We start from the raw sequence: 69,595 nt of genomic DNA on the forward strand, positions 1-69,595 counted from the left end.
TAAAGGGCAGAGCTGCATGCGTTCCATTTCTAAGGTCAAGACATGAAGGACACTGGACTAGGTGCATGGTTTTCCCTTTGTATTCCCAGCGTTTTTGGGCATGGTGGTGGTTTGGGAACAGTCCTTGCTGGTGCATTTCCTCCCTTCCCTTCCTCTGKCTTTCCCTTTTCCCCATCCAGCCTGAAAAACCCTTGTGCTTCCCAAGCAGCCGTTGCCTCTTGCACTGCCAAGCAAGACCTGTTCCCCGTGGAAATCCCTGTCTAATAAGTTGTCCTCCTTCTAAAAACCCGGTGGTTAAATATCCCGTGGAGAGTGGTGGCTTCTGTGGAATGAACTGGAGACTGCAGTGTTTGCGTGTGTGGGTGCATGGATGGGTGCGTGTGTGGGTGCGTGCATGGCAATGTGTGACATTTCAGGTGACTACTGTACATAGGGTGGCTCCTAGCGGGGGGTGCTGCGGCTGTTGTGGAGCGGCTGTATTTTGAGCGCAGGGTGTAGATGGCCGAGGGCTGCGGGATGGGGTAGGACGGCCGCCTTTGGGAGCTGGACATGCCCGTTCCGCAGGGCGAGGGAGCCGCTCATTTACCAGAGTGTCACTGCAATGAAGCCAAGGTCACTGCAAAAAAAAAAAAAATAATAAAAATCACACAAAAAAAAACCCTCTGTCTGCTTTTGCTGGGGCTTGGAAATGCCTTAAACCAGGACGTTGTGTCCTTGTCAAGCATCCTGAACCACGGTCGGATTCAGCAGTGCTCCSTAGGGGCTGTGCACTTAACTTCGGCTTTATTTTTAATAGCATTTATACCGCGTATGTACAAAAAAAATATTGTTTTTTTTTTCTGGGGTTGTTTTTTTGCTCTTTTTTTTAAGGAAAAAAGAAGTTGTCTGTCCATGTGGCTTCATTCATTTATAGGGTAAATTAATGACCAGTGTAAACTGCTGTATGAATTCTGAAGGGCAATGCACAGTAGAGGGGCAGCATGATATAACCATTACTAACTTGTGTCTTTCGTCAATCACCATGAAATAAAGTTTGAAAACTGTAAAATCTGCTGGAAAGGGACCTATTTCTTTTTAATTCTTTGTCGCACCGGCTGCCTCCCCCCAGCTCCCTCTCTCTTGGACAGGCACAATGTGAAATCAAACTGGTTTCTCCCCTTGAACCTGAGTGACTTTTGTAGGTACCTGCTGTATCTTCTAAATTCCTTCTCCTTACGATGGTGAACTCAGTGCTGAATTATTTCTTTTGTTGAACTAGCTGTTTGCCTTTCCTTCCTTATTCTGTATGTTTTTATTGGCTTTTTCAGCAGCCCTGAGCCCTCACTCTTGCAGCTTCATCTTTCTGCAAGAAATAAGGTGGCACAGGGATAATTTTGGTGGCCTCGAGTGAGAAAAGGAGGAGGGTGCCCTGGCAGTTGGGAGGCATCGAACTCAGCAAAGCAGCCCCTTCCCGTGCCACGTAGCGATGCACATTGCTGAGCAGCTCCGTAGGAACCGGCTTTTCAATGGACAAGGGGACGCCGAGGAGGGACAATGGGCAACAATGAGGCCCCTGTTCGGAGAGCCTTAGGCCTTGCCCAAGTCTCCGCTGGGCCCGCGGCTTGCTCGAGCCCAGCCTCTTGCCGCAAGCTCTTCTTGACAATGTCCGTATTGTGCCGCGGCAGGCAGGGGCTTGCAAAGTCGGTGCCGCTTCCACGGGCTTCTTGCCAGGTTGCTGCAAAGCGCGAGGAGAAAAGCCCTCGTTGTCTTGGCCGGGGTGAAAAGTGGAGTTCTGACAGCATTAGAGAGAGAAAAAAAAAAGAAAAAAAAAAGAAAAAAAAAAGATGGAAAGAAACATTGTGTGGGGAAGGATGGAGGAAAGAGGAAGAGCTGCACTGGGGCCGTGCGTGGGCAGTGACTCAAGGAAAGGGCCAGCCTGGGCTTTCTGGAAGCTCTTGCTCAGAGGGCAGGAGTGCAGCATGTGCAGAGCAAGCTGCCTAAGGGGAAGGGGAAAATCCTTCCCAGAGGAGAGGGCAGCGGGATGGGATGGTCTTGGCATCCTCCGGAGGAGGGRATTGTGTCTGGCCACGGTGCAGCTGCGGAATTCCTATTTGTCCCACTGGATCCCGGTCCCCTCCTCTGCCTTCCCAACACGATCTGTGGGATGTGTGAGTGTGGAAGAAGGTCCCAGCAGCTAGAAACCAGCATGGGGAGGAACGAGGAAGGTGAGGAGAGGCCTTGTGGTCACCAGGGCTGCTCTCTGTCCTCGTGGGTCCCCTTGTGCCATGAGTGGCATGTGGGGAAGCTCTGCAACCCGCTGGCCCTCCTCACTCCCGMCGGCTCTCCGGGGCTTCCCCAAATAGACGTGGAATTCGCTGAGTCTTATTATAGTTATAAAAGTGCTATTTTTGCCCCTGTGTGGAGGCAGTGCCGGGCCGGGGAGGGTGCTCGCTGGCTGTGTCCTGGCTCTGCTCTCGCTCTTGGACAGCTGGCTTTGTTTCCTCACCCAGCGTTCATGAAAGGTGCCAGATTCAGAGCATTTCTCTGGGTTGGGTTCTGGGGAGAGGGCTGTTTGTTTGCTTTTTAATGTGAAGCAGCGTTATATTTGATATGAGGCTGCCAAAGACTTCCAAATTCACGTGTCAGATAAAGCAGGTAGCACACCTGACCCCAGCTCACCCTGTGCAAGATTTTGATGTCAACTTCTCCTTCTCACCTTAGGTGTTGGGATGASAGCGGGAATCCACTCTGGAGATGCCCTTATTGGTCCCAAAGCAGCCCCTGGCTGGGAGCACTTGGGGATAACGGCAAATAGGGATGGGACTTGCCAGGCTCAGGGAGCACAACATGTTTTCTGGAGACCTTCTTGGCTCTCTGAGCAGCGTGACCATCGCTGTGGCCAGAGCCTTGTGAATCCAGCAGCAAGATCCAGGCCTTCTGCAGCAGCCAGGCCCTGCACCCAGCCTGAAACCCACTTCTGGTGTGAAATCTCCGCGCCGTCACAAAATCGTGCAATGGGGCTGCCAGCTGGGGACTCACTCCACCAAGGCGGACTGGTGCTTGTGCTATATGGCTGTGCACACCCAAACCGGCCGCCTCTCACTGCAGGGCATTAGCTAATTAGCTAATTGCACTGATTTGGGGCCATTGTGCTGATATTTGACCGTTTCGTGCTGCTTGGTGTGACGCAGAGGCCCAGCTCGCGGTCCCCTCGTTCTTCCCGAGCAGAGCGAGCGGCCGGATGCAGCCCGTGGACGCAGCCGAGCGCGGGACGGCCGTGGGGGCGTGGCCGAGGGCGGGGATTCCCATGACGTCACAGGGAGGGTTTTCCCCGGCGGGCACGTGGCCGCGGCGCCCAGCTGCGAGGGGGCGTGGCCGAGGGACAGGGGGCGTGTCAAGAGGCGTGGACTGCGACCGAGGGGCGTGGTCTTGGGCGGAGGGGGCGTGGCCGGAGGGAAGGGGGCGTGGCCGGGCGGTGCGGTGCCGCTCCCGGCTGCGCTCCCGGCGCCGCGGTCGTTTCTCTCCGGTTCGGCGCTCGGTCCCGTCCGGTTCCGGTTCGGTTCGGTTCGGCTCCGGCCTGGCCATGACCTCCCGCAGGTGAGCGCCGAGCTTACACTATCGCATTTGGGTGCGCCCCTCCCTGCCGCCGTTTTCAGCCTCGGTCCCTTTTCCCTGGTGGCAGCAAGAGGCTCGGGGGCATCTTTCCCTCTTGGTTGCTCCTCTGCTGCAGCTTCGAATTGGGGAAATTTTGAAGGATTCGCCTTTTCTGATGCTCAGAGTGCCGGGGCTCCTGCGCAGGTGGCTYGTTTGGAGGCAGGACTCGTTGGCCCGTTCTCAATGTCGGCCTTCGGGTGACTCGGGAAAAGCTTTGGTGGCCGTTAGAAGCTAAGCGTGTCTTGGAGAGCGATGCTGGGGAACAGTTCGGGGTCACTTTAAACTCAGAATCAACAGTTAYAGGATAGAGGCTGTTCAGTACTAGTGCAGCATCACGTGTGGGTAGGTCAGCGCTTCCATGGTCCCTGTTTGAATGTAACTCCAGAGGTAACTCCAGAGGCTCCTCATGTGTGTTCCTGCAACAGCAGGACTTGGGGGCTTGAGTACTTTGTATTGTGGGGGTGGAATGTCTCTTTTTTGTTTTGTATGGAATAATGAAAAGGTTCTATCATCCAACCTGGCTGTCTCTCCTGCAAATACCCACACACCACAGCTCAATATCTATTCTTTGATTAAATGTATGCAGGAGAAGTTTAGGAAGGAACAGCATTCACCCAGGTGGTGCTGCGGAAAGCAAGAAGACATGGTTGCTGGCAGGTGCTGGAATTTAAAGGAATGGGCTGGAATTTAGAGCCCCTGGATTCCATCCCCAGCTCTGGTTGTGCCCGCAGACTACTCGGGATTCMTCCATGCAGCCTGTACCTGCCTAACCCCATCTTATAGGGCAGTATCTTAGGGCAACAGGATGCTAGGGACAGCAAAACGGCCGGGATGCTGCTGCCAGCTCAGCCCTTGTGAGAATCCTGGAAAACCTGGTCCGTGTCAAGGCCCGGCCGAAGCCAAGGCAGCCGATCCCACGCAGGGGCTCGGCATCGCACCCACCGCCTTGCTCCCACGGGAGCCCTTGGGATTGAGAGCACTTCAGCGTTAATCGGCTAGCGGGCTGGCTCCCAAACGCCGCTGGTGTGGAGCTGCTGCAGCCGGGGAGTGGTTGGCCTGGGGTGCCGAGAAGCGGCTTTTTGGTAGCTCCAACCAAGGCGATACAGGGGTCCGAACCAAGGGAACGGCCTCAGGAGCAGGTAGGGTGGGCRACAGGCCGTAGCGAGTGCGTCCCATTGCATTGGGGTCGGGGGCTTCTCCTTCCTTTCCCGTCCCTCCTACTGGGCTGTGAAACTCGAGTTGCATTTGGGAGCTGCTTGGAGAGGCAGATGTCCCTTAACAGCTGATGCCCTCTGAGACGCTCATGGATGCGATTAGAGGTCTCGCTGTGACAGGGATGCCCTTGCAGGCCCCTAAAAAACCGATTTCCCTCCTGGAAAGGCATTTCGGGAGCATTTGGCAGATGGCTGCCAGGAGCGTTCCCCTTGTCCTTAGGACGGGATTATTCTTTACAGATGAGTTTCCCGGAACAGCAGGGCTGGGAGGACGGAGAAGCCTGGACACAGGCACAAAYGTGACCCTCTGGATTGCCCCCAGCGTGGGGCAGAGCTGGGCAGCCCCGTCCCGCAGAGGCCAGCGGGGTCTCRCTCAATTTGTGCTCAATTTGTGCTGTTGGGTGACACACTACGGAGCCGCGTGTCGTCACCGCTCCCCGTGCTGCTGCCCGAGCCCTGCTGCCTCCAGCAACTCCCGTTATTCTCCTTTCCCACCCGCATCCGTAGGAGCMTCCCCCTCGGCTCCAAGGCCACGGCAGTTTGTGCTGTGGAGCCTGTTTTAGCCCACAGCGATTGCACAAAATCCTCCCGGCTGCTCCCTGTGCTCCAGGAGATGCTCCCTGCAGCCCCGACCCAGAGAGGGGCTGGTATTTTTAGTGAAACGCTTCAATTTCTTTAACRGACTCAACAAAAACAGGCTATTGAATGGCATGCAGAGGCCAGCGCTGCAGTGCGTGTCTTGGGCAGCCTTTGCCGGGCATTCAGAGGATCCCTTTGTAAAAGTGAGCTTGCTGCTCGCCTGCCGTGCTGCGTCTGCTGCCGCTTTACCCGGCGGTGAGAGCGGCTCCCTGGCAGGGCTCGAGCTACCTGCAGCTCCTGGCACCGGCTGCAGAGCCGGGAGATGCGGTGCCAACCCTGACCACCTGAGCAGCATTCAGGCCTTGCCGGGGGGGAAAAACAACCCCAAAAAAGTGCAAAAGTGCTTCCTAGCCACGCAGCCGGGACCTTTTGCTCCCTGGCTTTTGCTGCTCAGATTTTCACTATTTTTTTCCCCTATCTCTTGTTTTTCTGTGTATGAAGGTCTTTGTGCACAGGAGAGCTCTCTTGAAACRCAGAGATACGGAGCTCAAGGTTTTTGTGTGGGGGATCTTGCAGGCGTGCATGGACGGACGGGAAACGCTGTATTTGCACACGTAGCGGGCGTGATTTTCTTTTGTTTTTCCACTAGACTTTACTGTGGTAAATAAGAATGAAAACCTAAGTGGTAATTCAAATTACATTTCTATTATAAGCCGCTAGCCAGGGTCTTTACAGGCCTGCCAGGCAGGTTGCAGATCCCTGTGTCCAGAAGCACTTTTCCTGYGGTAGGAATTGGCTTATTTGGTTCCTTTTTTTGACGCCGGGATTAAAGGCAGGGTCCCGAGCAAAGCTGCCCCGCAGCCTTTGGAGGAGGGATGGAAAGCGGCTCCCGCCGGCCCGCTGTGCATTCCAGGAAACGGGTGTAGGATGAGGCCGAAGCAGATTAGGAGGCCGGCCTGTTTGCAGGCTTCCTGCGCCAGCCCRAAGGGAAGAAGGAAATTCTTCGTATTAAACCGAAGTGGGAATCAGGAACCGGGCGCTTCCTGCCTGGGCTTTCTCTGCAAGCGGCTCCGGCGCTGCCTGCATCCCTGGCCTTCTCCAAAGCGCTGGAGGGATGCACGGGTGAGATGGGCACCAGCTTCTCCTCCTGCTCCTCCCGAGCTGCTGCTGCTCCTTCTGCAGGCGTCAGGGATGTCCCGTGGGGATCCCATGGACGTGGGGCCCATTGCTGTGGTCCCGCTGCCGCCTCCTTTCCCTCTCCCGCCGAGGAAGAGCACGCCGTGGCCTTACGATAACGTCTGGAAATGACTCCCGTTGTCAACCGGCGGTTGTTGTGTCTAGTAGATCTGGGCTGTGTCACGGCTCTGCCGAGCTGCCGCTAATCTCCCGTGGGAATCACAGAATCAAGGTTGGAAGGGACCTCTGGAGATCATCTAGTCCAACCTTCTCTTAAATAAATGCCCTGCTTAAATAAACTGCGGGCTGGCGATAGCCCACACCAGAGCAGCTGGGGAGGGAAAAGCTGCTCCCTTCTAGCAAGGGAGGCAACGAGGGTGCTGTGGCCACCAAGAGGGGGTGAACAGACTGTGGCTGGGTTAAGAAAACAGCGATAAAGGATCTGCCTTTGAAAAATAATGRTTGAGAAGCAGGCGTGAGGAGCGGATCGTGCTGTGCTCTACTGACATTTCAAARCGTTTTGCAGAAAATGGAGTGATTCCGAGGGAAAAAAACGAGGGGAGAGCTGCTCGTGTTGGTGCGAGAAGAAGTAATGAGAAACGTCACGAGTTTTTGTGCTGAATTGGTGTTAAGGCCATCCGTGGGCTGTGTCCCACCCCAGATAACCGGGATATTACTTGCTTGGTCTCCCAAGGCCTTCGCCCTGGCCAAGGGTGCTCGCGGTCTGTCATCCCGCCTTGGAGCAGCTGCGCGGGACAGGGAACTGGGAATGAACTGGGCAGGAGAGCRGGATGCCCGATGGAGGCGCTGCCCGTGGCGCGAGGTGCTTGACTCGCGCGGCGTGCGTCGCAAACTAAATACATTTCAAAACAACCAAAATTCCCCCTCACGCCCTAGAGCAGCATCCCTTCCATGTAAGGTTGTTTCCAGGGCTATTTTTGTCCTTGGTTTTCTTTTTTTCCCCCCTCCTTCCTCCTCCCCGCCATGCTCTCCTGAAACATTTCCATCCGTCTCCTCTCGAAGAAGTGTTACAAGCTCTGCCACTGATTAAATTCTAAATATAGCTGTGGCATATATATGTATTTTTTTTTCTCTGCAATTCCTCATGATGTATCTAGGTAAAAAATAGCCCTGGCGATCCTTCAAAGGGGACATGGGCCTGCCACGGGCTGTATTTTTGTCCTGTCACCCTGCCCAGGTCCAAAATAAGCCGCCTCGTTTTTAATTAGCCTGTCGGGTTATATAATCCTGAAAGGTGCGGATTTCTGGGCCCGGCAGGAGCACACGTGACGTGGGCTCGGGCGGATTGCAGCAGCAAGTGGCCTGTGTTGGGGTCGCAGGGATGTCCTCTCCTCGGCTGGTCCTGGGGACCACGGAGCAGGAGCTGCTGGTTTCTCACATAAGGTCACCCAGCTGGTCCCTCTGGCCTCTGCTTGATAGTGGGGACTTCTGGGCTCCTCGGCTCTTGCCTTGGAGCTGCTTTGGGTCTCCTGTGCTCCCAGGGGAACAGAGCGGGGTTTTCTTCCCGTGGCATCATCCTAGCAAATGAGAGGTTTTATTTGTCTTTGTGTGACAGATAGATCTCTCGCTAGCCCCGTCCTGAGGGGCTGTGCTTGGAAAAGCATCTTCCTGCTCGCCTCACCCAACAGGAGCGATGGGAACCAAGTGATTCCTTCTGCCTGTCACTGCAGCTTGCGGTGCCTTTGGCCTCACCCTGCTCTTCCCTTTAGTCCCTTGAGGGACTTCAAGGTCTCTACACTTCCAAAGAGACCTCTCCTTGCAGCCCTTATCAGAAATGGCCCTTATCAGAGCTGCCTTTAGCCCGGCCATGCACGGGAGCCRTGTGCTCCTGCTCTACAAGACCTTTAGAAGTTTTCTAGCCAGCAGATGGAGCAAAGGCCTTGCCTTTTTGGGTGAGACACAATGGAGAAACATGTGGACCCCCTCTTCTTTTCTCTGTGCTCTTGCTAAGCGCTCTTACACTGGAAAGATTTGAAAGGCGAGCGCATGAACAGTCTTCAGACCCGAGCAAGTGCGAGTAGACCTGAATTCCCCGTGTTTGTCTTCAAAGGCAGTCCGTGGAAGCAACCCCAGGCCAAATGGTAGTGCAGGGTGTTTGTACAGGCTGGAAACCAGCACGTCRTGGCAGGAACCGTTCCCCAAATGATCAGCAACGGGGGCTGCAGCATCAGCCAGGGCTGCTTGCGCCTCCTGTGCTGGGGCTTGGGCTCCCGCGGTGGCTCTATCCACCTGTTTCTTGTCTATTTTTTCTCTATTTCTAAGTTTTTACCCCCAGAGGCTCTTGCCTCGGTTGCTGCGTGTCTTTGGCTCAYGGCAGGAGGCTTCTGGCAGGGGTTTTGGCGAGGAGACCCCTCTGTGTCAAGGGATATAGCAGGGACATTGCTCGCTTCTTGGGGCCTTTGGTGACTGCTGTGTAGGATGGCTGCTGGCTGGGACAGTGGCATTGTCCCCCCATTGTATCTTCTGGGAGAAGAYGTTTCATCCTCAGCAAATCCATGTCCCCAAGGCACACGAAGGAAGCGTTATCCTAAGGGCTGCTCCATCCGCATTGGACATCTGGGGAGCAAATGCTAGAGGGCCATTAGCAACTTGCCCATTAGCAGAAATTACACCCCTGCGCTCCTCCGCTCGTCTCCCTGGGCAGGCTTTTCCCTGCTGACGTGGCATTAACATCCTCCCAGAGCCTAAGAGCCCCTTGCTCTCCCGTGTCCTGCAGGAGAAGCCCAGCTCCGTTCCTACAAGCCACGTGAGAAGGTCAGACCCTAAAAGCTTGTCCAGCTCTGGGCTGTCTCCCTAGTCCTTCCCTGCAGGACCAGCGGGACCGTCTCGGTGCAGCCCCAGGTCCAGGGCAGCCTCAGCTGCTCCCTGGCACTGAAGTGCTGACCACAGAGCGACCCTAATTGTGCTAAGTGGCTGCGGGATAATGGGCTGAATACTCGGGATTGCAGCCACGTTCCCAGCTATTTAATACTCTGATTGATGTATATTTAATTGCTTGCCCGCCCGCGGGCAGAGGTCTCCTTTCTCCGGCTTGGAAAGCAGGTATAGGAAAGAGCCGGAGAGGAGAGGGGTATTTAGTTGTCCACATGCAAGGCTGGAACAACCAGGATTTGCTCTTAGCAGCTCTGGATCCAAAGTGCCACTGGCTGGGACTGCTCTGCTAGGACTGGGAATGGTCCCTCTCCTTGGCTCCCCGAGCCAGGAGGTGGCCATAGGTGGCAGAACTATTCCAGACCTCTTTGGAAGAGTGGAGTTGTCCTCCACAGCTTCCTGAGGAATGAGGAGCACCAATTGTCTGCTTTTTTACCAGCTGTATCATCTGATCTGACGTACACTTATATATAAAAATATGTGTTAGATCATATATACATATATCAGATATATGTATATTTATATCATATATATATATAATTATATCCATATAAATACAAATACATATATAAAGTTATCTCTTCCTGCAAACCTTGCTATCTCTCTAATTTAAACCTAGCACCTGCGTGTATTGGGATACCTGGACTATCTAAATTTAGGCATCTATATTGAGTGGCTCAAAAGAATTCCCCTATGTAGTGTGGGGAGAGAAACAGGTTCTGTTCTGTGTTGTCCTCTGGAAGAGCCTATTCCTCCCCATGGCTAAACAGGGACACTGCCTCCAAGCGGGGTTCCTTGCGCTCCCGTGCTCTGGGTGCTCCTGTTGCCTGTGCAGGGGGGTTTAGCCCGGGAAGCTTGGGAGAAGATGCTGCTCCCTGACACATAGCTGGCCCTGGGGATACCTGGTGCTCCGTTCTCCGCATTAAAGCAATATCTTCCTGAAAGAAGTGCACAAAGGAAAGGTCATGGACCTCGCTTTTCATTCGGACTTGCTCTGCCCTCTAATGAAGGGAGTGCTTTCTAGAGCTAAATTAGAAACCCTAAAAAGCAAGCAGGGCTGCCAAGGTGTCTCAGGGCACCTGAGCACCTTGAGAGGGTCCTTGTGAAGCAGAGTGGGTGGGAGCTGCTGGTGGAGCAGCCCCTGTATCTGATAACCACAGAGCAAGGCAACACCCGGCCCCTGCAAGGGCTGCAGCAGGAATCTCCATCCTGCGTGCAGGCCGAGTAAGAAATTCCGCTCGGATAGAGCACCCCCAGGGTGCATCCTTGGCCCCAAAGCCTTTCTTCTAAAGCCGTTCCCCGCTCAGCCTTTTCCTCGCCTGCCCCTGAGCTGGGGGATGTGGTGACGCGCCGCGGGCGCTGGCGGTCGCCCTCCCCGGCCCGCCGCGCGCGCTCGTGCCGGCCGTCGCGCCGAGAAGCCAACGCCGTGACTTCCTTCCCTTCTCTCCACCCCCGCGGCCCTCCACGAGAAGCGGGGCCGTGTCTCTCGCTATATAACGCTCGCCGTCCCCTCTCCGCTCGACGCTGCRCAGGCTGCGCCGCCGTGGCCGGGCGCTCCCGGAGGATGCCGGAGGCTGGAGCCGTCTTCTCGGGCAGCCAGCTGCCTCGCGCGCCCTAGCCCGAGCCCTGCCGTGCCCGCCGAGCCTTGGCGCCTGCTGGGCTGCCCTGTGGTTTCCGTGGATTAACGGACTGCCCGGTTATGGTGAGGTAGGGTGTCTGTTCTGTGTGTGCTTGCCTGCTGTTTTTTACCCAAAAGGATATTTCCGAGCGGGACCAAGCGAAGAAGAGAAGACATCGACAGCGTTTGCTCAGCTTAGACCTCGTATAAAGACTCCACTTGCTCYATAGGAAGGTGTGAGCAGTCAGAGAGCACCTAAAGGTGCGGGTTACAAATAGTCGTTAGACATCGAGGAGCAAATTCTTTCCAGAAGTGTCAAGTTCTCCAGTGGAAAGTGCCCTTCCTACGTCTCTGCAGTGTGTGGGCGACTTTCCGCTCGCGCTGGCTTTAGCACTGGGGAAGAGCATGATGAGCCTCGCGTTAATGCAATTACTCTAATCGCTATTAACGCGACTGCTGAAGAGGCTTTGGTGCTGACCGCAGCCTGGGAGAGGCGATTCCTGCTGTGAGCAGCGTGTCTGGATGGGATGCACCTGATCCGTAGCGTGGTGCCGCTTTGGCATCGATGCTGTGCTCGTAGTTACTCGTGTTCCTCTTCATTTGCTTCGCTGGAGCTCTAGCTGAGCATGTTTTTATGCGCTGATAGCCCAGCTTGCCTCTATTGCAGCACTGTAATTCCAAAGGGATATAATTTCTAACAGAATTGTATAGACACTCCTAAAACGTGCTGCATGCAATGCGTTATGCACTCAGCATCCCGAGGTCTTCATCTCCCTGCTGTTTGCTCCCGTGTTGGCGACGTCCCTGGTCCCTTGCCCCGTTCCCGGGGGACGTTCTGCTTCCCAGCAAGGCGCCTGAGCGGGTCCAGTGCTGCTCGGGGGCAGCCCACCCGCGCGGGCAACGGCTGGGCCCCTTTCAGAACTGGCTGGCAATGCATTTTTAATGCCCCAACTGCCTGGCAGGTGGGTCTGCAATTTAATTATAGCTTGCTGTGCGAGAACAGAAACATCTGTAATGTGCAGGCCACTAAACCTGCCTCATTGGGGGACCTTAAGAGAGATTACACCCTGTTTTAGGCCTTTTGGGGCTGGGAGATAATGCTGTCTCTGAGGTTGAAGTGTAGCTTAGTGTTTGAGGTGGTGGTTTTGTGTTCCTGACAGCGGAATGTTTTTTAAGCAGAAAAAAAAAAAAAAAACGCTAATTCAAATTTAAATTTGATTTGGAAAATAAATCAGAAATTTTGAGAACCATAGCTGAAAATAACCTGTTTGGATCCTTTCCCTTCATTCATCTTTGGGGCTGATACGCTCAGAGAAGCTTGGAAGACTTTAGTTACACCTCTTTTAAYTGAGAGGAGAAGGGTGTAAATCCCCTGGGCAAATTGGAAACATCTCAACAGTTAAGTTAGTTGCCTGCTAGTACAGATGTGTCTAATTGGGTGTTGAAATGCTTGTGGACCAGACAAAACTCGATCTGCCTCTCCCGTTCTGCAGAAACTGTGAATGCGCAGGCAAAATCTGTAATTTTTTTTTTTTTTCCAAGCAGTTTCGGTCTTGTTTTGTGCTTCCTCTCCTCCTTGGCAGCCTGTGATGCCCTAAGCCTATCTGCTAAACTGGCAACTCCCACTTTGCCCATTGCAAAGCGGTCTCCGGTGCAAGTTGGAGGTGGGCTCCAGCACGGCCTCGCACGGGGCATGAAAACCTTCAGAGCAAACTCATCGAGGGGTATTGAGTGGCACGGGCAGGGTTTGCATCAGCAAGACCTCTCCTCAAGCCTCTGCCAACTGGGATTGGGCTGCTAACCCACAGCAAGATCGGAGGTGACTGGGAGCAGCTGGATGTTGGGGAGGAACAGGTTTTTCTCCTGAAAACCCCTATTGGGTGTTTAATGGGCACATCACTTGGGGAGCAGGTGTTARTAGTTGCTCATGTGCTACACACTGCCGTCCCTTTGGAGAAGACTTCTGCTGTGAAAAGGCCAAGGAAAGGGGTGTAAAGGTGCCCAGAGCCTGAAGTCCTCTGCTTCCAATGGGAAGAAGGCACATGGCTTTGGAGCTGGTGCCTCTTTCTGTCTTATGGTCTCTCCTCCGTGTCCCATTGGTGGCTCTCTGCAGATGATCAGGAGAGATGCTGCTCAAAGGTCCCCTCTCCCCAGCTGTTTTGGACCCAAATTTCCCTAGTTTTAATCTTAGGGACATGCTGAGAGCCAAACCCTTTGCTGGTRCAAATGGTTCAGAGTCAGATGGTGGTGGTTGTAGGTTTTATCTCTTATCAAGGACCATCCTCTGAGGACACGCAGGCAGATGGCTTGCTCAGCAGTCTCTGCCTCAGACCTTTTGATGCTCATCATAGAATTTAATTTAAAATCTGCAAAACGCCCCCCATTCCCAAATGCCACGACAGTCCTGCCAGCCTGGCACATGCTCRCAGGGTAGGGAAGGGCTATATTTGTGTGCTTGGTTGGCTTCAGAGTTGGCCATTTGTTTAAATCAAATGTGGTTATCAGAGGAAATAATGTCTGATTGCAGCGATGAAGAGGAGGAAACTTCACGGACGGACTTACACGTTGGTATGACGGATAACTTGCCAGGTCTGCTGTGCCCCAGGATGCTTCAAGGCTTGGTTGTAGACAGGTTATGAATTACCATGGCCTGTCTGGGGAAGCAAGGGGACTGTGATTAATGCCACATCGAAATACGGTGGCAGGGCTTTCCACTGTGACTAACGCTGCAAGGGGGGAATAAAGAGCTTTTTTTCTCCTAGTCTCAATTTTGAGGCCAAATCTCTATGGGTTACTTGCCACGTTGCTTCCTGGTGCCCGGCTTGAGGTGCAGCTGGAGAGATCCGCCTAAACGGGGCAAGGGGAAAAGCTCATAAAATCCTAAATATCATCTGCTTCAAAATACAAATAAGGGAAACTGAGATACGAGAGTGAGGGCTGAAACTCGCATCTCTGAAGCACACGCAGAGCTCGTTTTCTACAAAGAGGTTTCCCTGGTGCTTTTGGTGGCTGAAAACCTGTGCTAGGAGGACTCTGCTGTGTTTTTGGGAAACATGGACCTGTCAATAACACACATTAATTAGTGGGGAGAGGCCCTTGAAGGAGAGAGAACAATTCAGCAAGGGGGGAACATAGGCAGTAGCTGTGCTCGGGTCTTTCCAAGCTGCTGCTGTGAGGACCAGAGTTGCTAGACCAAGTGCTTGCAATGCTTTGGATGATGGTGGACTTTCAAAATGACCTGGGCATCACTCCCGCTAAGTTCCTGTGCATGGTATGGAGTCCTGGTTGTGAAGCATGAAATTCCTTCACCCTTGAAGGAGGATGAAATAGCAGGTGCAGCAGCTGCTCTGCGATGCAAAGCAAGGAGGGGACACCAATGCAGCACACAGATGCCAGTCTCTTTCACATCCTTCATATGCCCACGCAAATCTAGAATGCAACTCGGTCTTTGCTGCGTTTGAAGACCACGTTGCACGTTCATGCTCCAGTGCCATAACTGTCCGTTCTGCTCCTGTGGAGCAAACTGTTGCTTTTTGTCTCCAGAAGTGGGTCTTAGATTGGCAAGTGGCTTCCTTTTCTTGTCACTGTAAGGCTTTTTATCAGGGGAGAACAAGACATGATGGTGAAAGAGGTTTCCCATATCTGCAGGGTGGGATGGGCTGTGAGGAAGTCCCCATGATAGGGACAGCTCTAGTTTAGTGAGAGCAGGCTGGGAGGACAGTCTGGCCAGGCTCTTTTGAGCTTCTGCCTTTGGGTATTGTCTAGCTTGGCTTGAAAGTGGGGAATGTCCCTGGTGTCTGTTTAAAGGAGCGCCTCTCTTGCGATGTCCTCACCTTCACACATGCTGATCTTTTTCCATCTCGCCCGAAGCTGCAGTGCCTCTAAAACCAGAGTGGAAAGATGCAGACAGCATGAAAATGAACCAGGCATGTGACTAAACGAGYGTCAGAAACGGGGTGGCTTTTGTGCCAAAAGCATCTGCTGAACTGCAGGGAATCATCTTGGCTCTTCCACGTCCTGCAGATGTCCGTGTACGTGGCTATGGGACTGGRGTTGGCATGTGCTGGCCATGCAAGGATGGTGCTTTGGATCGGAGTGCTTGCTCCAAGTGCTTGCTTGGGTCAGAAGGAAGAACATGATTATGACTTTCTTTCATCTCTTATTTTCCCCATAACAAAACCGTCATATGGGTGTCTGTGAAGAAGTATAAGAATGTGACCTTTTGTCTGCAAAGTTCAGCAGTCTCTTAACGTAAGAGTGAAAATCATGTTGAGCTCTCCGTAAATACAATATTCCCTCAAAGGGAAGGTCTGCGTTTACAGTTTCTTAAGCGTCTTCTGACTTTTCTTTTTTCTGAAGGTTGCTATTTTTGAGCTGATGACCTGATTAATAGTCTTGGGTTTCCCCCGAGAGAGAATAGGTGAACACGTGATTGGATCTTGCTGCTTTGCATCTTAGCTCATGGCCTTTTTAGAGAAGTGAACTTGCCCGCGCCGCCTTTGCTTTCCCATTGCTCGTGCTCTGTGGGGAGCAGAGYCCCTTCTGCCGAGGAGGCGACGGGAGATGGAGCCCAAGTGGACAGAGCTGCGGTGGAGCTCAAGGATCTTTGTTATTGGCACTCAATATCTCAGCAATTTCTGAATCTTCTTCAGTTCTTTCAAGCTATATACCACCTTCCAGGCTGGTCTGGTACAGACATGTATATATATTTGTGCTAAAGCTTTTCTGCCTTCCGTGGAGGTCATTAGCTCCTAGATGTAGGTTGAGGTTTCCATTGCTGCAGACCAGGGCGTTTCATGCCCACTTTACCCAAACGTCAGTGGCAGAAGCCAAGTGGGTTGAGGACATTCTCATGATGGGCACATCCAGTCCCGAGGCTGCGGTAAGAAAACACTGTCCTTGCCTTGGGGCTAAGCTCTCTTACTAAAGAGATAGCAATGAACCAAGTCCCCACCACTCTGAATGTGAGAGATGATGGTTAATGAGCTTTTTTAAGGTGTTGTTGATGCCGTGCAGGATCAGGGGTGAAAGACCTAACAGGACCTGCCCCTTCTCTGAAATGAGTTGGTTTTTTTTGAATTCGGTGAAAATTGAGCAGGTACCTTGGAAAATGGAATTAACCACTCGCACCTGAGTGAGATGCATTAGGAAAGTGCTCAGTAAAATATACGGGAAAGGAAACAAATAGATTACTACAGAAGTGCCTTGAATCCCAGAGGGTTCAATGCAGGCTTGCATGCCTGCTATGGAAATGGATATGCTGGCTTAGAAACATAATGAGATTTCTATTTGTTTTGTTTTAAAGCTGTTTGCAGAAGTCTGGCGGGGATTTGGGATGTTTTGCACCGGCACAGTTAGCTGCCGTGATGCTGATTGCTGTAGGAGAAAGAAAATATTCACCTGTATCTGGAACTGAATAGAATTGCAGGGTGTATTTAGTTAACGCATTCCCTTGAGGTTGTGCTTGCTGTAATGAGTCGGGTGATGAGCTTTGGATTGAGCCAGCTTGGAGGCAGCAAAGCAGCTCCGGCAGGGCTGAGAAACGCTTTCTGTGCAGGCGTGCCTGGCCTGAACAGCTCTCCGTGAAGATGGGAACGCTCCTAATTCRTTTTGAAAGCATCTCGAAGTAGCCCTGCTATACAGTGAAGGAGCATTTTGCTCCTCCAAAGAGCTCTGGCAATTATTTTCAAGTCTCTGCTGCTGACCATGGCTCTCCATGTGAATAGTATTTCAACAGTCACAACTAACCTTTTAAAAATGCCGTATTTTATAGATTTCTGAGGGTGTAGCAGTGTTGTCCAGATATCTCTTAAGCTTTATCCTAAGATGAGGGCACAAAGATGAATTTCATCAGGAGAAAAAAAAAATAAAAGAACTATTTCCTGCTCGTTATTTCCTGATTATTTTAGGGAGGAAGTGAGTAACACTGTATGGAAGGGACAGCTCTTTTAATAAGACAAATTATCCAATAACTTTTAACTTGGAGGGGAGGCTTCCTTTTCGGAGCTTTGCCTGGGATGTCACTGCTGCTGGAGGGACTCCTCTGCAACCAGACTTCCTTGTGTCCGATTTCCCGGGATTTGGGAGCTGTGTTTCTCCCATTTCTCATCTCGGTGGCCACGGGACGAGGAGGGGTTTGTGCCATTGCACCAACTGGCACTTCTTGCAGGGCATCAGTGGGGCAAGCTCTGGTGCTGGCATCTGCCTTAGCTTTGTGTGAACAAACCCCAACGGGAGAAACCGATCTACCCGTGTCCAACCTGTAGCACCATCTGCTTGCACTAAAACAGGACCCTTTCTAGGCGTTCCTCGTGGTGGGAATTCATTCCGCGAGGGCTCCGGGTGGAGGTGACGATGGGGAGCAGAAGAGCTGCAGGGCTGGTGCAAAAGCAGAGCCCATGCGCTGTGGAGTTGCCCGCGAGGTGAGTGGCACTGGGTGAAGAGCATGGCCCTGGTTGTCACTTCCACAGCCCCTTAGTCATTCCAGGCTTCTCAGAAAGCGCTTTCGGGCATTCTTGTGGTTATCAGACCTTCCTTTCTGCTTTTGAAGGTGTGCATGGTGCCGCATTAGTCAGAGCCATGTGCAATCGGAGCCCCGGCCCGCCGTGCTCGTCCCCATCCCAGCGGCAGCTCCCTCCTTTCCGCTCCGTGCGGGGCCCAAGCTGCCCTGTTCTGCTAGCCTTGCATGCAGCCCTTATTTTCTATGTCTATTTTAATGCATTCCTTTGCATAGGTCTSAGTGGCACTTGAAGGTTCTCAGTTTCTTTTTGGGTGTTTTTGTGTTTCTTCTTTTTCAATTTTAATTTCTTTTTTGTTTGGCCATGGAGACAAAATTCATTTCTCTGCACAAAAGCAGTATTGTCCGAAACAAATGGTGTATGTTTGCTTGTAGAAGCAGAGACGAAAAGTTGTTAGTTCCCCACTTCTATTTATTTAAAGCAATTCTTTGGGGGGGGTGACTCAGTTCTGCAAAAAGCACCAACAACTGAACAGTTGCCTAAATGACCTCCTGCACGGTAACCCTTGTTGCTTAGTGTCATTGAAAAAGTGGCATGATACTATATWTTTATTTATTTATTTCCTGGCAATCGGCTCCCTTTTTCCTATGCTTTCCGCTTGGAGTATTGCAGAATTCCTTGCAGAGAATCCCTGGGTCCCAAAGTCCGAACCGAAGCCTTGGGCTCATGGGTGGCGCGGGTCCCTGCGGTGCAGCGGGGGCTCTCTGTGACTCTGGGCAGGTTTCAGCATCCTCCCTTCGCGAGGGCTGCGTGGGCTGCTGCTTTCGTCTCCTCTGCTCTGGCGTGGGCTGCTTTTGAGTGTTAGCCTATAATAAACCTATAGCGAGAAACGGCCCCAAAGGTGCTTTGTGCACATGGCTTACCCCCAGCAGGAAATAAGTTATATGGATATTATTTATTATTTTTTATTATTATTAGTTATATTATATTGATATTATATTATATTGATAAAGGCTATATTGAAAAAAATATGTAGTGGCCATTGTGACTGATGGGATGAAGCAGCAGAGAGCTCTTCAGCAGGGCAAGTCCCCTGTGTACACTGAATTACGAGGATGTGGCAGAAAGGAAAGAGCTTAGAATCCCATTTTAGCTGCTTTTGCTGTTTTTTTTTTTCAATGCTCTGTTTACAGGAGCAAGGGATGAGCCCAGACTGGTGCCAGAATATACTGAATAGGAGCAATGGGTTTCAATTCATGTGTCATCCGCGTTGCGCAAGGGGTTGAGGCGCAGAAACTGGGGTTTTTTTTTGTTTCTGTTTTACTTTTTAACACTTAGTGCAGACAGAAAAGTCTCTGTGAGGAAGATGCTGCATTTCAGACCTGGAATTGCTGAGTGGAAGCGAGTTCCCTTTCCAAACCCTTCCTTTAGGAGAGCTGTTCAGCGGGATGGCCCTCCTCCCTATTGCATTCCCTCATGCCTGGTGCCTTGGGCAATGGAAGCTGCTCCAGGTGACCAGGATGTGCTTGTGCCTATGGGTACGTGCCCGGCAGGGCTCTTATCCYGCTGTTTCAGCAGATGTTTCCATACGTTTTTCCCCCACTACATGCTATTTAGCAATATTGGCCCGTTTTTATTGCCATTAGGCGCTTGGTGCAAACATTATGCATGGCCTTTGGCAGCTCCGCCTTGTCCCTGGGCTTCATTAAGCTCCATTAGAGGCATTCATTCCCCTGGCAGGAGCAGTCTGATGGAGCATTTAAGTGCTGGCCCTGCATCTGGTGGATTTATAAAAGGGTGTCGCTCTTGGGATGTCAGGAATACAGGTYTTGGAAATGCTGCAGTTCCTGTTTACCATCTGTTTCTATGACCCCTTCCTAGCCCAGCTCTGTTCCTCCAAAACCCAAGGATTTCTAATGAAAACCGTTTGCCTTACGGTGGGAGAGAGGAAACCCCAAATTCTGGAGGAGTTTATGCATTTCTTGACCTTCTCTGTGTGTATCTCGGGAGCAAACAAGCCCTAATGAGGGTGCGTGAGCAGATGTTTGCAAACTTAGTCTTCGGGAGCATTTCCTAACCCAGGCACGCAGCGAGATGCGGAGTTACGTGTTTCTCTGCAGCAATCAAGATAAACTTGCAAAGCCCTCGTGAGCAGAGGGAATTAGCTTGATCTAGCAGACAGCTGTGTGCAACCGCCTCACTTACTAAATATTTCCATCTAGGCTTGCAAATGAAGAGCTGTGTTTTAGTCGCCCGGGTCTGGGTGGCAACGCCGAGCTTTGGCCGTGCAGAAACGCAGGAGACCGTCCTGTGCTCGGGGGTGACTTCTGAGCCAGTGCAGCAGCTTCTCTTAGTCAGTGCTGCCCGGAAAGCACGCAGCAAGCTGCGTTTATTATCATAACAGAATTAGTTGTGGCTTGTCTTTTCCTCCCCGCTGCTGCTCATGGAAAAATCTTGCGGCGATGCCATGCAGAAATGTGCTGGAGCGTGAGCTAAAACCGAAGAATATCTCCCRAACGGAGGGCCTGTCTGTTTGGAGCGCTCTGGGTGGCGTTTGGGTATTTAAAAGAGCTTTTCTGGGGGGAGAAAGGAATTTTCCAGTTGTTTCTTGAAAAATGAAGCCGTAAAATCATTGCATACGTAGCACACATTAAAGCCTGTGGAAACACCAGCTCTTGTGATTCCACCAAGAGAACTCGATCAAAGCTGATAGCATCAGAAATGAGGTCAGTGGAAGGCTTGATGACACTTAAAGCATGARCATTGCATTAAGGTGGCCTGCAGTGTGATTAAACCCTTTTCCCCGTAGGGTGAGCTGTCTCTTCTTCCCCTTTGTAGTACGTCCTGCTGATGCATAAGAATAATACATAATAATGCACAGATGCTAAGAGCASTGCCGCTTCGCAGGGAGCAGATTGCATCCGTGGGCTCGGCCCATGCTGCTCTCTCACCTGTCCCGTTTGTCCTTTGCAGGTGGTTTCATCCCAACATCAGTGGAATCGAGGCCGAGAAGCTGCTGCTGACCAGGGGGGTCCATGGCAGCTTTCTGGCTCGGCCCAGTAAGAGCAACCCGGGAGACTTCACGCTCTCTGTCAGGTGAGCAGGCAGRGGCATCGGGGATCGGAGGACGATGCTGTCCTGGACTTTGCAGCGTCCTCTGCTCTATTTATGTATGTGCTGAGCTTCATGCATCATCTTTAAAGTGTTTGGTGGTTTTTGGGACCAAGGGTGGAAAGGAGAGTTGCAGTTTAGTGGATACAGCGGAGCAGATGCAGAGGGTGCAACTCTCTGAAGGTGGCTGGAGSGAAGGGGCAGAGCAGCGTTGACCACTGAGACCCAAGATGAAAAGGGAGGAGGTTGTGTGGTCCATGCAATGCTTTGACCTCCTTCAAAGAGCCTCCTGTTTGGTGCCTTGGAGCAAAACACATCCTCAACAGCTCCTCTAGGCACTTCTCCTTTAAACAACCCTCACTTTGTTTAGGAAACTCCACTGAGTTGATGCATCCTTTAACGTACCCCGTGTTTAGAGAAGCTCTGTGCAAACAACAGCTGGGACGAAGTGTTCCCACCTGGCGGGGTGGGAGCAGCACCAGCCRCGTCTGAGCCTCGCTCCATCCCTGGGATCCTCGTCCCTCTTTTCCTGTGTGCTTGGATGCGACTCCGTGAGCTCACCCATGATCTCACAGCCAGAAGTGGCTGGGAGTTAATGAGGGAGACAGGAAACGCCGTCTAATTAGAGTGGAAAATAGACTTAGTCACTGCGAGCTGCCTCAAGCGAGTGATGACAGTGAGGAGAGATGTGTGAAACGGCTGCTGTAGAACAGCTACTGCTGGCCAGGATGTCCCCAAAACACTGCTTTTATTGCCGTTATTTATTCCCTTCCTTGTGGCACTGACTCTAGGGGCACCTTGGTGCTGCACTAGATGTTTAACAACTATATTGTTTTCATCATAAGCTCCAGCCAACTCCCGCTATTAAGGCATGGATGTTATCTTAATATCGCATTATTAAATCACTCCACCGCAACCCAGTGGCCTGGTTGTGGTCCAGGGAAAAGTTTGAGCGACTCTCACCAAAGGAGCGCTAAGAAGTGAACCACTGGGTTTTGGAAGGAAAAAGGAAATCCTTTAAAAACGCATCCAAACAGAGGTGTCTGGGAGAAACCTTCTTTAGGAAAAACAGCCCATTCCTCCTCCTCCTCCTCCTCCTCCTCCTCCCAAACCCATCCAAGCTCCTTCAGGGATGCCTGCAACCCAGGGAGGGAAAAGGCAGCTCCATTTAATTGCGGAGAGGATGTGGGCTGAAAATCAAGCCGGAGATGGATTTTTGGCTTACGAGACCACACACCAAGTGACCTGCGTGCTGGTGCTCCTCCAGATGCGTCCCTGAGGAGGAGCTAGAAACTAATATTGTAGAAGTTATGAGAAAGTTTCCATGAGCTTTCCATTTTTCTCTTTCTTTTTGCCTACCCTTTTATCCCTTGCCTTCACAGCAAAAAAAAAAAAAAAAAAAAAAAAAAAACAGGACTTCAGGACTTTTTGGTGTCTATTAAGAAAAAGAGGCAACCTGCATGGAGAGGATATTATATGGTGGAGGAATGAGTAATGTCCATTGCCAAGGGCTGTGCTTTAGAGCTTTTGTTCGGTGTGATGTTGGTGTGTCAATGCTAGCTACTTAAGACCAGCCAATAGATCCAAATTATCTCATTTTCTAGGCACTCCGGCAAGCATGTGGAGCGCATCCATAGGGGTACAGGAAGGAAAATGGTCTGGCAACTTCAACCGAAGTGTAATGATGGTGGAGTGAGGTGGATGTGACCTGGACCTGGGCTTGTAGGATTGCTGGGGAAGCTGTTCTGGATGCCCAGAGCAGATCCTGGCAGTCAGGGTGGTTTTGGTCCCATGTGTCAGGTCTTCAGTGCATGCCTGGATCTGCCGGAGAATGTTTTCTCAAGACCAAGTATTTAGAATCGCTTATGAGGAAAGTGAGCAGCTTCTTACAGGTTTGGCCAGGTCTGGGTAAATAGTCTGAACAAAAGGAAAAGGCGTGTTGAAAGTTGGCCTAAGTGGTTCTTGGCCTGTTGACACAGCATGAACGCAAGTGCCAAGACAGTTGAGAACTACCTATTAGAGACCCTTGTGTGCTTGGTAACTTGGTCATGATTTATGGGAATGGATCTTATCTTGGTCTATGGGATACAATACAAAGTGCTTCTGAGTAACAGAATCTTGTCTGAGAGCTGCTCTCTGCTCCAGGGTGGTTTCCCTGTTCTTAGCTGGACTTTCTCTCTCAGTTTTATGCAGAAGGCAACGCAAATGCTCTCTGGGTGCAGGGTGAGACATGTAAGGGAGCAGGATATTATGTCCTATAAAATACATACCCTGCTAAAGGCGGCAGATCAATAGGATAGATGTGTTGCAGTGTTTGAGTTGCTGCCTGCAGATAGTACGGATGGGGCTGAAGGAAGAAAGTTGGGTCTGGAGAAGAACTGAAGTCTTGGAAGAGGCTCTTTTCCCAAGCAACTGTCCTTGTGTCTCATCAAAGGGTCCCTATTAAGACCTTATARTGCGGTACAAATACGTAACGAGAGACAGAGCCCAGTGCTGCCTTTTCCAAGCTAGGCCAGCCAAGGAAGCACTGACTTGGTGTTAGAGCTGGGGGAAAAATGAAGACTCCACAGACCACCTTGCTGCAAAATGTGAGAAGAGAAGGGATGATGTGGTGTGGAAAGGGATGCTCTAGTCTCCATGAGATGAAACCTGAGAGCAGGTGATGCCTGGCCCCCGTGCCAGAGAAATCTGGCTCTAGACAGAGATCGCAGGCTGAATGCATCTGGGTGAGCGCATGACTAGTGCTGCATGGCTGAGCCAGTGTTCCTCGCTTCAGATCCCTTCACTCATTGGACTTGCAGCTGAAATAACTGCTCTGTTTTGCCCACCTTAGCTGAGCAGTTGGGCTCAGGCAATGAGCTGGCTTGCTTCATGCTGCCACTCATGAATTTAAGTTGACATCTAGCTATAGTCCATGGCATGAAGTGTTTGAAACCCATTCTTGATGCCTAGAGTTCTCTTGGCCATACCTCTGAAAATGCATGCAAATGTCAATTGATTTTTTTTTTGTTTTGTTGATTATTGGTGGTTAATAAGTTTTCTCTGTGAGCCCAAACCACCGTTTAATTGAAACCAAACATTCAGCCAAGATGCTAAACTCTGTGGGAGGCTCTTCCTGTTTTGCATAGAGAATATTTGGGGGTTTGGGGGTTGGTTTTTGCAGCTTGTCAGAAGGGGGTCACACATACATGCTGCAAGGTTCTGGGTTTTCTGTCTCTGATACAGGAAGAAAAGGCACACAACCAAAAAAACTTAGGGGCATGCAACAGATAGACAGATTTCTGATATTTAAAGCAGTTCTCCAGAGTCTTTTTTTTGTTCACTGAAGTCAATTTTGCAAATTTTCTTGTCAATTGTACTCCCTTGCAAAGAACAGCAGTTTGCATCCACACTGCGGGACAAAGTGGTATGGACTAAAACCATGAGGTTCCCATCACCAAGTGGGACCCTTTCGCTCTAGGAAGCCTCCTGGATATGGTGCCGTGTCCCTGTACAGGAGCTGGGTGTCTCTTCRTGGGCAGCTCAGCCTGCCAGCACAAAGCAGCATCTTTGGGCATCTCCCTTGTGCTTTCTTTCCTCGGGCAGTGCAGAGAGGACCCTGTTTTGTGGATGCTGCTACTGTGGGATCCAGTTTAGAGCCTGTAGGGTTGACGCAAGTTTTAGGAGAAGAAATGTAGGGAAACGGGAGTAGATCAATGGCCTTTGTGCTTAGTTTGACCTCGAGGGCTCGTGGCATMAATGACCCTGCTTTTTCTCTTTGCTTTTCATTCCTGAAGTGCTGAAGGGCTTTGCAGGGGGGGAGGCTCTGTGAACCGAGGCTTTGTAGCTCTTTAATGGGGTTGCGATGGGATGAGCTGTACAAAGAAGGGAACTTTTGAGCCTCTGGCCAAATGGCAAGAACCCAGGATGTGTCTGGTGCCGTCTGTGCTGCACAAAGAGCCTTCGTGTCCAGCTGCTGGCGCGAATGGCTGCAGCTCTTCATGTGCCAACTCCTCCTGGAGAGGAGACCCTGTCAACAGAGCCCGGACCAGGCCTGGATTCCATAGCCAGTTTCCTTCCAGGGAGTTCTGTGCAAATCCTGGATGCAGACATGGTCCAACTGAGAAGTCTCTGCTCATGAAACAACTGGAATTGATGTGGCAGGAGAGATCTGAGCCATGTGTGGCATGTACCAGGAGAAGTTCTCCGTGTCTCCCTAAATCCTCCAAAGTGCCACTCACGGCAGCTTCCCTGCTGCTTTCTCTTTCTGAGACCTTTCTGTCAAAGCGTGTGGTGGATCTTGGAGATGCAATGGGTATTTTGTCACCCCCGCCTGTTTGCAGCTTACTAACGTGCGGTGATGGAGACGCTGTGGATGCTGTCAGGCTGTTTGCGCTCTGGTGGGTTCTGCTGAATTTGTGCTAATTTGCAGTCCCTTCCATGTCCTGCTCAAGTCAGTCAAAACACCCAAGAACCACAGCATAAGCACCGACCACAATTACTGGTTGCACACTGGCAAGGTCCTCTTGAGCAGACGTTTTTGCTGAGCAGGGACCAGATACCCAGTGCCACCCAGCAGCCCAGTCTCTTGCTGCACTGACTTGTCACAAGGGTGTCTCCTGCCGCAGAAACCTCGCAAAGGGAGAGCCCAGAGGCTCTGCTTTGGGTCTAGCTCCTCCTCCTGTTTAACCCTGCGCACAGACCGCTGTGGCCTTTCCCATTTCATGCCCTCCAAGACGGTTCCGGCACCGCCTGGAGCCTCCCGCTTCTCGCTGCCCCAGTTGCTTTGACAACACATAGCAGGAGGCTGCGAGCAGCTCGGCATGGGCACGTTTGTCCTTTCCCTACCAGGTTTACCAGTCTGTGCCTGACCCAGCWCATCCGTCAAGCCACGGGCTCCCATCCCTGCCTCCCAGCTCGGGAGGGCTGCTGCTAAGTGCATGGAAAATGCCATTAAGCYGTCTCTTGGAAAGGCTGGCGTGCCTTCTGCGGAAGGAGGCTGGGAGCAGAAGCACCAGGGATGCTGGAGAAAACAGATGGAYGTCCTAGATGTCCCACCCGTGGCCCCTTGGGGCTTGGGAAGCGGGTGGGGAATGCATTAACCCTTCCTGCACTGTTTGCAGAGGAGGGAAAGCAGCCTGGTGAATGCCAGGCAACATAYTGATTCGGAAGACTGCTGGTTTTTAAACTAATTAGCTCGATAGTAAGTGCTCCGGGGTGAGGAAGAGGGTTTGCCATAAAGCAGAGGGAGGTCAYGGTCTCATCTGGCCCAGAGGACATGGGGTTTGGGAAGTGGAGGGGGTGGCAAAGAATGAAKTATTCACTTCTGTCTCTGAGACTGGGAGTCCAAGAGGCTAGAGCCAAGTCCTACCTACATAACCTTGGCCAAGGAGTTTCCAAACCCACCCCTACCTGCAAACGTGTGGTTAGCATGAGCAGCATCAGAGTAAACGGAGATTGCCTGGTGTCATTTAAGGARGCAGGCGTTGCTCTGGATGCAGCTGGGACTGCGTTCCTCCTGGTCCGCGTTCCCTCGTGCTTACCCCGTTGTGCTGTCCCCAGGAGGAATGACGAGGTTACGCACATTAAGATCCAGAACACGGGCGACTACTACGACTTGTACGGCGGGGAGAAGTTCGCCACGCTGGCAGAGCTGGTGCAGTACTACACGGAGCAGCAGGGCCTGCTCAGGGAGAAGAACAGCAACGTCATCGAGCTCAAATACCCTCTGAACTGCCAGRATCCCACCTCGGAAAGGTAAGCTCCAGCAGGGCTTCACTCCTTCCTTTTCTCCAGGACTTTCACTCCTGGGCAGGGTGACCATCCACATAGGGATTCTGTCCTCTGAGCTGCTTCGGACCCCACCACAGTACCCAGTTCTGCCCAAAGCAGTGTGTTTTCAGGTGATTTAACTTGTGTGATCCAGAAGCTGCACGTCTATGGGATGCTTTTCCTTATTTCTCTCCTTGGAGGCAAACAGAGGCTGGTTGGGAAACAGTGAGGCCACGCCACTGATAGTGGTGCAATGTCACCACGTGCTGACAAGCTTGCTGTAGCAGCTTGGAGCACAAGCAGCACAAGCCCCTGGGCCTACAAAGAGTCCCGAGCTGGAGCCTGTTACGTATGTGGCTTGGCTTTAAACGATGCTGAATGTATGCAAGTGATTTCTGTAGAAATTACTGGAAAAAACAAAAGTCTTTCTCCACCCCCTCTAAGCCTGTCACTGCTGTCTGTACCCGGGGGGACACCCTGTCTCTTGCAGGGTGTCCCTGTCTCTCCCTGTAAAACGCAGCTCACRTCAAGCTCGGGATGTCCCCCCAGCCCATTAGTGGTCTTTGTGTCACTCCTCCGCTCGTGACACTTCAGTGGCGCTTCTTCCCCCCCGTTCCTCCCCTGGGATTTGAGCCGCAGGAGCGGCAGGCAGCTGGCAATGCCGTGCAGGGACCCTGCTGAGCCTAACTTTAGCAGCCAGGATAAGTCCCGCTGCCCGAAATGGAGCGGAGAGGCTCCTTCCGAGCTGGCCCGTGGAGGGGCTGGGAAGTCCCAGTGGTTCACGTGTTCCTGCGCCATCAGGAGGGTTTCTCATCCCCGACCGCAGCGTGAACAGTGGACAAGAGCTGCTGGCACCAGCAGAAGCTCCGGAGAAGTGGAAAGCCCCTTGGCCTGGGTTTCCCCCTCTTCTCCCGCCAAGGAAAGTCGGGATTGGCGAGTCGGCTCCCTAAGGGCTGCACTTCCAGACCACACATCTAGCGGCACCGGGGAGAAGGGAGATGAAATAAGGGCCCAAGTCCGCTAAGTAAATGAAATGACGGAGGTTTCCGAATATAGCGGGATGTGTCAGAAGAGCTCCCGAGACCTGGGGCTCAGCAGCAGCCACCGTTAGCACATGTAGAGCTTGTCTGTCCTGCTCCCCGTAGCAGTAAAACTCAGGCCCGAGATCCTAAAGCCTTCCCACGCCTGCAGAAAGTGATTTTGTTCCTTAGAGGTCCTGCTTTGACCGTCTTTGAAAGGCCCCGTGTCACTGCCTGCTGTTCTATGAGTTTCACCCTCTTGCAGACGCTGCTGCGACGTTGCACGTGCCATTACCTTGTCTCTGCAATAACATCTGGAGCCCCTTTGAATTCTTGCTGGCTTGCCTGGTAAGCCGGGAGCCGGCATCTTCCGAAGGGCATCCTGCGGAGCATGGGGACTGAAAGCTCCAAGACCAAAAAAAAACCAAAACGAGGTTCCTGTTTTGCTCCACAATTATTATTTATACCTATGGAAGGCTGTTGCAATGTGGTGGATCATGAGGATCTTGTTCCTGCCTGTTCCTCTTCAACACTTTGCTGCTTGGGCTGCAGGACCTCCAGGAACATGAGGCCGTTCCTGAGCAGTACCAGGGGCTTCCAGGGAGGAAGGTGGTGCTGTAGCCACTGATCTAGCCTTATTTTGGGGGGAAAAGAAGAGGATTTCACAACAAAGGCCCCTTTGGGTTATGCCTTTCCCAGGAGAGCCTGCCAGGCTCTGTGCCAAGCATGCTGTCATCACCATCTGCAGGAGCTGCAGCTTATGGGCAGGGCTGGCGTGCTGGGGAGGCACCCTGCATGCAGCAGAAAATCTGTGTTTGCAGAAAAAGCAAATGCCCACGCTTGGTGCATTTCCAAGCTGACCTTGCTCTCCTTGCCTGCTCTCCAGGTGGTACCATGGGCATCTCACAGGCAAGGAAGCGGAGAAGCTCCTGACGGAGAAGGGAAAACCAGGTAGCTTCCTCGTGCGGGAGAGTCAGAGCAAACCGGGAGACTTTGTCTTGTCGGTGCTGACAAATGAGGACAAGACGGAGAGCGGGGATCGGAAGCCGCATGTGACCCACGTGATGATCCACTACCAGGTGGGACATGTGCCCTCCTTGCTCCTCCATGACTGGAGCTCCTGGGTGCTCCAGCTGGGAATTGCACGCTGAGTCTTGCTGTGTTTCCGTGGTTCTCCCTTGCAGCCAGACGGGAAGTACGACGTGGGAGGAGGAGAGAGGTTCGACACGCTCACAGACCTGGTGGAGCACTACAAGAAAAACCCCATGGTGGAGAAATCTGGAGCTGTGGTTCATCTGAAGCAGGTAACAGCTGCTGTAGCAGAAAGTTGTGGTTTGGGGATTACACTCCTGCAGGAACCCACACATCCATCCCTGTTTGTTGGGGAATTCCTGCCTCCAGGACCTCTCATTGGTTGTTTATTGGGCTTGTCCAGTTCTCCAGTTCTCTGTTGGGCATTTATTGGGCTTGTCCAGTTCACAGTTGGCAGCAAAATCCCTGGTTCAACATTCAGGGCCTCAGAGATGGACCCAACTCCAGCCAACACTCCCGGGGACTCAAGACTTTAATTTTCCAGGGGAAAGCTCCCCTTGCACCAGTGACAGTGACTTCTGTCTCCTGTCTTGCAGCCATTCAACGCGACGCGCATTAACGCAGCCAATATTGAGAACAGAGTGAAGGAGCTGAACAAAATGGCAGATCACAGCGAGAAGGCCAAGCAGGGGTTCTGGGAAGAGTTTGAGGTACGGAATGCTGCTGAGCCCCATCCTAGGAGAGCAGCTGCCATTATCTTCATGGGAGCATCACGGTTTTCCAGTCTGTAGACCTCCTCCCTGCCTTCTTTCCTTCTTCCTTCCTTCTTTCCTTATTTTTTCTCTTTCACTGAATTATTTCCCACTCTTTTTCTTTTTTTCATTGCTTTTTCTCATGTCTGAGGCAGTTTCTCCTTCCCCCRTGTGCTTTTTTGTTCCCTACAATACCCTATGCATGTTGTCCCCCCTTAATTTTTCCAGTAAGCTGCTTCCCCACTTCCTTTCTCCACTCTTCCCTGCATTATGAAGCCGAGCAGTTAGCTAAAAAAGCCTCTGCCTTTGGCTCTGAGTCGCCTTGTGTGCTCAGAACCGTTTGTTCCTGTGTGCTCTGCTCCAACAGATGCTCCAGCAGCAGGAGTGCAAGCTCCTCTACCCCAGGAAGGAGGGACAACGGCCAGAGAACAAGGCAAAAAATCGCTACAAGAACATCCTTCCCTGTAAGGAACGCTGGTTTTTGTTGTCATTGCTTTGTTTTCCTCCACTGCATTTCCTGCAGCTTCCTCTGGGTAAACCTGCAGATCTTTCTGCTCTTATCTGAGTGGGAAAAATGTTGGCAAGGTCCTGTTGGAGCACTCCAGTTAATTAATGGAGTTAATTCTCCATCTCCCTTTTATCCTTGTCCTTCCCTTTTGCCTAGGAAACCAGTAAATTACTCTCTACTTTGTGAGTCCAAACGTGCTTTAAAGCTCAAGTTTAGTTAAAAAGTCATATGGAGCAAGAGCTTCCAAAGACGACACYGAGGAACTTAAGCTGAGCTTGGTCCGGAATACTATTTATCACTAGACTTTCCATCCTAATTACTAGATTACAGCATCCTTGTGAGCCRGGCAGTGTGGGTATTGCCAGGTGTCATTATGGAAGTATCGCGTTCCCTCTTTTGCAATAGCCACCCATGCCATGGCAGGGTAAGAGCCTTGCTGGGAGCCACSACCACCACCGCCGCGGTGGCCTCAGCAAAGCCCAGCCTTGCTCCTGGGCACCGCCGTGCCCCTGTGCTCACTGCGGGCTCTCGTCTCGCTCAGTTGACACCACGCGGGTGGCGCTCCGAGACGTCGATGAGAGCGTGCCTGGCTCCGACTACATCAACGCCAACTACATCAAGGTACTTGGGAGAGGGGAGGTGGCATCTCAGRGTGCCTGCAGCCCAGTTCAGTGTGGTTTTTGCGGAGATTGTAATGATAGTGCAATTCTGAAGGGATCGGCCTGCTAGGAACCATTGGGTCCAGGTCAAGCGGTTGATTTTTCTTCTGTTGTGTCCCAAGGAATTTCCTAATTTCATCTATTTTGCCTTGACCTAGGAATTTACCTCGGTCCCTCCTTTCTTGTTCAGGCAGTCCTAGGGGATAGACCCAGGCTCTCTGTTATTGCTCATTAGCTCTAAGGTCAATTATAATCATCGTCTTCAAGCTAAGAGCAGCTTGAAGCTGAATTTCTAGCACTGTTGCTCTCCCCTTTGGGAAACCTTCAGGGTGAGAGCTTGTTATAAAGGTCTTTCTTTGGATTATTGACTTTTTTTTCCCCCTCTCCTTTGCTCCTCAGGGCATCCCTGAAGACGGGAGGAACTCAGAGCACTGCAAGGTCTATATAGCCACCCAGGGCTGCCTGCAGACAACAGTGAATGACTTCTGGGCCATGGTGTATCAGGAGAACAGCCACGTCATCGTCATGACCACCAAAGAAGTGGAGCGGGGCAGGGTGAGCACTCGTCGGGCACAGTCCCCAGGCACGTCACCTGCTCCTTGCACTCACCCCTTAGACTGCACACAAGGACTAGTTCCCCAGGATTCAAAATGGAACGTTTTGAAGCAGCAGCTGCTGCATGCACCAAACGACGTTGCTACTAAGGGTTCATATTAGCATGTGAAACAGAATCAGTGATGAAATTAATCCTGGGCAGTCAGGCTAGGTCTGTTATCCTGCCTGGATAATGGCWGTGGCAAAGCGATGTCTTGTATGAGGCTTGGGCTAGCTGGAGCTTTCATCCTTCGTAGTAGAATGGTCCTTTCCAGGGCAGCCCCAGGTGCGAGGAACTGCTTTAAACCTTTAAGCAGGGGGTCGGCACCATGCAGCAGACCCCCATGTTGACCAGGCTGTGCCCTGTCCCTGCAGAACAAGTGTTTCCGCTACTGGCCGGACAAGAGCAGCACCAAGGAGTACGGGTGCATCTGCGTGCGCAACGCGGGCGAGCGCGAGGCGCAGGGCTACTACCTGCGCGAGCTGGAGATCGCGCGCACCGACCGGGTGAGTGCTGGGCTGCCAGGCGCCCAGCGGGCACCGCGATGGGCAGGGAGCTGTGCCTGCTCTTGCTTGGTGGTCCCCTTGCTTGGGCGCTGTCCTATTTTGCACCAGCTTGGTTAATTAGGAGGGAAGGTGCAACCTGTTGGTCTTCTGATTGAACGACGGGCTTCTGCTTCCCGCAGGACGAGTGTCCCCGGCTGGTGAAGCATTACCAGTACTTCAGCTGGCCCGACCACGGCGTGCCCAACGAGCCAGGAGGCGTCTTGAGCTTTCTGGATCAGGTGAATCGAGCGCAGCGAAGCATCCCCGACACGGGGCCCATCATAGTGCACTGCAGGTAGGAACCAGTGGCAGCTGTGATCAAGCCTGCTAGACCCTGATCTGCTAGACCCTAATCTGCTAGGCCCTGGTCTACCAGATCCTGATCTACTAGACCCTACTAGCTCTCAGCTTTTGGCTCAGTTCATCCTTCAGCAGCCCTCCCAAGCCTGCCAGGCCTGACCAGGCTTGCAGGGCTGACCAGGCTGAACGTGGCAGCTGAGCTGCTCTGAGGAAACTCTCCTCCTCTAATGATTTTTTTCCCTCTTCTCTCTCCAGTGCCGGAATAGGACGCACAGGCACCATCATAGTAATAGATATTCTGGTGGATATTATACATAGGCAAGGTATGGCTCCCTGTTTAAGAGCTTTTTTTCTTTTTACAGCCTCATTCCCACTGCCCAGATCTCCCCCTTCCTTTCTCTCGAGCAGGTTTAGACTGCGACATCGACATCCCCAAGACCATCCAGATGGTCCGGCGGCAGCGTTCGGGCATGGTGCAGACAGAGGCGCAGTACAAGTTCGTTTACATGGCAGTTCAGCAGTACATCGAGGCCGAGCAGAAGAGGCTGGAAGAAGAGCAGGTGAGTCCTGCTCAACTTGGCTGGAAAAACCAAGGACCATTTCCAAGGACCATCTGAAACCTGCACCAAGGACCATTTCCATTTTCCTCCTACAACTCAACACTTTTCCCTCCGGGAAATAGATCCATGCTGACTGCTTCCCAGCTGACTTTTGGATCYGTCGTCTTCTCTCTCCACTTTGGGTAGACTTTCATTGCCTTTGCTTTCTCTTTCAGAGGAGCAAAAGGAAGGAGCGAGACTACTTGAATATTGGATATTCTCCTGTGGAAAAAGGCAGAGCCAAAGGGCAGCCCCCTTCGCCCAGAGCCCAGCCTGCGTAAGCTGAATGTCTTTGTACCAAAGCTGAGGATTTCCATGGCAGGGGAGGGAATGAACATAGTCCGAGTGTTTGCTGGACTATATCAGATGGGAAAGGCTAAAAATGACCCCACCGTGTTGTCAGAGATGGTACCAGCCTCTCCTGCTTGTGTTAGAATTTTTGCAGCAGYTTTTAGAGGGCAGCACCTTATGCAAGCTCCTTATACAAGTTCACCTGCTCCAAATGCTGCTTTTCCCCTCGGGGGAGCTCGGGAGCTGCGGTTGGGAAGCYGGGAGAGGGCAGCAGGAGGCAGGAATGGGGCTGCTCGGCTCCTGCTGCACCCTCTGGAGCGCMCACATCCTTGTGGGCACTGTGAGCTTCCCAACTCCCGCTGGTCCTAACCACCATAGAGGGCGAGAAAATCAGAACAGAGCAGTGTGGCTAGTCCTGTGTCTTCCTATCTACACGGCTGGGGAGGAAAAAAGAGCTTGTTTGGCCCATTCCCCCGGCCAGGCTCTGGGAGCGGATCCGGAGGAGCAAGGACGTTAATAACAAGGCTCTGTTTCTCGACAGGGTTGATGATGAGTCAGCTTCCGTGTACGAGAACCTGAACATCAAAAGCCCGAAGGTTTCGGGGATGAGTAACACGGGGCGATAAAGGAGCCGGAGGTGAGCTGTGCGGAGCCTGTACAGGTAGGAATGCTGCCCTCGATTAACCGGGAATGTTTACATGGCATTTACCCCTGGTGCTCTTCAGCTCGGTGTACATGGACCGTGGAGGCTCTGCCTGCATCGGGGAGGTCAGCTTTGCCATTTGGCAGAGCCTAAGGGCATGCGAGAAAAGGGGGAGAAAATGGTCTAGTGAGACCTCATTAAGAAAATCAGTTCATTTGAAAAATGCTACCATTTCTAGAGGAAAGATTGGGTTTTTTGGAGCATTGTGTTTCCAAGCTGTCACACTGAGACATGTACTACGTGTAGGAGAGACCCCATGTGTTGGGAATGTCTCAGCTCTGCCATGTCAATGCCCTTCCTATGGTTTTAACCATGCTCTCCTTCCTCCTTGTTTTGCAGTGCAGGATTTACAGTGTTTACATCCACCCTTTCCAAGTTCTGCCACTGTGGACAATATATAATTTTCCTGCCTATCTTGCCTTCTCCAAGCACCTTGGACTCAATGAGGAAGGAAGAAGCTGACTGCATCCGAATGAAATGGAGCCTATGCCTTAAGAACACGCCTCGCGCCAACGTAGTCGTGAGACAGAACTTACCCCGTCCTCCCCTGGTTTCCTGGGTTGATATTTATATGGAAGTGCCTCTGGACATTCATCGAGATTCAATTTTAATTTTTTTTTTTAATTTAAGATTCTTATTTTTTACATGGGATGGAAATGATTATTTGCTTAGGAGCGTTCCCAGGGTCGCCCGCTGAGGGTGAAGTGTCAGTCCACTTGAATGTTTCTTTAGGTCAATCATTTCTAAGCTAGGAGTATTTTTAGACTAAATCCTGGATAATTTTGCTGCCAGTGAAAGAAACAGAGAGTCTTGGCTGGGCCCAGCTATTGCACTTCTGATTCTTCTCCTTCTCCACGCTTTCTTTTGGCTGTACCAGCTCTAGCTTTCTATGCAACCTTTCCAAAGTGCCCAAGTGTGCAATAGTGTGCGTGTGTGCCCCAGAGATTGTTGGATTCATGGCAGGACTGAGCASATGTGGGTCTGAAAGCCCTTTTTGAAGGTGCCTGAGGAGCAGGAAAGCAGCTTGGGTTGTGTGCTGTGYGTAGCCGCCTCTAGCAAGTCCTGCACGCCCGGCTTCTGGGCTGAGCTGAAGTTTTTGAACTAGATCCCTCTACCTTTGGTAGGTTTGATCTCGCCTTGCTGCATGGCCTTTTCCCCCCCGCCCTGCAACTGTTTGACAAGACAAGCACTGGGGCTGCACAGGGGTCCTGTAGACACTCGTGATGTGACCAGTGCCATGAAGATGAGCGCCTCGCGGAGTGGAAACTTCCACTTCTGTTGGTAATTCTTGACTTCAGACCAGCAGCTTCCTGCTCTTCCAGCCTTCAGGCCTGCAGCCAACGTTGCCCAGGAGCGGCCTTTCTGCAGGATTTGTGGGTTTCGGGAAGGGGAACGTTGGGTCTGAGTTTTGGTGYCCAGAGCACGTGGGGGATCGTGTTAAAGTCCCTCGGGTCTCTGGCAGGCCATGGTAAGGGGCAATGGTGCCCACAGTGCTGAGCAGAAGGGATGCAACCAAAAGCACAACGAGGAACCTTGGCTGTATTTCCTGTCATTTGTCACAGGGACAGGAAACTGTTTATTTTTATTGCACTTTTAATAAATGTTAAATGTTCTGCAGGCTTTTTTCCTTTCTTTTCAAGTAGTTTGCTCATTGGGAAAGTGACAGGCAGAGAGCAGATGGGCATCCTGAATGTCTCCCGTCCCTAGACGGGGTTGTTCAAGGCCCTGCTTTCTTTTACCTTTTATCTTCCTTAGGCCTAAGCACAAGTGAGGGGTTCAGCTGCAGAATGGATAAAYTCCCAAGCTTTTGCAAGCACCAGAGTCACAAGAGAGAGTGCAGAAGCCAACCCCTTGWGTAGATGCTTTAATAGACTCCTAGGAACAGCCCCTGTGGCCCTTGATCCTTTCCAGATGCATCAGTTTTYATAAGGCTGTTGCACTGAAGATGCAGAGAAACTTATTTGCCTCCCTCCTGCCCTTAAATCCCACCAGCGGGAGCTGAAAGGGTGGCCAAGATGTGGCTAGCAAAGAGCTTCAGCTYTTCTAGAGCCAATTTGCTGGGTTTAGCCTCAAATGTACCTGCCGTGAAAGGGAAGAGCTTTCTCTGCCTCAGGCCCTGGCGAGTCCCTTGTGCCAAGAACCCCCTTCAGCCGGTGCTGGGAAGATATTCTGGGTGGGAACATTTTTTTGCAAATGTTTTGCATAGCCAAATTTGCTGGAAAGGGAGTGACGCTGGAATTGCTTTTCAGCCAGCTGGAAGAAGTGAAAATGGGCAGTTTTTGTGGCTTCTCATTTTTTCASGTCAAATGAGGTAATTGCAGGGGAAAGTTGCACCTGGCCCAGCAGAGCTCGGGTGATAGTAAATATGAACTACCCGGACAGAGATCTTCACTTGTGAAGGTTTATAGACATGCCAGGGCTGTAGCTGCTGTGGTCTAGGAGTGCAGCTGGACTCAGGACTCCTAAGGAAATGCCTCCGTTAGAAAGTAAGAGGGGAAACGTGAAGTAAATGCTACAAATTGACACTTTGCATTATATGAAACATAATTTAATAAATACAGGTATAGTACTTGCATACAATACTGTCTTACATCCTTGTGTTGGGATAAACAAGCTCTAGTAATTGTAAGCCTTCTTGTTCATGAAGACCTTGGTCCAATCACTGCTGGAAGGTCGCTGCATTAATAAAAATGATAGTGTAAGCAACTGGCCTGTGTCTTAATACTGACACCCGTTCAGGTCAGGAGGGGAAAGCTGTCAAAGGATGGAACTTGTGTCATTCTGGCAATGGTTTCTCAGTGAGAAGTGTGGAGTTCACTGATTAAATAACACTAGGACCTTGGGGGAGGTTGCTGGGGCTGGGTCAGGTGCACCTGCGTTTTCAAAAGGAATTTGCTTCCCCTTTCTGGGCAAGGGGTGAGYGCTCACACGTTGCCTTAGGGAAGAAACGGCAGCCGGGCCCAGCGTTTCAGCAGTGCCTGGATGGTGGCAGCAATAACGTCTACATTTCAACAGCGGCTGGCAGCGTTCGACACCACCGGCCCTGAATAACCCAATTGAAATGTTTCAAGTCCGTGGAATAAGGTTGGTTTTTATCAGCCTGGGTTTTTATCAGCCCGGTTTTTACACCGCCTGGGTGTGGATTTACCCTCCCCAMCCCAGCTCTTCGGAATGAGCGTGTGGATCCACCAAGGTGCAAGCACAGCCCTTTATGTCCCTGGGCGTCCAGCCCAGGCGGGAGGACACCCGTGGGACACCTCTAGGACTCCTAGCAGTCCTATAAAGCCCAAGCGTGGCTTTGCAAGGCTCTGGTATCCCTGAGGTGGCGGGAGGGAGGCAACAGCTCTGCTGCAGCGCTGCTACTGGAAGGGTGGATGCGTCACGGGGGCTGCTGCTGTGGTGTGTTTAGGGGGGAGATACTCCGGCCTGCTCATTGCAACAGTTCTCGTGAAGCAGCGGAGGTTCCCGGTCTTCAGGGCGCACTGCACCGGCCACAGAATGATGCAGAAGAGGATGATGATGAGCGCYGAGAGGAGGAGGATGCGCTTCCAGTCGTCGCACATGTCGCAGCGGGACAGCCTCCCCGCTAGCCCTGCCGGAGGGGGCTCTGGATCTTCAGGCTTGCTCATGGCCACGTCGATGGAGATGCACGAGTCTGGGTTCTCAGGGTCTTCTGATGCCTGGCGGCAGCAGAGCTTGGTCCCCTCCATCCAAAGCACCTTCTCCTGCTGGAGTTCGGGGGGCAGCGTGGCCAGGAGCTCCTTGCTGGTCTTGAGGGCTGGAGCCCCTTCCAGAGGGATGCTGGTGAGCTGCCTGCAGAAGGGGCATGGAAGTTGGTCCTCAGCTTGGTTGGGGGGCAGCCCCGTGCTCAGGCGAGCCACGCACTCCAGGCAGAAAACGTGGGAGCACTGGAGCAGCTTGGGCGTCTTGAAGGTGTTGTCGTAGGTGTTGAAGCAGATGGAGCATTCGACGGGGGACGTTGGCTTGGGAGAAGTTGGRTTGGGAGAGCCGGGCTTGTCCGTTGGGGACCTTGCCTTCCTCTTGCTCTCTCCCGGGGACGTGATAACGATGGGGCTGATGGGGATGGGAATTTCGCTGGGAGACGCAGGGACGGGGCTGGTGGGAGAGTCCGGGGGGTTGGACTGCCATAGGCGCGTGAAGCAGGACATGACGGAGCCTGAGGAAATAAACAGAGCTCTGGGAAGCTCTGGAAGAGAAGAAAACCACAGCTTTAGCTTTCAATAAATGTGAGGGCATCCATCACCAGGCCTCGTTTAGAATTCTTTAAAAGGACTAAAGAGCAAGTTCACAGCTTCCATGTGTCCTGAGCCTGGGAGAGAGCCTGCCAGAGGAGACAGTGGCACGTGCAGCCTCTTTGAAGCTGCAGGGTGAAGGCCTTGCAAAGGAACAAGCAACCAGCAGAGATCCAGCCTCCAGCCAAAGCCTGCGCACCAGAACCACCCTGGCAGGACGGACACCTCCCTTGGGGCAGAAGAAATAACACAGCAACAACGTACCCCGGCTGGTGCTTCCCAACACTGGGGAAGGGAGAAGAGCAGAAGACTCCATGAGGTCAAGTAGGGACCTTGCTATGGCAGTCTTTTAGTCTGGGAAGTTCTCAGATATTATGGTGGCAGCATGAGCAAGGCCTAAGAGACAGATAACACTATTCAGTTGCGGAGGCAGAAGAGGAGTGAACCTCTCTCCTCTCTGTTGTGCTGAGACAGAGCTGTGTTTATTGAATCGTGGTGCTGTGGGCTGCCTCATACCCCAGGAGGACACAAGGAAGGTGAGGAAGCACTAGGATCTTGCGGGATTTGGTCCATCCTCTGCCCGCCTCTACACACAAGGAGGGCAAGAAGCATCTCCACCTTGTCACCATGACACAGCAAGAAAAGCACCRCTGGAGGAAACGGCCTTGGGAACCAGAGCGGGGGGAATTCCTCACCGCTTCCTTGTTGCTCTGGTTTCTGTAAGGAAGCAAAAAAACTCTCCCTTGTCCTCAGCCCTGGCAGAGCAGCCCAAGCTTTGCACGGTGCTGCCAGGGGCTTTYTGCTTCGCGAAGGCTGGAGCCGCGCAGCTCAAAGCTGCTGCTTGCARGACAGCAGCTCCAGCAGCTCCGCCTGTAACTGAGCTGCTCCGACCGTTGCAGCACTCGCAGCAGCCATCCTGGCTGCTCAGACATTGAGCATTTAGTTTTCTGAGCTAAAAATAAGCGTTTAGCTGGAAGAAGTCCCCGGCGGTGGCCAGGGTGCTGCACAGGGGAGCATTTCTTTAGGCTATGTCACTGAACTGGCTGGGCTTGATTCCTCGCTCTGGGAGATTCTCCAATGACAGGCCAGAAGCTCTGCGATTGCTGGTGTAATTACAGGTCGCCAGGCAGTCAGGGGCTCACCAGCATCGCCTAGAGTTTTCTAGAAAAAAATGCCTAATTCGGGGTCCCCAAAAGGCTCGATATTGTTCACATTGCTCAAAAGGGAAGTTTCTGCTACTTGGGAATGAAGTATTCTCCCCTTTCCCATCAGCTCGAGCATGGCCAGAGCTGAAATCCTCTCRAAGAGCTACACTGAGGAGACAAACCTTGCCCATCTGTCATTAAAATGACCACAACTTGCCTCTCGGTTTAACTACCGACTCCTTTTTCTTCTCTCATTGTAAATGGAGATTCTTTTGGGAAGCCTCTCCTCAAGCTGCTGCCTCAGTTCTCCTCAGCGTGCTGCCATATGGTTTTATTTTTAATACAGAACAACATCTTCTCTCGGGCAGACCTTCCCACTCTCATTGCACTTCCATAGAACCTGCACTCAGTTTCCTCCCTGACGATCCAGGTTTTCCAGAAACATCGGGAACATCAGTAAACAACAAGGGATATGCATTAGCTCAGATTCAAAACTACATGCTTATTTAACCCTGCTAGATGTTATATTAAATAGTTTCACTTCCATGCAGGTTCTAGAAGTTGCTTCCACCACATAAAATCAAAGAAAACACACACTGTTAAGGCAGYGTCCAACAATATTCTGTGCTATAATTCCTTAATGGTATCTTTAATTCAGAGCASCCGAATAGCCAGCAAGTTAAGAGGTGCATAGCAGATTAAAGTCTACAAATACCTGCTCAGAGTGAAGTTTAGAAGGAGAAAAGCATGTTCTGGGCTCTTGATTTTTACCCCTGAAGACTCTTCTCTCCAGAGGACAGTCAAGCTCAGGCTCCTTTGTATTTACAAGCCTTCTTCTGGCATCCAGGCTCCCCAGCAGCTTTCCGACTTGTTTCCAAGCCCAGTAGGTCCAGCAAGAGCAGCAGCCTCTAAAAGCTCCCCGTGTAAAAGTGGCCCTGCCACTGTAATTCCAGTATCTTTTATACCTTCCTGGCTAGAGGTGACTTACCTGCCCCACCAGTCTTTCCCAATTACCACTGAATCATTCATTGGCTGCAAGTGCATTTCCACTCCGGGCCGGTTTCTATGACAAACAGGGCAGGCTGGAATGCTATTGATAAGGAATAGTACTACGGAAAACACACGCTTGTGCTGCACGTTGTATGAACAACCCTGGGAAATGTTTATTTATTCATTTTCTTGGGACCGGGCAATGCCTTCTGCTTTCTAGTAAATTCTTACAGCTCTTTACCCGTTTTCCAACTATTTCAGCTTATTCTTTAAAAGCTAGTCCAGATTTAAATGCTGTGTAAATGTACTGAGCGTGTTTGCACAGGGCAAGAGACGTTTGAAAGCTGCTTATAAATCAGCTGAACCACTCTGTACAATCTTGTGGCTGCTTCAAGATCCTATAGTGTGGAATAACTCTGGGTGCATTGTYAAAGAGACGAAATTTCATTCTTGCAGCTGTTGGTAGTATTTGATATAGAAAAAAAAAACAGGATTCAAACTGTACCTTTCTAATGGTTCACAAGCATCGGACCACAGGCCACAAAAATGAAATAAAAACACATATGTGCACATGCAGGTAAGAAAACAGATGTGGGAGAACAACAGCAATGGACAAACATTCCAAATTTAGCCTAGTTTTTAACTGCTTGCAAATAAAAATACCCTTCATTGCTCCATTTCTCAGAAGAAGACATGGATGATTTGTGGACATTTTCAGGGCACTCTCAGGAAGCCCTTTCTTAATGAATTGCTGAGAAGTCTCACTATAGATGTGAGGAACCATGTCAGTGTTTTGGGACAGGGAAGTGTCTAAATCCCATAGACCTGAGTGCCAGTTGGATGCATCTTGCTTTGGCTGTTCAGTTTYAGGCAGCTGAAACCCCAAAGCAGGCTTTCTGGAATAAGAAAATGTGCTGAAAATAGCTACATTTTGAAACAGTTTTAGGAAGAAAAGTGGGTTTATCTGCTGCTTCCACAGCCAGAAGAATCCGTGCTAGAGTGTTGCTCCTCCAGCAAATTTAGGTGAGCACCAAGGGTTTCTCTGGAGCCCCAAAACATCAAGGGACAGTGCAGGTTAAAGGGAAACTTTCCCAGATCTGCAGGGCAGCTCCGGGGCTCTATCCATGCGCTGTGCACATATGGCAAGCCATACATTACACTGAGCATCCCACAGCAGCATATGGTTCTCCCCCCTCTATTTATACTGCTTTTCAGGCATCAGGAAGGATGGCAGCAAATGGTGCCTACAGCTGACAGAGCAGGATCTTTGAGGAGTGCATGTAAATGAAATTTTTAAAAGTCCTGCTCACTTAGTCACTCGCCTAAGTGCTAAACTGGGCTCCAAATTAACCATATTTCGGTAACAGAGCTGGTTTGTAGCCACCACTGAGAAACAACAGCTTGGGTGCAGCGAGGATCCTCTTGTGGAGCACTCGGTGGAACGAGACTGACTCACACGTCGATAATCTTGCCCTCCTTCATCTTCTAAAGAAAACCCCATGCCCACGGTCAACCCTTTATGCATTGACAAGACCCTGCCTTGCCAGGGGAACTCGGGCTCTGCGAGGCAGGGGTGCGCAGAGACTTGCAGCCGCGCTGCAAGGAGGACCAGGGCTTTGCTGCAAGGAGGACCAGGACTTTGCTCCCAGGAGTAGGTGGGAACGGGCGTTATTTTTATCTTCTGCTCCGAGGAAGCCGGTGAGCGCGCCAGGAGCTGCAGCTGCTCCTGGGTGGCTCGCAGAGGACAGGCAGCGGCGAGCCGTGGGAGCACCAATTACCATGTTTGCACTTGGAGACGCAGGGGTAGGCAGCAGAAACAGATCATTAATGCTGCTATTCCCTCGAGTTTGCAAAACACATGCAAATAGAGYGCAGGGTAATAAAAACAGACCACGCTTCCCTCAGAGCTTTTGTTGTTGTTCCTCACTAAATAAAGACGGTTGAGAAGAAACACCCTGCAAAGGGCAGCGTGCTCACCCTGAGCCCTCCCTCAGCCCCTTTCTGGGCGTGCTACGTCTTGTTTATGTTTTGGCGACTGTTTATAGCTGCTTTCCTACTTTGTCAGGCTGCTGCCCAAGGGCCTGTGTGAAGCCCCAGGGCCTCCTTGCACCTTCCCGTCCTGCAAGAACCTCTGCAACACGTTGGGAGGACACGGGAAAGCAGTTGTGGCAGAACCAYRCAGTGATCCAGATGCTTGGACTCARAAACTCCYAGTACAAYGTGTTGTCCTCCCTTAGAAGAGACATCTCTGCTGGCTTCGTGGAGCTACACCTACTTTGCGGCAAAGAAGAAAGCTATGACTAAGACTAGATAAGCTTGTTTTAACCAGGCAAGAACAAACCCAACTCAGCCAAATGCCCCGGCACGGCACGGATCAGGAAGCCTGCACAGCATTCAGTGCTTCCCATGGGAGGAAGGTTGTGTCAACCGCATTCTCCACTGGCGCTTAAGTTCATACATCTGCTCCTAAGCTCCTGGAATCCAGGGAAAACACTCCTACTCTCCAGAGCTTCTGTGAATTTTGGCACAGGTCCACCTCTCCCACCTTCTTTCAGCTGTTAATCGGCTGGAAAAGAGACAGAGGGACAGAGTAGTGACTGAGTTTTCCTGCAAAAATATTCTCTGGCCTCCAGCTAACATCACTTTCTGATCCTACAGTGCTCCTCAGTCAGGAGCCCAGGTGCTCCAGAGTGGTAAACAGCATCATTAAGTGATGTTTCCCATGCTAGCTCATGGAGCTCTCTTATTTGCCCGGCTTCACGTGCAACTGGCTGCCTGACCAGGTGTTCACTCTAAAGTCTTCTCCTTGTTGCACCAGATTACTTAAATTCCAAAGTATGTATTATATAGTGCCAGGAAAGAGCCGTGGCACGGCACCAGAGAAGCTAGCTGGGAACCCACTGTGAGACGACTACGTTTGTCCCTCTCTAGATCTTTGTATCAGTCTCAAGACTCTTCTTTGGCATGGTGAGAGGCTTCTACTACTCATATTCATCAACATTTTTATCACAAATAAGTATTAGCAACATTTGCCTCATTTTACATTTGGGAGTTTTGGGAAGTGTCCAAAGCCCAACAATGAAAACATAGGACCAAAACACGTCCATTTAGGTAGTTCAATACCCATTTACGGAGAAACTGCTTCTGATAGATAGAACCACATGCTCTATGCCCCTTGAGCGACTCCCGTCCCAGGCCCATCCTCACAGAGCAGCTTCTGGGACCACAAGTCCCGGCAATTTTTCTCATTGACACTACGGATCTGCCTGGCAATAACTTTACACTGTTCCTCATTTCCTGTAGTGACCAGGAAAACACCATGATTAGATAATCATTACAAGGCAGAGATGCAACACAGCAATTTTCCAGATACTCTATAACTCAGGTGACTATTACCCTCCAGCCGCTCGAGGTGGGATGATTCAGCCACTCATGSCTAGATTCTCAAATAGCCGGAATAGCAGCCATTCCCTGGACATAAAATCAGGTCTTTTTCTTTGCCCATTATTTCTGAAGGAGTCAGTGGATCAAATCAACAGCCAAACTGCAGTTCTTGTGCCCAAGGACTGCACTGCCTGCTCTCTTGGATGCTGTAAGTGGTTTAAGAGCAACTGGATTTGGAACATAGTTTGCGTAAAGTCCATGGGAACCAAGTGACCCTCAAGCATGAACATGATGCTCTTCCCATRAAGTATCAAGAGAGCTGTTGCTGTTGCAAGCCCTAGGATAAGCGTGGAGAAGCCCAAAGGTGGCTACAGTCACAGCAACTCGCTGGTGAGAGAAACAGGACTGGAGGAGCCAGCAGCAGAAGCAAAGGGGAAGGCGATGTTGAGTTCTCACCAACACGTAATTAATTGCTCCCATGATTGCTGCTGCAGTGTTACTCATTTCCGCGCGCTGTGCAGTGACACGGCGAGCTTGGGAAATGGCCATGATGTCAGAGATGAGAACTGCATGTCTACAGGCCACCTTGCATCTCCAGCGCCTTTTTCTTACGGAGCCACCTGCCCTCTGCCCTCTGCTGGCTAAATTCTCCCGTTCCCCTCTTCCAAATCTGAACTGTGACGGACACAAGTTGCATCTGCACAGCAGGACCAGCGCCATCAGACACATCCTACCAGGAGGGACGTGCTGGGACRCTCCTGCATCTGATCTGGGGCATTTTGTGGTGTACCATACCTTGACTCCCATGCGTTGCTTCCCACCAGACCAAGCATGTTCTGATGGGGATGAGGGACTGGTTTCTCCGTGGTGCCTGTGGGAAGCGTGCACACCCTGCGATCTCTGGTTTCTCTACAAGACAGCCCTTTTTCAGGTTATAAATAGTGCGCTCTTAGCTGACTCACTTTGCCTTCTGTACCCCGCAGGAGTCCACAGCCTCAGAACGGGTCACAGTGACGAACCTTCTCAGCAACCTCCAAGATCAAGCGTGTCCTTCAGCTCTCTGCCGTGCTCTCCCCAGAAAGCAACAAGGCTTTGCTATATGCTCCTTTCTGCTGTGAATATGCGCCTTTTTGCTGCGAATATCATTCAGGTTTGTTTTACGTGTTCTTCAAACGCTACGGATGACRCAGACCTGCCTTCCTCACCCAGCAGCACCTATTCCTGCATGGCTCAAACGCGGCACAAAAGCAGTGCTGAGCTCGTTAGAGAATTATCGGTCTGGAAACAGGCTCAAATATCATAAAAGCAGGAGCTCGGTGCCTCCTCAGTGGCGGAGATAGTGCTGTGCCACTTGCATTGTCACTTTAGAAAGGAAAGATGAAGCCCTTTTAGAAGAGACGGGTCATCTCCATGGTGCTTCTTTAAAAAACATTGTTCTTATTATTGGTAACAGAGACAACATGCAGCAATTTTTATTTTTTTAACAGAAATGCTCACAGGTGGTGAGTTATAAGGCACACAGAAAGCCTTAGCATATCTGACAGCACTTACAGTGACACAGAAAGGAAAAGAAGAGCTATTCAATGTACAGTCTGAGAGATTAAACACACGATAGGCTCCAAACATGTTTTGCTTGGGAAATTATTTTTTTCTGTATGGAATATTTTGATTCAGGGCTTTTGATCTTACTGCTCTTCCCCTACCCCAAACACCCACCCCAAAGACAAACAAGCAACGCTGTTTTTTGCAGATTGTTTATGGCAAAATGTGGCTTGTTACAAGGGACCTCTTTCAACTTGGCTTAACAGTCAAGAAGGTGAAAGTCCTCCTACTATTTAATGTACCAGTGTGAATGCAATGGACTCAACAAGTGGGAAATCACAAATGTTATTTCCTAGGGACAAAAATTATTTAATACAGATTTTACAACCATGAGTTGAGGTCAGGAAAATTGCTGGTTCCTCTATTCCCCTCACCCAGACCAAGAAATTTGGAGATACATGTGTCAGATTTATTAGCCGTTAAATAAAAGAGAAAAAAAAAAATCATTAAAAAAGGTATATCATTGCATCTTTTGCTTATTACAATGTCAACACAGGGTTAAAAACATTCCAGAGCAGAGCAAACTCCTGCAGGTGTGCTCGTTAATTAGCTGTTAATTGAGGAGGAGCAGCAGAGTATAAATAGGAAAGCCCAAAGCTCTGAGTTTTTCCTTATTCTTGCCTTTTTCTTGTGTGAGCTGAGGAGAGAATAGTGCTAATAGGGAGTGTCAGAAGACGAGCTTGAGGAAAGTGAGTTGCATTTGTGTTTTTTCTTGTTTGATAATGCATTGCATGTGAAGGTCTGAATTACAGAAATGGAAATTCTCTTCCTGGAAATCATGTCCCGGAGCAGAGTTTTCTGGAAAATAATGTTATCCTGGTTAATTTTTTCAAGGGAAAGTGTTTTCCATTTAGTAAGGGTATTGGGGAGCTAAACTTGGTGAACAGCTTATTTTTATGAGCCTCTCTTGCCACCAGCTAAACTGCTTTAAATGCAAATGTGAATTTTTATGCTAGTAAGGGATTTCCTTTATTTTTAAGGACAACAGCTTAAAACTGAATTTGTGGTAAAAGWCGGATATTTAAAAGCAAGGTTTTATAGGAAAAACTGGTAGTTTTTGCTAGACAAATTCTATTARTCTTCCAGCTGTGAGAAGAGCTGAAAGAAATTTGCTCTGGGCTTTAATGAAGAGTTTCAGTGCACAGATACATGTTGAGTGTTATGTGCTGCTCCTCTTAAAAAAAAACTATGGGAAATATTCCCTATAATGAAAAAGATAAAAGCATAAGCCAGCCTCTTTACTCTTTCTGCAGCTCTTGTTTTACTTTTTGAAGTCTGCTGTGTTTTCTGGGGTATGAGAAAGGTATTTAAAATTATCAACTGTTTGCTCAGGAGAGGAAAAATGCAAGTCCTCAGGGGCAGCTTAATAAATGGCAGAAACTTAAAGCTCAATAAGCCTGTAAAAAGGATAGCCATTAAACTACCCAGCCTCGTAGAAGCCTCTTCAGAGGAAATCCTGTTGCGCAAATTTGCTTCCTTGTTACTTCCTTTGTTTTGCTTTTTTTTCAGAAACAGTCCATTTTTTTCCAATGCTTTAAAGGACAGAGGGAGCTAAATTTTTTTTTCTTTWTTCTTTTTTTGCTCGGTGTTTCTCTTGGGTCCTTTTGATAACTCTGAGCGAGCTTGTTCCCTCAAAGGGTGTCCAATGCTTTCTGTTCCCTTGGGGAAATCTAAGTATTGAATTTTGAGTTGCTTTCTGTGACTCATGAAGTCTTCTGTGTACATGACACAAAATGGGGAAAGACCTCCTGATAAAAAGCACTGGATTATGAGAAAGCCCTTGAGCTACTCYGTCTTTTTTCCACTGGAAAGTGCGTTTTGTGTATCATGGATCTCTATACAAGTGAAGATTGCAAACATCTCTAAGGTTTGGGGTTTCTCTCTCAGGCATTGCACCTACTTAAAAATGCACAATAAGCTGCATTTCTCATGAGGTATCCAGGTTATGGAATTAGTAAAAGGTTGTGGTCTGCTGCAAAGTGACATAAATACTCAGCAAATCTGAATAAGAATTTTATTGGTAGATATTTTTATTCAACTTCTAGTGAACAAATTAATCTTTTYCTTCCTGCAAAAAAGCTCTGTATATGGTGCAAAAGAAGGCAAGTTTCATGGAATTTATATATTTTGAATCTTTTATTTAAAATTATTCTGGAGAATCCTTTTTTCTCTGAATGGCATTTGACATTGTGTATAACTTTTTATACTTTAGGCCTGCTGTAGAATGTAAATTTTCCTTGGATCACATTTTAATTCACCTTTTCAAGAGCTAGAAACTTGTTTCTTTAATGAAGGCTTAGATTTCAGAGTAGAAATGCAGCTTTTTATCTTGTCATCTGYTTCAAGCCCTAGTTATGCCAAGAGATTCTACCCTTTCTACTATATTTCAGCAGTAATTAATGGGGTGAGGCATGATGCTTAGGCAAACATCTTTCCATTCCTTATCCTGATAAATCTTTAATGATATACTTTTAGTCATGACATCTGCTGTTTAATGGATGACTCAGTGGATGGGGGAACAGGTGTTCCCCCCCCAATTCGGCACCCCATGTGTTCTCATGGAGCCATTGGCCTTTTCTAGGCAGGGGACTCGATCTTGAAGGTCTTTTCCAACCATCATTTTATGATTTTTGGGCCCTTCTTTGTCTCCTGCCTCCATGCTGCACCCACCCTCCGCAACTCCTCCTGGGGCGTCTCTGTCGCCAAGCAACGCTCAAAATGGCCGCGCCCGCGCGGTGCGCGCTGGGAGTTGTAGTGCTACTACTAGCCGTTTCTCCCCTCGCCTTCAGGTCCTGAACTCTCTTTCCCAGAAGGCACCGCAGGCGGGCGGCGCTGTCCAACGCGCTCCGCTTGCGGGCTGAGGAAGGGGGTTTACCTGCGGGGAGGAGGGCGCAGGTAGGGMGATGCGCGAGGCCTGCTGGGACTTGTAGTTCTCGCCGCCGGCCTGTTGCCTGGAGCCCGAAGCGCGGCGGCCTGGAGAGAACTACAAGTCCCGTCGTGAGGCGGGGCGCCGCGGGCAGCGCGCCGCCTGAGGGCGGGGGGTACGAAAGGGAACCTGCCGCGGGCGCCGCCGGGGGCCGTTTCCTCAGGTGAGGAGGCCGCGGGCGGCGGCGGCTTCGTGAGGCCTGTAGCCAAGGGGCGACGCGGGGGTGGCGGGGGGCGAGTCCCGGGAGGAAAACGCCCCGTCCCGGCGCCGGGGGCGGCGGCGGCCGCAGGCTGTGGGGAGACGGTGCCCTTTCCTCCCTCGGCTCATCCGAGGCTCCCGGTTCCTTGCACGTTTTAAGCGGTTTCTGCTGTTTTCTTTCTTTCCCCCTATTTGCAACTTATTCGCCGTGGAGAAAGAGGTGATTAAAAACTGGTTACCCCCTCCCCGATAAGCTGCAGTGCAGTCTGGCCACCTGGAACTTGTTTTGGGGTTAAATTCCAAAGGAAAAACAACTAATCCAGGCTTGTGCTGCCGGGCCTGTGCCTGGATGGAGTTTCCAGCCCATCTTTCCTTGGGCACCCGAATTGTGCCAGTCTGAGCTTCAGTCCCAGGCACGTTCCACGTACATAGCTGATTTTTAAGCAAATCTTACCTTAGAGCAAGTCTTTTAATTGCCTCGAATGTGTGGTGTGTCTTTTTAATTGCTGCTTGGTGCCCTTTTTTCAAACTAATCATTCCGTGATGGTGCCAGGAGGAGCAGTTCTTATCTYGGCTTTCTGTTAAAGCTGGAAAAACGAGTCCCGCTTCTGCTTTGCTTTATAAAGGTTTGTTTTAAACACAGCCCACACCTATTCTTCTGCTTGCAGACTCATCACCGGGGAACACTGGAGAATGAGTCAATGAGAAATTAGTAGTAAACCACATAGGAGAAGTGTTCAGCTCTCAGGAAGGTGCAATATTGCGCGCTGGTAAGTGAGAGTTGAGGCCTCGACAAGCGTGTGGTTTGTGGAGCAGCATCTTGTCTCTTCCAATCTCGTTATTTGTCATGATTAATTCAAGGCCCGTCAGAGCTGAGAAACCCTGTGGCAGAATGAGGGCGATACCCTTTCAAAAGAAGTGAATGGCAAAACTACCACTGCAATGTTTCTATTTGTGTATTGTAGCCCTGGCAAGGGATTTGAGATTTGTTTGGTGTGGAATCCCTTTTTTTGAGTTAAAATAGCTCTGTTTTCAAAACTGTGCTGGCATCTACAGCGTAAGTACTTTCTAATTTGGACTTTGGTTTGTGTGTGGCATTATGATGCTCTTAATCTGAAGGGAAAAATGCTGCCAAACATAAATAAAGCATATTTTATGTGCAGCTGTAGTTTTCTTTTTAAACTTGTAAASTTGTTTTCATGTACGACTTGCTCTGATCAGAACTTTGGTTACCTCATTCCGCGGYGTTGTAAAGGAGGCTGTAGATAAGACCCTTTCCTTTTTAAAGTTAAAATTACAACACAATATATGGTTCAGTTTGGCAATAAAAAAAGTTATGTTTTGCTTGTGGTTGGCAAGCTGTAAAACAAATGGTCTTTTTTCCATGTTTTGGTTAGGAGAGGCCAATCCATAGTACAAATCCCTCCTTGCTGGTCTGTTTGGTGCTTTGTCCTTTGATTTCCAAGCCAAAAAAACCCTTTTAGCCCATTGAGCTCTAGCGCAACCCAGCTTTGAGCACTGCATGTGCAGAAACAGAGGTTGCGTGTTCTAATCCTCCTCTCATGGGCATTACCTTAAATGAAAATATAAATATAGTCTTCCATGTGTGAATTCATGTCTTTCTGCCTCCTTCAGATGGATAGTATTTTATATATTATGTTATTGGTCTCTGATTTTCATCATCTGAAAGATAATTGAGCAGGATATCGTAGGGTGGCTTGGGTAATAAATGTAAATTAATGTAATATGCTRTTTAGTAGTTTGCAAGTTTTAAGTTTGTTCACCTCTCCTTTGATTTTCCTGCACTTAAAACTGGTCCAAACAAAATATGTATTTAAAAAAAAAAGAAAATAGAAATAAAATATATTGAGTCTCTGATTTGAGGACAGTTAGCTCTTGTGTCCTATTTCTGCTGGAACAGCCGCAGGGCGTTCTGGTTTGCTGCAATCACTAGTGGCTGTGAACAAATATCTGTCCTCAGATGTAATGCTCTTGTTGATTAGTAATTTAATTTGTTTCAGAAGTGGAAAGGCAGCTGATGTCGAGCTTATGGGGTTTGGCTATTTACATTTACAAAGGATGACTGGGAATTTTGGCAGTGGCTGGTTTCACAAATCTTTTTGTTTATTTAGCATGACTTGTTCCTGAATACAGGTATTTTTCTACACAACAAGAATATACTACTTTAAACAAATTGCATTTCTTTTCCCAGCATTTACAGTTATTATAATCAAATATTGACAGAATTTGTGCATAGTGTCCAAAGTGATGAAGTTTATCCATAAATGACTTTACCGACAGTGAGTGTTTTCCTTAGAGGAAACTTTTTCTCAACCAAGAAGCAAAATCCCATTTTTGAAAATGGGACGTGGAAAACTGATAGGTGGCAAGACGAGCTGTGAATGTGTTTTAAAATACATCCATCCATATGCACATTCTTGAGGTTGTTTGAATGTTGATTTTTGCTGCACTGCTTTGAAAAAACCCTAAAATTCTAAAGGTTACTAAACCCTTAGTACGAAGRCATAAAGAGGAAGAAAACKTCACTGAAGAAAATTGCACCCATGTAATTAGCACAAAATTCTTCATAACATTTATACAAGCACTTGCATAATAAGATATACAGACAGAAAGCTCTGTCCAGCTAAGTGCAATGCCTCCATTTGCAGCCACTTAAGTCATAAATAACTTCTATTTTGCTTATATTTGCAGGAGAAAGTGGTGCCATCAAAGCTACAGTCCAGGAGTTCTTGGCTTCTGAGGCTGTGCATTGTGCTATAGAAAAATTATCTCTCCGTCTGCCAGATGTCATCACCTTTGTATTAGAACAGATGTTTGCATTGGAGATATCTTCCCACCCCACACATTGCTGAAAAATAACACCTTGATGTTTTTCGGGCAGTAATTTGTGAAGCTAATTGTGGGTTAGGAATGTACTTTTTTTGTCCTTCTAAAACATTTCTCAAAGCTGATCTTTCCACTCCCATTTTTGGCCATGCTTTTCAGCATCAGCCTTGCTGCAGGCCCATACGTATGTAAATGGGAACCAATGAAATTATGGATCATCAACTTGATGACTTGACATGCACTGTTAGGTTTAAATCAAAATAGAGTGTGACAGTGATCTGCTTCTGCTCTGCCCAGATCTTCAGCTGTAGCAATTACCTATAGCACTAAGTGGAGTTTGGTTTTCAAAACTTCCAGCCCTTGGTCTTAGAGCTGTCTGAGCAGCAGAAGACAATTTTCGCTACCAAGCTGAACTAATTATATTTTGAAGTTGAGGCAACAGGATATGTGTCAGTGACTTCAGAAACTGAATATCATTGATCACACCATTGATTTCTAGTTTTTCTTCAACAAGCAACTTACCAGGGGTTATGCTACATATTTTACAGTAACTTAAAACTCATCGCTGTTTTTATTATAAAAATAAAAGTAACATTTCTGTTTATGAAAGCCACTGACAGTTTTCCCATACAGCTTGCAGGCTTCCTTTATAACAATTTCCTCTTACTAAGCCTCAGTTAAAGGGTGTTGGCTGTTCCCATGTTTTATTTATAATATGAGAGACTGTTTTTCTAAAGCTGCCAGGCTGCATGTAAAGTAGCTGGAGAAAGTGGATGTGGATTTCAACAACATCGACAAGGAGACGGGTCTCCTACATATTACAGTGTTGATATTGGAAGTGTCTGGACAATGCGAATGGATGAAAGAAATGTGTTTTTTCAAAGCAATTTAATAAATTGCTTTGGATTATTTGAATGGTTATATGGGGGGAAAAGAGTGTGTGTTTTGGGGGTAGGGGAGAGCTTGAGGTGTGTAACAGCCTGTATTCTCTTCTAGACTGATAAGAACTGTTTTCAGACAATTAAGAGGTCTTGCTATTACCAGGCTGACTTCATTAATGCCTCATAACTATGTTATGGGAAAACTTAATTGCAGTATTGTCTTTTCAGAGTGCCTTGCTCTCTGTGCTGATGCAAATCCATCCCAGCTCAATGCTGCAGCCCGAGGAGTAACCGCKGGAGCCTTATCAGCTTCGGTGCCAGGCAGTGACTGTTCTCTTGCAATCGCATTGATTTCTAGCTCCTGGGTGTGGAATAGCCCCTGCATCGCCCTGCTTGGARCACGCTGATAAGGCTCGCTGTTTCTTAGCAACTACAGGCTGCCATTGCCAGAAACCTGCCCCTCTGCAGCTGGAGGGAAAATTCTGAATGTCTCACGTTTGTACCTTTAAGCGAGGTAAGTCATTCCCCTTTGGCATACTTAATTAGAGGCATTTGCAGTTCAAATAAAACAAATGTTTTGGCAGAAGTTTCTTTGCARAGGGTAAGCCTAATTTCTCTGTCATTAATAAGCCCTTCTGATTTCTTTCCCTCTTTAGACCTCTGTCATCCCTGGGCATGGAGGTGCCATATGTCCTTCTCTTAACTAAATTTGTGGCAGAAGTTGCCAGCAAATCTACTGAGAGTTTGGTAGGTGCTTCTTGCTTTATGATGCTAAGTACTCTGAAAACCAGTGTCAGATTTTTCCCCTTCATAACTGCAATTTATAGAAGGCTTTCTGATTCAAGGGGAAAAAATAAACACAAGTTCCTACAAGTATTATCTGTAGTTACACTTTATTCTTCTGTATTCTCTGTTAGTTGTTCCTGAATTATTTTAGTGAAGCCAAGAACTTTGGGGAATGTATTGTAACTCATTTTTTTTAGGTTTCGGAGACAGAATGTTGTGTGGATGTGTGGGATACAAACAGTTCCTGCCCTGTAACCAACCAGTGCAGTCCAGGTATAGTGTATCATTGTTCAATGAAATTTCAGATTGTTTTTGATAGCTAGCACCAAAATACAGCACCCGATTATGTGCTATGGAGGGAAAAAACTTAATTGGTGCATGTGAATGCTGAGGTCTTTATTCCTCTAAATGCACACAAGTATTGCCAGTTATGAGTCATAAAAGTTGCCCGTGCATGAATAGCAGAATAGACTTTTATCACTAAGCTGGTTTTTTGTTTCTTTTGTGTTTTTTTTCTTGCCTTTTTATTTAGTGCATTTGGGTTAGGTAAAAGCTAGTGCATATAATAGGCATGACGGGAAAATAAAGTGTACCTAATAGAGCAGTAAGAATAGCTTCAGTGAAACAGTGAACTTGCTGTTTTCAGTTCTGTCTTATTCTTGTGCAGGTTGTTACAGGCGRTGGAATGAGGATGGTAGTAGTAGCTGCATTAAATGCAAAAATGAAACTCTTCCTGTTGCACCTGTTTACAATCTGACTGATTGCAGAAATAGTAAGTTTTTACCASCTCTTTATCTCCATGGGAGTCTTTTGGTAGTGAGATCTCCTCTTGAATACATAGTCTAGTAAAGACTGCATTTTGAAGTAGTAGTTGAATATTTCAGAATCTCTTTTCCATCTTTACAAAATCATGCAAATATAAACACTGAATTTCCAGAATGCTTTGGTCTCTGCTTTTAGAAAAGGGCACTTGCTAGGGACTTCAGGGCACAAGCAGCTCATCATGTACTTGAGTTCACTGGAAAATATATAATTTTGTATGTGAATTTTTTTATTTGTCAGTTAAGTACATGTGCTTGCTTTCAAGTAAGAAATTTGATGCAACTTTCTGGAACACATCAATTGATAGTTTTTTTCTGGACAAATCATGGTGTCTGCTTTTCTGAAATTGAAAAAGTAATATTAAGTTCTCAAATGCTCAGTAATGGTAATACTTTGCTTTAAAAACTTATTACAGCTGGTATCAGAGGAATGAATTTTCAAATGAATATAAGCACCGTAACTCCCTTCATACAGAATATAGGTAAGTAAATAGAAATGAAATATATAATGGGTGGATAACAGCCATTTTTACTTGTTTTGCTCAGCAAGAATCTTTTGCAAGTTGTAAAGAAAGGCACTTACCTTAAAAATTTACTTGGTATTTTTTTGTTTGGTACCACTTCATGAGGTACTTTTGTYCTGTTATACTTGTTTTGAAGTGATTTCTTGCCCCAGTCCTGGGGTTTCAGAAATAGTCAGCTTGATTTTTTTGAACCTTATACAGCAAGAGTTTTGTTCTTATGGARTGAGACAACACTACACACCCGTTACATGACTGAAATCTGATTAGCCTTTCTATAGATAGGTTTTTTATCACTGCTGACCAGTCACTTAATCTCTYGAAAAATATTTGCTTGACACAGGTAGCTAATACCATCTAAATAATCTCCATTTGTATCATTGTACACTTCAGCTGGAGTTAGAATGCAGAATGAGGTGACACAGAGCAAGTGTTTTAACACCACTCCCCTTAATAGAAGGCTATAGAGCCAAGCTGAAGTTTGGTACTGCTGATCCCTTTSAAACATTTGTCTTGTCATCTGCATACACTTGAGCTGGAGCATGTCTTGCTGCTCAGACTGTGAACTTCTCAAGAAGAGCTTGTTAGAAAAATCTGTTGTTTTGGTTTGTCTGTAATGAGATTATAAACATCTTCTGTTTCTTAAAATACTTGCTATTTTTGTTTCTGCTGGCACTGATCTTGAAAGTTCTATAAAAAGGGGATGAGATTCCCAGTTGACAAAAGTATTTTCTGTGATTTTTACAGGGGGCCCAGAAGTGGCAGCCTCCCTCATTGTGGGAACATTTTTCATCAGTTTATTCCTGATTCTGTCTGTTGCTTCTTTCTTCTACCTCAAACGTGCCAATAAACTTCCTAATGTTTTCTACAGAAGAAACAAAGGTAAAATACCTCCAAGTAATTGTCTGTTCCACCTGTAAAGTTTTGACCTTTGAGCTTCAAACAAAAAGCCCTGGTGCCTTTTACATACAACACATTTTAATAGAATTTAATAATCCCCATTTATTTCAAGGACATTGCTTGTGACAAAACCTTTTTCTATTAATAGAACTATTCTGTTGTACATATGTTTATAGAAAGCTAGCAGTTCTAATCTTCTGAACTAATGATGATTAGTCTCTTTCTCTCTTTTAGCATCTGTTCTCCAGCCTAGTGAAACAGTAAGTAAAATCTATCTTCTTAATATAAATAAGCATAAACTGCCTAGTGTGCAATAACTTATTTTTAACTATTCATGGTAGAGCTACCTAATCTGATGTGTGAAACTGAAATAAAACCATGTCTTTGGGTTCTTTGTCCAAATGGAGAAAAGCAAAAAAGATGAATAATGACCATGTGGATTCTCTTGAGCTAGATTATCCAAGAAAGACTATTTGCACACTAAGAATTATTGGAACATAAAATGCACCTATATTGTTTTAAAATCTCAAGAGACTGAGAACAAAAGGTACATTGTTTGACTTGATCATTCTTCTGTTATGCAGGCATCCATGATACCTCCCCCTGCCTCTTCAGGTGAGGAACTGTTCTCTGGGGCGTTTTGCTGCAAATATTTTCTCTATTAGATTCTCTTTTTGGCATCTCATTATTGCAGGCAGGAAAACTATCCCAAAATGGGTATGCTAAGAATATACAGCAAGCCAAAACAATTATCTGTGAAGCCTGGTATAGAACTGTGTAATCTCTTGAGGGGCCAGAAATCCAATGAAATCTGTCCAGTTCTTGATAGGATTTATTGCTTTAATTAAGACATAGAGGATAAGCAGTTTGTGTTAAAGTTTGTCATTGCTAGTTAGGATAGAGAAAATTTACAGGATTAAGATAGGATAGAGAAAGCTAAGAAAACTTGCTTGGAATATTTTTACAAGTGCTGAGTAAGTTGGTTCAGGCTCACTGATATGAAGCCTATCAAGTGTCTAGAAACAACACACTAAACAATATTCAGCACTGTGCGTTACGTGGGCTGTTTGTAGGTGGCTAGGTGGGTTTTAATAAGCATTTAAACGCAGGTGGAAATTTAGTTCTTGGAGAACACTTCACCTAATCAGCTTTGCTTAATTTTCTTCCATAGATCTTCATAGTTTCTATAAATGAATGTATTTGAGAAGTATAAAATTTGCTGCTTGCRAATTGTTGCTTGAGGTGTTGTATAATAAATTAATGATAAAGGCATGGTTATGAACCTATGTTTATATGTTAATGATGTCTCTGCCAACCATTGCAGTTCGGAAGCCACGATACATCCGAAGGGAAAGGTCACTAGTGACATCTGCAACCTCTGCTATCATCTCTTCTGGAGAAACGAGGGTCAGCAATGTTTAGCCTTCATTCTTAACTGAGGACTGTGTTGAAGAAATGTTCTAAATCCACTGAAGTGCCAGGAAAACATCACAAGCAGCTGACCTAAATGCAYGCCAAATGACAGCATTGAGGGGTTTGTGCCAAATATTAATAGAGAAATGAACTCGTGTAAAGATGCATCCAGTTCTGTGAACTGCTTTGGTGGGCTTGAAGTGCACTATTCCAGCTCTGTGGTTTGGTTTGTCTCCTACAGATGCTGTGTTTTGAAATCTGTAAAGTATCTGCCCTTGGTTTCAGTTTGGGCAAGCTTTTCCTCCTGTGTTGTGCCACGTTCTCTGTCCTCAGAGCCGAATGTCTTGGCGCTGCAGATCAGCACAAAATGTTGGAGTTTCTCAAGGGTGTGGGCTTCTTYGAATGGCCCCACTGTAAGTGTTAACACTAAGTGCCACTGCTTTAAYGTTGTAGGAGAACATAATACTTAAAATGCAGTATTCTTTTGATGCAAAAACTGATGCCTCTTGGAGTATCAGCATCAGCCTCTGATACTGAGTGCCCTTGTTTTTTAACCATCCAGATACTGTTCTCATCACTCTTGAAGGCTGTGATCGGTGTGGATCTGACCCAAAGTGTGTGAATTTGCTGGATAGCTTTTCCAATGGTTTCAGCTTGGTCCCTGAATTAAAAAGCCATTTTTTATGGTTTTGTAATGGATAGGCTGCTATGTCTGCTGTGTGTAGATGGTCTTCAGTAGCTTATTTTCYTCAAAGCAGCTCAAGGGAAATCAAACTTCCTGGAGGATAGCTGTGCATCTTCTAGATATGTCAGTGAGTGTGAACTGAGAAGATCAGGTGAATTCCTGCTGATGCAATAAGGGTTTTTTTTAGCCAAGCTCTTTATTAACATGCCTGACATCTCAGGTGGTTGACCTCACTCTTCTTATGGCAATGGTGCAGTGCACTTGACCTGGAAACTAGGTAGCTGTAATTAATATTTTTTTTTGCTTAGGTTGTCTTTGAACCAAGCTGTGTTTTGGTGGGGTTGCCTATTGCCACATGAGCCCTTATATGATCATGATGAGCACACTGGTATAGGCCTGAGAGTGGGAAATAAGTGGAAATTTGAAGCTGCTGAATCAGTTGAAGTGTTACTGTCACCACATGTGAAATTATTTCTRAGTGTTCCATTCTGTCTGTGGTGTTCTTGCCTGTTTTGATTTATCTCCTACGTTGTGGCGCTGTACTCCTACAATGACTGGCTTTGTGGCTGTTCATCGCCAGCCACTGACATGAATGTAATGATCACAAATGATTCACCCTGTCAGCAGATGTGAACGCATCTGTCTTGAGCTGATGCCCCTATGGAGTGGGCAGAGATGTCGATTCTCTTCTCCCTGTGGTTACAGGCTCAATAAAAGCAGTAGGATCAGAATTGGTATAGGAAGGGATATGTTCATCTTATCCAATAGAGCTATTTTTAAGCAAGCTTCAGTGTAGCTGTAATTATTTTTACCTCCTAAGAAGGAATGAGATCTCTTGCAGTATCCAGGCAAGCCGGGGCAAAGACTAGGGATGAGGGACGCACCATGAAGACGCAAGGGCTACTGACTTGAAAATAACCCTGAGTTGCTCTATGGAGAATACTTAAGATTGCCTTTTTATGACATTGAGAAGCAAAATTTGTTCTGGTGGACCAAACTAAGCACAGCAGACAACTCCATTTGAGACATTTCACTCTTTTTGATATGATATATACTTCATATGTTCCCTGTTCAGGAGGCTGCAGTTTTGTCTCAGTCATCTTGATGTCTTTTTATCTCTGTGCTGTTGAGATTTTCCACAGGTAGAAATTTATCTGGAGGCAGTAGGTTTTTCCTGAACTTAGTTGCTGAATATTTCCTAACCTTTAAGGAAAAGGAGTAACTATGCAAATAATATAATGCCAAGAAACTGCACCTTTTAAAGCAGGGAGTTGCTGCTTGTGAATCTGTCAGTGATGCATCTTGGAATTACATCGTTGCTAACCTGTTTTTTCTATCCACAAGTTGAAGGAGCATTTGTGCCACTCTTGTACTGGGACTTAAATATCTCAAACTACTGTTACATGTATATATATCTGTCCAAACCCTATCTGACCCTCAAGTGGGTATTGTAATGTAGTTCAGTGTCAAATGTGTAATGCTCTAACTCCCTCCGTGCAGACAATTTTTTTCCAGAATACTAATCTTCTTCCCAATTCTTTTTTCTCCTCTAGAAAAGTCTCTTAAATGCAGATATTTTTACTTATTCTTTTCCAAGAATGTTCAGGTTTGTTTATTGTTCTTTGACACAATGGACTGCTGGTCTGAACAGTTTTTGGTTTATTTGCACTGGCAACTTAAATACATAATGTGGCGTTTTGGTTCTGACCCTCCAAAATAGCAACGTTTAGAAAGAGGCTTGAATAAGCCCTTAGCTCTGAACTAAATAACATAACTCCAAAACAAGGGATTGATATGTAATGTATTTGTGTATTTTTAAATTATGCYAAAATAAACATCTTTGAGCTTTTTTAACCACTGTGGAGGCCTTGCACGTCATTTCTTTTCAAGCAGAGAATGAAGGGAGCAGTGTGAGCACTCAAACCAAGGCAYCTTTTCAGTGCAGGAGGTACCTCCAACACTTTGAGGAAGGAGTCTGCTGGGCCAGCAGCAATTAGGTGCCTGGTGAGATTGGTGGCCCAGGTGATGCTGGTCCCCAAGGGCTTCAGGTGGGAGAAGGTTCCTTGGGCAGGACACCATAACAGCAGAGCATGAAGGAACCAGGTAAAACAGCACTTTTGCACATGCAGAGGGTTGTGGCCTCTAAGGGTGGCACTGGACTTGSTGGCCTGGTGTGTTTGTGTCACTGGGCCATGGAATCCTGCTTTCCTGGGAGCAGAGATCCTAGAAACTTGCTGGGGGGTTGGAAAGCACCTTCTGCTGGTTGGCTCCTCAAGGTTAGCTCAATTGTTCAGGTTCTGCTGCCATATGAAGGTGGTAAAAGACAAGACCTAATGGGAAGTGTGTGGCAGCTTTCATCAGCTGGTGCRCCTGAAGCTGTTTGATATGAATATTGTGAAATTTGGGACTACATTCTTGCCTTTGGACAAGGGTTAGGCAGTCTAACATGTAAAGATTCACTCTTTTCCCTCTTGTCAGAGATACCAGAGTGCACCAGAGCGCCGCACTCGGGGCAACAGTCTGCAGTGAGCGGAGCACGTTGCCTTCCCGCATAGGGCTGCGAGGTGAGCAGAGGGCTAGCTCTGCAATGAGAGCCGAACACTCCACGCTTTCCTCATTGACCTGCAACAGGTAACTCGCAGAAAAGCAGAATTATTTCCAGAGATGCTGGAGAACCTGCTAAGGSTTGGGAAATCCTCTATGCAATGTGTGTGAGATGTGGTATCCAGGCTCCTGAGCTCAGTGTGGGAAAGTGGAATGTGAATATGGAATTCAAGTACCACTTAAACTTGGGGATTGAGAAATAATAAAAGGGAACAGCTTGAAATATAAATGCTTATGAGTGTCGTTTTGCCTCTGCTCAGGTTATGAGCTCGTTTCTCTGCTCTCTTCAGTGTACCCRTGTGCTGCTGTAACAGCAAAATGATGCTGAAATACTGGTGAGGAATGAGGGAACAGTAAGAACTATTTATCTAAGTAGCTGCTTTGATGCTGGCTAAAAAAGGTACTAGGACAACAATAAACTGGGTAAGAAGGGAAAACAGTAGTTAAAATCCATGGCTGTGCAGGGAGGCAGGCTGCAGGTGTGGGAGGAGGCTTTTCCTGGGGGAGCTGCCTTGGTTTGTAATTCCCCATTGGAGAGCTCTACTCTGCAGGGATTGCAGCTGGGAGGATGTGCTGGGCTGTGGATCTGAAACCTGCCGGGGGGGTTTAGGTAGTGTGCAAATAAATGGGCAACAGGCTCTTCAGATCCACCAGCTAATGTTTCCAGCAGGGCTTGAAATGTAATTATTGGAGATTTCYTCTCCCACATGTGCTGTGGGTGATTGGAAGCATTAAAAGGGAGGCCGTAAGAGCCTTACCCCTCACTAAGGAGATCCCTGAGCACAGTTCCGACATGAGCAGATCTGCAGTGGGAGGGCTGGGAATCTGCTTAACAGAGGCGATTGGGGCATTTTGTCATTAGAGACTCAAGKCCTTGTCCTTTCTCTGCTTGTTTTCCGATACCAGCTCCCTGTCAGGTGTGTTCATCCCACTTTGGTGTGGTCCAAATGTGCCACTTGCCAGTAAGTGACTCTCTGGGCTCAGGGAACCAGGAGGGCAGGGGAGCTGAGGTGGCCGCTGTCTTTCCGGCTTGGCTCCCAACTGGGATCTCGTTAATCYGCTGTGGTTGCCGGCCTGACACTTCCTTGTCCAATGCTGTTCCCGCTGCCCCGGGCACTATCTGTGCCTGATTACTCTTGCTTTTACCGGCATCCTCATAAATAGTGTTTGCGGAGAAGGGATGCACCTCAGTGCCATTTCACAGCAAAGCAGGTACCTTTTATTGCTGGCTGGTGCAAAGTCCAGGACTTGTGACCTTTGGAAAGCTCTYGCTCTTCCCTAGGGAATTTCAGGAATAAATCCCTGACTTGCTTCTTGATTTCAGTAGTAGAGAGCAAGGCTGTTTCATCTTTTCATTCTRTTCAGTAGAACAATGGAAAAAGTGGATTAAAAAGCCCTCAAATGTTGGCTGTGGTTGATCTGTGGGCCCCAAAACTTAGTTTATTTTGAATCTTGGTATCAGGGCCTCCCATTCCCTTTGAAAACTGTTTTTGAGCAATTTTTAAACTGTTCCAAGCTTCATTTATGCAAGTGATTCAGGCTACCTACCAGATTGCCTTTATGCCTTGCCTTCTACAGGATAGTTATGCTTTGCTAAAGATGYACTTCCTGAAGACAAGAAGGTAAATGAAAACTTGGTCCCTCCAAAATAAAACTTGTTTTCAAGAGTCACTATGGAGAAGGAAATTGAAGAATTGAATGGAATAAGGATTCAGCAAGGGCTGGAAGCTGTTTTTTTTATCCCCTCCAGAGGTAGCACTGCTCTGTCATAATATCTAACTAGCTACAGCTCAAGGCTAATGCTTACCCTCTTCAAGTGCTCTCGCTCATGACCTGTTTCTAAGACTGCTGCTCATTAAAAGCACTAAATCAATCTGCAAACAAGTTTTACAGCTAAATCCTAGGGCAGAGATGGCAGGAGATGCTCGTTCCTGTTTACACTTTAAACRCTTTGTAACTGCGTCAGTTCTTGAATGAATTTTCTTTAACGACGATGGCTTGGGGAGATAAGTCCTGCCTTTATAACCCATGGGTTTTAGAGGTAAATAAAGATCTGGTCGTGACCAGTGTGGAAACAGGACCTGTCCTGTTGGAGCAAAGCCATGTTCTGTCCGGAACTCATCTGCACAGGTGGGTTGTCCTGAGCTTCCAGTGCTCATGGTTATTTACTGTAAGTAGTAAAAAGGCTCTTCTCGTTAGCGTGTTCTCATTTAGATGTTCCTGAAAGTGTCCAAAGGCTGCAGTACCCCGTGCTCAAAGGAAATGTATGTAGAGAAGTCCATTCTAGTGGTTGTAGCCTGCACTGGTGGTAGAATAGGCTCTAGTTCTACTAACAGGACTGCTCAAATTATCTCCTTTAAAAAAAATACCTTTTTGGTAAGTTTTGGGGTCTGTGCAACTTGTGGTGGCACCAATCAGCTCTTGGGGAGCAAGGAGGCCACTTGTCTGGGTTTACTGCAAGCTGGACACTCCCAGTACACGCTGGGARGAACAAAGTGGGATTGTAGCAGGGGCTGCCTGGGAGGATGCAGTGCAGCAGGGCACATCCCTGGCACGCTGATTTGCATTGATTTCCATCAGAATGGTGCTTGGATGTGTGAGGCTTTTGTAGCAGCTTTTTTCCCCCCCTGAAAGCTCAGGTTTCTGCATTCCTAAAAGGTCRTCTTTTGTTTGTTTTCACTTCGGTCAATAATTATGCTGGTCAGCCACACCAAAAACTTCCAATCTTGCCTTCAATTTTTTTCCTTCAGATGCTTCTAAAGAATTTTATACCAGAGCAGTTTGAAAAGCAGGGAGGATCCATYGTCATCACTAAAGGAGGGATGCTCTGCATCCTGCCCCCATCTACCCTTCCTTAAAAACTACCCATCGGCCAAATTTTGTGACAAAGATGCCCTGAAGCTGTGACTTGTTCAGCAAGGGACATCCTGGCAGAGCGAGTGGCATGACTGACACCTGGTGGTAGCAGTTCAGCAAAAGTATTTCACATCTCAGTTGGCTTTTTTTGGTGAATAATTTTGAATTTATGCACCACAGGCACATAAGAATGGTGACTTTTATTTTTCTTTACAGTCAGTTGTCTTTTCACAGTACAACTTCTGTAAGAAAGTTTTTTTTGATTAAGGAGTGTACCTATTTTCTGTCATGTTATAGGAGAAGAGCTTTATGTTAAAGGAGGAGGTGAAAAGACCTAAGTCTGGTTTTCAACCTCAAAAACTGACTTCACAAGAAAATTCTCAGTTGGAGAGTGTGGGACACAAGGGAGGTAGTATCTGAAAATCAAATTCCAAGTACATGATGCCCTGGGATGGCACAGCAAGAGGTAAGCTGGGCCTTGGATTTTTGGAAGTTCAGTCTAGATTTTTCCTTCAGAAATACCAACTTTCCTTGTTGTCAGCTGGCTTTCCCCTTCAAGTCCTGCAGAGCAGGAAGCAGAAAATCTTGAAGGAGACATTAACTAGGAGAATTTCTCATAAAGCCTTTCTCATCTTAGTGCTATGTCATGTTTTCGAACGGCTCAAATAAAGGAGAGTGCTGCACCATTTATTTCACCCAAAATGTGCTTCCACACATCTCCCTTCACATCTCTTTCCTTAACCCTACAGGCACCATTCTCTAAATCTTTAATTCTAATTCTGAAGAGGACTGTGGTTAGAGTTGAACCATAACAGGAAAAACTAACGTGGCTGCAGAGGACCCGGAGTCACACTAATGAGGAGGTGAGTGGATTTATGGCTCTCCCCACATCGGCTCCAGGGATTAGTTGGGAGGCTGCAATAGTGCAGAGTTTGAGGCTCAGAGGGAGGTTCAATTATGCTCTGTACAGTACAATTAACTGCCTGCAATTAGAATGAGTGCCTTAATTACCATGTTTACATTTTGTAGCCTCTCTGCTCCAGTCAAACAGAACTTTCTCTGCATATAAAGCTACTCATAAACACTTTGTTTTTTGCTCTTGTTTTCCTACCATATGCTAATTTAAAGAGTTGAGATTGGGTTTTGGCAAATGTTTACCCAGCTCAAATAACATAATAAAAGCAATAAACACAGCACAGTTGACAGTTGTTTTGGTCTGGATTTTTGCCTCTTTGCTCCTTCAATATGGATGTTTGTTAATCCCTTCATGGGCCTCTGCAAGACTTTCTCCCATTTGCGAGGTTGCATAAAATGGCTTTTAAAGCCTCTCTAAAAGAGTGCTTTAAAGGCTCTTGAAATGTCTGGATTGCTTCCCTTGCCTGGAGCCCCTTGGCTACGTGTTCATCTCGGTCTGCTGTTGACCCCAGCATTTATTTGTTCTCCCCAGCTCAAGTGGCTGCCCTGCTGCAGTGGGTGCATTAGGTGCATTGCAGGGCTGTGAGCTGAGGTTCGTTCCTGTCACCGGCAGGTGACAGCAGCTCTTAATGCTGCTAGAGCTGCCAGGGCTGTCCCTGGGCAGGACTTTCCTCCCAGAATGGGCAGAAAGCCCCAGGTCCTGCAAAGCTGGTAGAGAGCAGGGGATGGAATATGGGCCTTGGAGCACTTATCTCCCTGTCTCCTTTATGGAGCCTGAGCATCCTCTGGAGTGAGACTGGTACCCTTGCGGATGCCTTTAACCGCACAAGTGTCATCCACTTGGACAAGCTTGTTTCTGCCTTGTTTCTTTGGAAAAAGGAGGAAGTTGGTTTCCAAGAAGTCACGTGAGGTTGGTCTTTGCCAACTGCTTGATGTGTGAATGTGCTGGGAGAGCAAGCAGCTTAGCACGTTCATGTATCTTCAGAAGAAGAGCAAAAGCTGCTATTTTGGTGTTACTATTTGCTTGCTCTCTATCACTCGTAAGGAATCACAATGCTCTGCAGCCCTTGAGTTAACTTGTTTGTTTTCTGTCTGCAGCTTTTCCATCTGAACTGACTGCTTGGAAAACAGCTCTTTGCAGCTGAGCGATCAAACTTAACATTGTGGTTGAAAAGCAACCCTCTCTTTGCTTCCCTCTACTTGTGTCATATGGCAGAATGTTCTCTAAAAATTAATATCTAAAATCAGCATCTTGGCCCCTATGTAGAACAGATTTTCAGTRATTGCAGACCAATAAGTAATATTGTATATGCATTGCCCTGGAAAACAGAGGTGCGGATATTGAAATTCTGTTGGAAAAGTCAGGGGATAAGTCTAGTTCTCTTCCCTTTGGTCTCATGTTAACAGCACTGTTTTGGTGGGTGAGCTAAATGCAGAGAGCATAATCCATGGCTCTGTCATCCTAGATGCCCTTTTGTCAGTGCAGAGGTTATTAGGACTTCTAGGTGTGATAAAGAATTCTGGTCTGAGCACTAAATTGCTTGTAGCTTAAGGATATTTTTATTTAGGATTATTTTCAGGCCTGTGTCTGGTTTGTTTTTAAGACATAAATTGTAGCATATGCCTCGTACCTGGCTTTATGCTATTTCCCTATGCTGTGTCTTAGCAAACTTCCACCAAAAAAAAAAAAGGTAAGATCCAGTTTTACTGTGAGCCTTAACCAGGGAATCCTGCTCAACCTCCAGCTGCATGAGGATACGTCACCTTAGAAGATACCTGGCCTTGATTGTGAAGGCTTCACGTGGTGGTTACTCTCCTGTGTCCTCAGGTAAGATGTTCCCAGGCTTTTATTTGCTTTGTGGTGGCCTCTGCAGCATTCTTGCTTGCAGACCACTTTCAAATTCAAGCAAGATAAAGAACAGCATGGGCTTTGGTGTCCTTTGTACATCATCCTGGTGCTCTGGCTGGTGGCAGCTACTCCCAGGCAAATGGTKACTTTGCAAATTTGGTTGAACACAATGGAGATGCTGAAGTATTTCATTCTATAATTGGACTCAATTATCAGATTAAGCAAGTAAATTGACATGGGAGAGGTTACTTATCTGTGCGCCTTATCTTAATGCACGCTCTAAAAATAGGAAGACATTGATAAGGATGCTCAGGARGGGAGGGATAGGCTGTAGGGGCAGAGGGCAAAGTGATGAAAGTGAAGCAGCTTATAAGCAAATGTCCCAAATCTGAAGGATTTAACTCAGTAACGCTTTGCTGCTGTTAGAGGCTGAAGGATTGTGCCCTTTGGGGTACGTGGAGCCAAATGCTTTAGGTCTCCCTTGCTCCCAATAGATACAAGACTGAAAACTCCAGAACAGTTAATATTCTCTGCAAACTGTGCTTTTCTTTAAGGATCCTTCACATTTGGGTATTTCAGTTAACTGATGTGGCCAAATAATGCTTAAAATGCCTACTGGGCTTTCTTTTACTGCTATAGTATCATAGACAGTGGAAAAAGCACCTTTCTCTTGCTATTCTCTTCTGTAATGATGTTATCTATTTTTAAAGGTACTTTATTTCACTGGATGTTAATGAGTCTTCAGAGAGGAAGCAAAAATGGGACTGGCTGGAGATGGGTGATCACGTAAGTCGACTCCTTGAACTCTAGTCTATTATTTGACCAGCTAATAAGGAGCTGGTGAGTTCTGGGCTGGTTTGTGCTCTTTCTCYCGAGTTGTGAGGAAATTCTTCCCTGTGGAGCAGGCAGATTATGAGGGTGGCTCTATGTGGTTAAACTAAGGCATTTATTATTTTCCTCTTGGATAAAGAGCTGCGATTCCTGCTGCAGACCTAGATTTATAGCTGCACGGTGGCAATCTTCTGGGCTTCACAGGGGACAAAGGTCTCTTTGTGCTTCCTCCCTGACYCAAACCACTGATGGGAAGAAGGAAGGGAGCTAAGAGAAGGTGGAACCACTTGCCTGCAGCGTCGTAACTGAGCAGCAGCAGGACGAGATGTAGGGCTTTGATTAGAGTCTCTATTTGTTCTCTCCTTGGTGAAAGCTGGCAGATGAAGGAAGTCCTTGTAAGGATTTCTGAAGTGCTTTTATTCAAGAAAAGTAAACCATTAGCACATTCCTTAATTTTAGGTATAGAACACAACTCCAGTGCCAGCTGGTCTTGGTCTCCTTCAGTACTCCAAATGCTACATGAGCCACTCATCCTTGGCCAGGGCTCTCATTAAGTATATTTTTAAGCCATGGATTCATTCCTCGTATATATCCACGATGGATGGGTATTTACACGCATACCTGCCATGGACCCTGAGAGTTCAGCCAACACACAGCAGTGCCCACTTGTTCTGGTGCAACTATAGGAACAGGCTATTTGCAGGATTCAGAGATTTTTAGGGTTATTTTTATTGTGCTTTTTTAATTAGGTTTCCAAGGAAAATGAAGGGAAATCGTTTGCTCTCAATCCTCTCCACATCAGTCTTGGGTATTTCTTAGCAATTCATTGCTTTTTTTAAATGCATTTCTGCATTTCAGGGCATTTCAATACATTGCTGCTGGGGTAAACTGACCCAGAGCTATTAAATTGTCCCCAGCTGCGGTGTTTTTAATTGCATGCACATGAAATGCTCCCTCTGATGCCTGGGCAGAGCAAAGGGACCCACTGGAGCAGGTTGTCCCCTGCTGTGGTGGCCGTGTTGGGGTAGCAGCAGGTCAGATTGTCCTCATTGTCCTACCTGGAGAGCATCCCACTTCCCAACAAAGCAATGGGGAAAAAGGGAAAGCAATTTTGCAAACAATCATGAAAATCTCAGCTGAACTACTCATGTGTTTTCTCCTCCTGCAAGGCTGGCTTTTCTCCCCAGACATTAATCTCTGGCTTGCAGCGTTACCTTTCTTTGGAGGAAGACACAAAGGACCCCATCTGGACGGCGGCCAAATGATCCCTTTTTGCACCTGCCTTTCAGCATTTGGCAACCCCACCTGCACCCCCAACCCAAGAACTGCCCTGTTCCCAGGTTTTTCGCTGTTTTCCCACTGGTAATTTGCTTTTGCTCCTCCCTGATCCTAAGGTTGCCAGGAGTTAATACCGGCTGTTCCTTTGGGTGTCATTTCCACGAAGCCTTGGTGTCCTCCTGAAGCCCACAGAAGCTTCCTCATAAGACAAAAAATAAAACTTAGAGTCTCTGAAACTATCCGATTTAAGCCCGGACTAGAATTTGATGCAGGCAGGAGGAATTCCGTGAGCCTTTCATCCTCACGGGATATTTCAGGGCCATAAAATAAGTCAACTTTCCAAGCATAGAAGTCAAGTTCTAAACCTTTCTTTATCACAGAGTCCTCACCAGCAGGCTAACCCTCCCTCTCCAGGCACCTACCTCTACAAGATGTTCGCTTACACCCGTTGTCTCTTTGCTAATAAGCTTTGAAAAGCAAGTTCGTTAATGTGCTGATTGCCAGCCTGTGCTTTAATGAGCCTTTCTCAATGCTTCCTATCTTATCTGCAGCTTGATAAGTACAAAATGTTCCTGTGACATTGCTATAAATCACATTTTATTGATGCAGCCCAATACGAAAGGGCTGCTGCGGGTTGATGGTGTCTGGTTGCTCTGCAGAGGCACCGGGGGGAAATACAGTCTCGTTGGACACAACTGCAGTTGTGTGGGGAAATACTTTTATTTTGGGGGGATATGGAGGAAAGGGGGGATTTGTCTTCTGCCTGACTTCTGCAGATGTGCCAGGCTATTGCTAATTGAGGGCTAATTTTACAAGAAATGATCCTTAGGATTTTTGCTTCATTTTTTTCTCAATTTTTTGCTCCATTTTTTTCTCATTTTTTATCTCCTTTCTTCCATTCTTTCAGGACCATATATGATATTATTGGGTTTCCTTTGCCATGTGCAATAGGCGACCCAGCCATCTGTCTTCTGTAGCTGTGATCGAGATCTAAGATGTTTGTCCATTGATGGTGAGAAAATTGCCTCTAATTTTGACCTTGCCAGGATGGATGTTGCTTAGCGATGGCTTCTAGCTGCTGGAAATCCTGTCCCTATTTGCTATTTAGCTTGTATTGGCCACCAATCATTATCTGAGTTATATAAAAAAGGGAAAATTAACTGAAGTTGCACAATAATCTCCAGCTTTTGAAGACCGCAGGCCGTCATCGGGATATATTTTCCCTGGAAAAGTTCATGGTTTCTGTCTTCCACCATCTCCCCCTCACTGGGGTGTTTTGATGGGTGTTGCCTCTCCCCTTCCCCAAGCTCTCAAAAATTGGGAGTCATCTTTTCCCTAAATAAATATAAACCCGCCTCGAGCAGGCAGCGTGTGAGAGACCCTGTCCTTCCTCCCCGCGCTGAAGTTAAAAATTATTCAACGCAAAATTCCTGGCCTGTGAAGCAGAGGCTCTGCATTGTACCAGGCAAAGATTTTCACCAGCATTCTCCTGCTCAGCCAAGGCTGAGATAACAGCCCCTGCAAAGCCCGGCCTGGAATGGATCCGCTGTTCCCAGCGGCTGCGGGGTGCTCGTCTTCCACCTTGCTTTTCCTTTGCCGAATTAGGTGTTTGCCCTGACTTTTAATGAAAACAAGGCCAAATGCAGCTACATAATGTGKTTTTTTTCATTTTTCATGAGTTAATGACAAGAATAACTGGAGAACAAGTAAGTGATRGACTTGTTTTGTTTTCTTTTTTTTGAATGAAGAATTCTCTTGMGGCTCTGCTGTAACTGTGCTGTGCAGTATTCGGAGGGAGAGGTGAAAATGGTTTGGGAAAGGGTAGAAATTTCTGAATTTTGAGGTGCTTAAGATGAATTTTGAGGTGCTTAAGCTTCAAGTGAAATAAGATTGAATGGTGGCAATTCTGCTGTCCCACAGGGCTTTCCTGAGACTGTCGTAAGGAGTAAAAACATGATTGTGGTCACCAACCTTTGTGTGCTATGAGCTGTCTGCAAGCTGCTTTCCAGCTTTCTGATCATTCCTGAAACTGCTCGACACGGGATGTGGGTGCTGGAGAAGCAGGAGGGATATTATATTGTAAAGAAAAGGCAAAGCACTTTTTTTCTGCAAGTATAGAGCTCTGTAGAGGTGAATATTGGTTGCTGCTGTATCTTGGATTAATGACTTTGCACTGGGAACTTCTCTTGATGGGTTTTTACCATAATCATTCCTCCYGTTCAGAGGGATCCTTCATGTGGTGTTCAAGTGCTAGCGACTCTACGGGGAGATCTCCATTGCCATAGAGTTTTTGTGGAAAGAAATGTATGGCAACTCTCTCGAGAGAAAGAGAAATCTAGTTYAGAATCTACAATCTGATGCACGGATAGCTAAAAACCAGGGTTGCAGTTGTTAGCCAGATGCAAATAATTGTGTTTATTTTGAAAATTAAGGTTATTTTGAAAATTAAGGGGTATGAATATGATGTGCTGCGGC

General features: G+C 48.1%; 3 protein-coding genes across 5 annotated transcripts; 2 read left to right on the forward strand and 1 right to left on the reverse strand.

Annotated features, from left to right (window-relative positions):
- Positions 1 to 3,537: 3,537 nt before the first annotated feature.
- On the forward strand, positions 3,538 to 35,324 carry LOC112957413 (tyrosine-protein phosphatase non-receptor type 11-like). The gene is made up of 16 exons (XM_026051055.1): positions 3,538 to 3,576; positions 20,544 to 20,666; positions 26,223 to 26,417; positions 28,338 to 28,530; positions 28,636 to 28,755; positions 29,080 to 29,193; positions 29,603 to 29,699; positions 30,285 to 30,364; positions 30,802 to 30,957; positions 31,372 to 31,503; positions 31,683 to 31,837; positions 32,098 to 32,165; positions 32,251 to 32,402; positions 32,618 to 32,718; positions 33,274 to 33,393; positions 33,775 to 35,324. The coding sequence occupies exons 1-15, from the start codon at positions 3,563 to 3,565 to the stop codon at positions 33,356 to 33,358; spliced, it is 1,785 nt and encodes a 594-aa protein (XP_025906840.1). The 5' UTR covers positions 3,538 to 3,562; the 3' UTR covers positions 33,359 to 33,393; positions 33,775 to 35,324.
- A 939-nt stretch (positions 35,325 to 36,263) lies between these two features.
- On the reverse strand, positions 36,264 to 39,725 carry RNF223 (ring finger protein 223). Its single transcript, XM_026051056.1, has 3 exons — positions 39,549 to 39,725; positions 37,953 to 38,084; positions 36,264 to 37,642 (listed from the first exon to the last, which is right to left on the reverse strand). The coding sequence occupies exons 2-3, from the start codon at positions 38,002 to 38,004 to the stop codon at positions 36,795 to 36,797; spliced, it is 900 nt and encodes a 299-aa protein (XP_025906841.1). The 5' UTR covers positions 38,005 to 38,084; positions 39,549 to 39,725; the 3' UTR covers positions 36,264 to 36,794.
- A 5,701-nt stretch (positions 39,726 to 45,426) lies between these two features.
- Positions 45,427 to 58,586, forward strand: CUNH1orf159 (chromosome unknown C1orf159 homolog). Of its 3 annotated transcripts, XM_026051044.1 has the most exons (11): positions 45,427 to 45,498; positions 48,602 to 48,703; positions 51,890 to 52,175; positions 52,318 to 52,408; positions 52,645 to 52,720; positions 53,115 to 53,219; positions 53,685 to 53,750; positions 54,537 to 54,671; positions 54,924 to 54,949; positions 55,274 to 55,304; positions 56,014 to 58,586. In XM_026051044.1, exons 4-11 carry the CDS (start codon positions 52,337 to 52,339, stop codon positions 56,109 to 56,111), a joined length of 609 nt encoding a protein of 202 aa, XP_025906829.1. In that variant the 5' UTR covers positions 45,427 to 45,498; positions 48,602 to 48,703; positions 51,890 to 52,175; positions 52,318 to 52,336; the 3' UTR covers positions 56,112 to 58,586. The 3 variants fall into 3 exon arrangements, with proteins under 3 accessions (XP_025906829.1, XP_025906831.1, XP_025906830.1); XM_026051046.1 differs by lacking the exon at positions 48,602 to 48,703 and having other exon boundaries at positions 52,020 to 52,175; XM_026051045.1 differs by lacking the exons at positions 45,427 to 45,498; positions 48,602 to 48,703 and having other exon boundaries at positions 51,690 to 52,175.
- Positions 58,587 to 69,595: the final 11,009 nt, after the last annotated feature.

This window comes from Nothoprocta perdicaria, unplaced genomic scaffold (genome assembly GCF_003342845.1).
Source record: "Nothoprocta perdicaria isolate Ctin4 unplaced genomic scaffold, notPer1 scaffold_72, whole genome shotgun sequence".
NCBI lineage: Eukaryota > Metazoa > Chordata > Aves > Tinamiformes > Tinamidae > Nothoprocta > Nothoprocta perdicaria.